The 72,089-nt window shown below is 37.3% G+C and overlaps 1 pseudogene; it reads right to left on the bottom strand.

Annotated features, from left to right (window-relative positions):
- Positions 1-19,277: 19,277 nt before the first annotated feature.
- LOC122220772 lies at positions 19,278-33,647 on the bottom strand (annotated as a pseudogene).
- Between the last annotated feature and the right edge of the window lie 38,442 nt (positions 33,648-72,089).

The raw sequence follows: 72,089 nt of genomic DNA, 5'->3' as shown, positions 1-72,089 counted from the left end.
ATTAAAGATTTCAACAAGGATGGAGTCTGTAAGTAAATGAAATATTACAGAGTGAATATTTTTAAAAGTCAAGTCTTTAAAAATATTTTAGTCAGATGAGAAAACTAACGCATTGATATGTTACATTAAAGAGCTCCACAACAAAATTGATCACTTCTAGGTAAACCATGTAGATGGAAAAAAATTGAAAATAAATACACTAAAAATTTTAGCCGTGATGATCTCAAACCCAATTATGTCATTTTTCCATTCTTGTTGCAAATACTCTATGTCAAAAAAAATTTTTTTAAACAGCAATAACAGGTCCATAAAGTTTCAAAGTTGATAAACAGATTAGAAAAAGTCAATGTTGTTCACTTATATAAGTAAAAGTTCTGGGCAGAATTGGAGCCCTGAGGCTTTAGGTGCATTATAAGAGAGCACCAAGTGAGCATAAAATCTACTTCCTATTTGAAGCCATGAGATTGAGGACACTGGAGGGGACATGACCTGTAGTGACATGTTGGTCAGAGAAAGACCGACAATGGAGACCACTGGATGAAAATCAGAAGCTGGAGAAACCAGCCCAGCTAGAAAGGTACTTGACACAGTCTGATTATTCTAGCAGAAGATAGATCCCGTTGTCTTATCCATATCAGTCAAACCCTTATCTTAACAATTACTCTAGCTTGCAGGTTTGTGGATTAAAAGCAATATACACCATTATTCACTGATGACTTCTTAAATAAAACGTGAAAAGATGAAATAAACTGGAATAGATTATCTGCAGAGAAAATCTGAGATCAGTGACATGAACCCATATTTTCTAAAAAAAGTTTTTATAAGAATAATGTCAACAAATTTTTCCAAAATTACTTTGAACTTTGATGATTAACATTTATATGTAAGGATATGAGGAGTTATGATGAAGTTACCAACAAATTGTTCTTCATCTTCATAAAAGATGAAATAAAGGAAGAGAAAATAAGCTTAAATCACAGTAAGAGAAAGAATTTTCTTTTTGTTGTTTTCTTTTGGAGTCGAGAAGCATGAATAAAAAGCTGGTGATTATATTACTGCAACCAGTTGCTTCCAAGGTTATTGTCTTATCACTCCTGAAGATCTTCAAAACAGTACATTCAACAGTCTGACTTGCTTTAGGCGTGCACCTTAAGTAAGCCTAAAGCATCTGTCTAGGAACAGAACGGACAGAATGATCTGTTCCTCTCCCTTAAAATTCCTATGTTAATAGACTATAGTACATTGCTTAAGACACAGATTAAATAAATAGGACACTATATTTTAGTTTTGAAGAACAGTTAATAAATATTGCACTAAAAAAGATGCCAGACACATATTAGACTGTTTGCCGTCAATGTCATGTCGTATCTCTGAACGGTCAACCACAGAGGATGGGCCATACCTGGAAGAGGAGATTGCGAGAATAGACGTGAGCTCGCGGGTGGGCCTTGCAATTGTTAAAGCATTAGTGAATGGGATCTCTTTCCTAGAGGAGAAATGCAATTTTGTCGGGAGAAAGAGGGAACTGTTTTCTTTTTTTATGAAGCAGAATTCCATTCTAATTCTCTGAGCCTTTTACTATAACTGCTCTAGCATGTGTTTTAAATTACATTGTATGCATGTGTTCCCCATAAAATTAGCCATCATGACCCATTGTTCCACAGTCCTCCCTTTCATCACATTTTAGAGGCCTGTGTTCCATATTAGCAAATAACCCTTAGGGAAAATTATGCGTTTTCCATACACCAGCTTTGTTACATATTTGATAACACTTATTGTATATTTAAGGATATGGGTCGATATGTAAAGTTTTTTAAATAACAAAATAAGTGGCTGATCGTTTCCTCGTGGCAAACAAACTAGGAAGTCAAATCGAATATATCTAGCATCAATATCAAAACAGAATTAACAGCTCCACTTTTAACCCATATGTTCGTGAATATGTAACTCCATCAATATGTTAACTAGGGTGAAGGCACATTGCCAAGTTTAGAACCCACTCAAATTCCTTGGGTTCTGAGTTTAAAATGAAATTTGAAACTTTCCAGGTTCAAGGTCCTTTTTGGTGCTGTAAAAATGTGACTTCCTGGTTGAAAAAAAACTAAATTATTTTGGACACCAGCTTGCTCACACAAAACAATATGATAAGTGTGAATGAATCAGTAACATATGGTTACATTTTCTTTTTAAAAACCTATTTTTTAAAACACTTTAAATGGAAAATTCATGGTAAAAACATGCATCGGATTTAGCCAACTCTAAATCATTTGAAAAATATTTTTAAGGCATTTTTCTCTCAATGGATATGTGGCAGAATTTCCAGCCCATAGTGTTAGTGTAGCTGCACTCTTTTCCCCAGCCGTCCCCCAAGACCCTCGAATTAATGCACAGGAGAAAACAAAGGGCTGCTAAATTCTCCTTTCTCCTGCTCTTTTTCTCGCTTACTTCCTTGAGTGTGTCCTGAAAAACTTTATGTATCATTTCTGTTGCAATGGCACAGATGTTTTTAAATTAAATTGTGCTTCAAACTACTCTCAATGTAAAGCTCTAGGGACTAGCAGCAAAGGCTATACATTAATGATGAAAAGGAATACATTTGTTTGTAATTCGGGATAGACATCCCTGAGACGAGAAGTGTTTCCTTGTCCTCAGCCCACAATCCATCAATCCAGTCATCAAAATTAACTACTACATGGGTATTTTCTCAAAACAACTCCTGAGTGGGAAATAAAAATACAAGGAAATAATTGAATACTGTAATGTCTCCCATCTCAATATGTTGGTGTATGTGTGTGGAAAACACTATTTTCTGTATTTTACCTCCTCTGAAATGCTTTCTGTCATCAAGTACCTAGAATTACATTTTGACACTAGAAAAGTTCCTACTCTGGAGTCAACCCTACGTGCAAGCTCACTTAATCGTCTGCCTAAATTGTTTCTGAAAACAAGATTATATTATCCCTGTGAGCTTATGACTGCAATTCTGTTCAGTTTTCTAGAATTCTGCATGTTCGTTTCTCTGAATATTGCATGTTTTCTGACTTTGGTCGGGGCACCTTGCCAGCTGCACATTCGAGAGCTGTACTGACTTACCTAGTCAGCTCAAACATTATAGAGGTCTGAGCTAGGTCTGGACTACCTATCAGAATTTATTACTTACTGGATTTCTAATTTGAGAGCATTAAAAACAACATTCTATTTCTTCTAAATACTATTACCTTAGTATAGGTATGGCAGACCACCTATTTATTTCAATTTCCATTCAAATAATCTAAATAACCATATAGGCATTGTATATGGAATATTTACTACCATAGTGTGTAATATCCATCTGCATTACTTAGAGAGAGAGAGAGAAAAAAGGAAACTATTTTAAAACGAAGTACCCTGTAAGTACTTAGCACATAAAATGTGATAGTACAAATTCTACAATATTGCATTATTTTTATCTATATAAACGTAGGTCTCAGGCCACAATTAGTTGCAATTCCCTAAACTGTGGCAGATTAATCCATGAAGGTTGTCTCCCAAATCTCTAATTATAATTAATGAATCTAATTACTGTGATGGCTTGAGAATTTCGCTTTTGTCTCATAATGTACTCTGTTTTCTGTTTTCCATGAAAAGAACATCACCCTAAAATTCAAGAACGCTGAAAATTTCCCCTCCATAAAGGAAATTCAACTGTAATAATGCTGAGTGTATTTATTCAAGACTTAACAAAGTTTATTGAGTAAATGATCAGACACCTTCCTACATTCTGGAAGTTTTTGAGAGCTACATAAATTTTATGCCATGCGTGTTGGGAAATATCTTTAGGCTATGACTATGATATTCTTTTTCATGTTTCCAGAAATCGGGCAGTCAATTTTCAATTATGTCTTCTTTAGATTTTATTTGCTTTTAAATCATATTATATGGAAGATATATTTTGACATCTTCCTCCTAAATGAAATTTTATTTAAGTGAAAAAGGAAACAGCATAAAGCAACATTCCTATGTTATAATTACTTGCTAAGTTCTATGTACATTTTTAAAAGCTGGAAGAAGTGGCATCTTAAGAGACAGATTTGGGAAATTTGATTTTTATTGACCAATTTTTTTTTTTTAATTTTTTTTTTAATGTTTATTTTATTTTTGAGACAGAAAGAGACAGAGCATGAACGGGGGAGGGTCAGAGAGAGGGAGACACAGAATCTGAAACAGGCTCCAGGCTCTGAGCTGTCAGCACAGGGCCCAATACGGGGCTCGAACTCACGGACCGCGAGATCACGACCTGAGCCGAAGTCGGCCGCTTAACCAACTGAGCCACCCAGGCGCCCCTTGACCAATTCTTAATCAAGAGTAAAATATCACTCAAACAGAAAAGAAGTACATCTTCAGAATGTCTTACTTCACTACCAATCAAGTTAAGAATGACTCTTATGTTTTACCCTGGCAAGTTTTGGTTCCATGTAATTGTGAATAATCAAAGTCACTGAAATAAAACATTTACGAATGATGAGTTTTTCTAATCCGCAGGTTATATTAGCAAACATACATATGCCTAGATTCATGAATCAACAAATAAAAACAACTTTAGTGCCACTTCCTATATTTAATGACTTTTTTTCCTTATTCAGCATCCTCCCACTCAGAGGAAGGTACAGTCATAAAGTAATTGCCGAAAGCAATGTTGCTTTTTTTTTCAAAGTGAAGAAACAGGCCTGGTTGAGAAATGTACCTAAGAGTGTAATACCATCCATTCAGCTTACTCATTTAAATTATTCATATTATTGAGCATAGAAACCTAAGGATTGGAGATAGATGCCAGAAATAGTTAAAGGAAGAGCAAACCTTTTAAAAAGGTGTGAGAGATGGAAATATGGTAACAGCATCGTTGGATCTAGACTCATGGAATTATAGAGCTTTCAGTTTGAAGGAAACCTCCGTTACACATGTAGTTCTCTCACCACTATTAAATTTCTCTCAGATAGCCCTGTTTATACGATTTTGATAATTGGGAATCCACTGCTTCACAAGGGCAGCTGAATTCATTATTTAAAGAGCTCTGGCTATTTTAAACCTGTTATTTCATCGGTCTCCCTAAAACTTCTATTTCTGAATCTGAGCTCTTCCCTCTGAAGTTAAACAGCAATCCACTATATACATCATCCCCTCATGTATACAAAGATAATCACCATGTCTACTGTCTTCACTTCTTCACTTCTACAAAGGAAATGTCCTTCATTCATACAAATGTTCCTCAGAGGGCTTGGCCTTCAGCCCATTCAATCATCTTGATGGCACTTTTGTCATTGTCTTCTGGAAGGAAATACTCCTGTGACTTAACAAGAGGGAGTTCAATAAAAGATGAATGTGCAGATATGTCCACTGATGTGTCTATGTTTACTTTATTTGGTAATTCAGGATTACTAAGGGACAACAGATGTCCATTGGGTGAGGAAGCGTGGAAATGTGATCTTGACCAAATGTCCTCAACGGAATCTGCTCCTATCACTAGGGGACTTGACATGGTGGCTGAAGATAATTTCAGGTGCCCAAGAAGAGAGATTACTCTCACCACGAAGTGCATAATTTTAAGGATATGGAAGATTTGATGATGGAAGCAAATTTACAGAGCAAGGTTACACTGGTGCCATACACAAAGTTTTGTGCTGCTTTGGACCCCCACCCTTCCCACACATATATGTGCACAAATCCGAAAGGAAAACCTTTCTATTAATGACTTCTATATCAATATTACTTTTCCTGACTAACTTTCTGAAAAATTAGTCTCACCATTCTAAAAGAATAGTCTCACCAGTAGAGAAGAAAAAAGCCTGTAACACTAAGACTTTCTTTCCCTCACCTGTGGTGTGGTACCCTACAAGATAGCTAGGAGAAGATTCAATGAGCTTCAGAAAAATCCAATATTTCTCTACTGAATATTGAAAAGAGACCAAAGTCAGGTTGCATGGTTTCATTTGTTTGTGTGTGTGTTTGACTTTGGAAGCCACACGTCCATGAGGTGGGGCAAGGGGGATAGGCAGCCACGGCCAATTTGTAGACATTCTTTGGCCAGATACAAGACTCTAGATGGCAGCATGTCACTGAGTAGGTTAAAGGGCTAGTTGTTTTAGAAAGTGACTCATCTTGAGCACCAAAATAGGTAGTGATGGTTGTGGCATTCACAATTATATACATAGAGCTCTGCACTGCTCACCTAACTAGAACAGCCAGTGACCATGGCTGCAACAAATATTCACAGATGCACTCTCCAGGCCCACAGTGAGCACACTGAGCATCCTCAAAGGATGATAGAATCCCAGAAATTTCAATGAGTAGGAAAATGTCAGAGCAAAGAGTTGACTGGAACATTTGGAGAATCTCATTTGGGGCAAAAAAAAAAAAATTCCATGCTTGGGACCTGAACACCATCTCCCATTTCCCTAGATGTGCACACATGCAAATTGCATGAAAACAACAAAATATCTCCTCTGCATTTTACAGCACAAACTCCCTTGCCCTCATTGGGCAGCTAAAGAGGTGTATTTACTAAAACATAACAAGCAGAAGGAGACAGAATTTTGGCTCAGGGACAGAGGCGAACACATCTATTAGCTCAAAGACTTTGGGAACATTGACAAACATAAAAAAAAAAAAAAAAAGAAAGAAAGATTTGATTGGTATAATACTCAACTAGATGATGTTAAATAAATACTAGTAGAAAAAATAATACAAACCCTTTAAAAATCTCCCACTGCCCCAACTCCTTTTTTAGTCATCTCCCGCTCTGATTATTTTTCAAAATCAATTCATGTTATAAGCTCATTTGGTCAACAAAAATTCCAAGATAGGTTTCATATGAATCATGTTCTGGACAAGTCTTTTCTCTCTTATGTGTAGAATTAATAGCATGAACCTAAGCGCAGGTCTTGATTTTGATTTCTATTAAATTTTATCTGGTTAGTTTGGGTCCATTATTTGAACCTATTGAAATAATTTTTCCTCTTGGCTCTCTCATCCATTATATTATCTCTCTCATCATTGTATAAATTAGTTGATAAGTAGTATCTTTTATCCTTGAGGTCCAAATGGGCCAATAACAAATAAAAAATGTTCCTTAAGAAGTGATTCTCTTCAGTCTATTGACTTTTGAGAGCAATCCATTTGCCTATTTCAGGTTTAATGAATGTACAGGTTATGAACTGAAGCTTTGTCTAAAGACTAATATATATAGCTTTTGGAACAAAGCATCATTAACCATGATTTGTAGAATGATCATCAATCAAACTATTCTCCTTATTTACTTACATTTTTATTAATGCACTTAATTTTATTATTTTTTTCATATACTTCCATTTTTCTATAAGACATTCCCTAAATATTTAATAGTTCAATTCATGGAAAGGAAGGGAGAAGATAACAAAATTCATGATTATTCCATATGATTCAGGAACTGTGCTTGACATGTTATGCTTGACACCCTTCATCCCCACAATCCCATGCATAATGTCTTATTCTCATACTTTTTATAGATGAGGAAACTGAGGTTCTTAAAAAAAATTATGTGCATTGGCTAAAAGCATGGAGTTGGTAACTGGTGAATCTATAACACAAAACCAGATTGCTCTGCTTCGAAAGCTTGCCTGGCTTGCTTTCCATGGAGGGTGCACTCTCCTGAGTTCACAAATTTCCCTTGGTGATTTATATTAAGATGTTGCAAAAAGCACTCAGGAAAAAAAAAATATATAAATAAAACCAAAACCAAAACAAAACATACACAATCAGCAGAAGTTAAGGATAGTAAGGATAAGACAGGTATAAGAATATCTTGAATACAAGATGAATGAGACTGGCAACAAGAAAGATATAAACACTATGGTTGGAAAAGAAAGAGAAGGAAAGCTACCTTTTATTGAGGAAGCTATATTTGTCCCATGCCCCTTCTTTCATCTGGACTTTCATCCCTGATTGCATGGTTCATTCTAGCTTTTCCCCACCTCCTTTATGTTGTGGACAACCACCCAGCACAGGAAAACAGAGCATGCTTTGGAATCAAGCACACCTGGATCTGATCCTTGGGCATGTCACTTTACCTCTCTAAATCTCAGTTCCTTTTTCAGGAAAATTGTCACATTAGCACCTAAACACAAGATTGTAATAATAAAATAAATTATATCATACATGTCATGTTGGTATTCAGAAAATGGTTTTCCATTGTCTTACTGTTTCTCAAACTATTTTTCTTTGAACACTATTTTATGTGATGTATAATTCCTGGTTTGGGGTGTTATATGTCACTTCTCTCTTAAGAACGATTAATGACTCCCTTTGCTTTCCTTGTCATTCTGTGCCAGGTTGATAAAAATACTTCCGAATCCAGTCTTTCCTACTTAGGGACATTTTATCCACAACTGTGTATGAATCAGAACAAGAGCACTACTAACTTACAAATAGGCCTCACCCTCACCCCAGTCTCAAGGCCTCTGACCATTTTTACTCCCTCTTTTCCTCTGCTTATTCTTCACACAAATCTGATTCATCACCTAAGACTCAGCTCTGGTTCCACCATAGCTACAGTGAATTTCTCCCACTTTATTGATTTATTCTTCCTCCTGTGAACTCTTACAGTGATTAGTGTTCATAGAAAAGAATTTAGCACTTCATTTTCAGCTCATCTCCAAGACTCCAGCCTTTTCCCTTCAGACTCCCACAGGTAGGCATCCCAACTTAATCCTATCCTGATTCTCAGGCCAATGTGAAGATGCAACTTACAGGTCTACAAGTATTATGTAGGCTCAAATCATGCTATCCTTCTCCTTTTTTCAGATTGTTTTCTTTTTTAATTTTTATTTTTTTTAACATTTATTTTTGGAGACAGAGAGATAGCGAGTGGGGGAGAGACAGAGAGAGAGGGAGACAGAGAATCCCAAGCAGGCCCTACACAGTCAATGCAGAACTCAAACTGTGAGATCATGACATGAGCCAAAATTGAGAGTCGGATGCTTAACTGACTGAGCCACCCAGGTGCCCCACATGCTATTCTTCATAGAAGCTGGTCCAACTTAAGACCACTCAGGTCCAGGCCCTCAGTCCAGCACAGCCTCTTAGGTTTCTACACTGCTCCTTGAGTCTGTTCAATAGCATCACCAAGGTTCCTCCTCAATGTTAGTGTGTTTTCAATTTATCTGTTCTCTAATGTTGGCTCAAGGCACAAAGCTAGATGTCTACCTTGTCCCTCAGATAATCTTAGCATTCAAAACCTACTTGGAAACTATCATCCTCGTGCACTTACTTCCCCCCTCCCCTTGGTTCCTTTGCTGCTTTTGCCAGTTATACTACCCCCAATTAAATACTACTACTACTGCAGTAATAATAATAATAATAATAAATAACCTCTGCTGAATGTTTACCTTGTTTTAGACACCGTTCCAAGAATTTTACATGTCTTATTTCCTTTTATCCTCACAGCAATCTGATGAAGCTTATTAAAATAAAAACTGAAGCTGCAAAGGATAAATATCTTTTCCCAGGTCACATGGCTAATAAGTGTGACCCAGCAGAGGGCACAAAACAAGACAAACGGTCTCCACAGTTTACCTTCATAGCATTACTCCAGAATTAAGAGTTGTACCACTACATACCCATTAAAGGAATCCTTGAAAGGTGATCAATTTTGCCAGCTGGACTCAAGACACGATTATAGCCTAGCTTACCCAATCTGAGCTTCATTTTACTCAACTGAAAATTCTTAAAGCCAAATTCTTAAAACTTGGGCCTCATATACCACCTCTGTCATTCAAACTGGTCCCAACTGGATCAGTTCCCAGTATCTGGCAATCCCAGTTGCACAGGTATTGTGGCACAGTCCAGCTCCCATAAAATGGGCAAAGTCTTAACTTGAATGTAATTTTCCTAAAGTCAAATAGTGTGCAATCTAATTGACATGCTATATCTGCAATAAACCATCCAGAAATAAATGTTATGTACAAGCTTATACACACTCCCTGGGGAGCAAGATCTAAAGTCTTCAGTGATTTTAAGAAAGCTGGAAAAGAAAATTTGAAGCAAAAGAAACATAGGAAGCATAAAGCAAAAAAGAAAATAGAACATACAATAAAGAGATTCAATGCATGACCTCTCCAGTCATGGGTTTAAGTAAGGACATACGTGTCACCTCTTTTGGCTGTACAATTCTAGGCAACTGAACCTCAGTATTCTTCACTATAAATTAGGGATGATAATTTAGACCTACCGGAATGTCTTATGAGAAGGATAAAAAAGTGATAGTACATAAAAAACACCCATTACCCTTAAATTGCTATATAAATCCTGTAGCTTTGCTCAATTTTATTTACACTTCAAACAACCCTATTGAAAGTATCACCTCAAATTCCACAAGCAAATAATTCTAACCACACAACCTCTACCTACACATACAAAGTTAATGAATCAGTACGTAAAGGTGCTTTTTTTTCTAAGTACTTTAAAGTTTGTGACTGAGAAATACATTTGGTGAATTATTCTCTTTCTTTCGCATGTATAGAGTCAACCGTGTCCTTAACTCTCCCAACTCAGACGTCACCATCTGGTTCCCTGCAGTTCTTAAACAACGTCACTGGTCGGTGGCATCTCTATCCCCAGGCTAAATCTGACAAAAGTCTTTCATCAAGTTCCCTCATTTCAGTGCACAGAATTTCAATGTATTATTTGTATTAAAACACACATTCAAAAGCTCAAACAAAAACAGCATGTCTACGCCTTTATTTTAAAACATCCACGTTAACTTCTTGCTCTTTGGCTTTCCTGTTGGTTGGTAGAATGACACCGAACACCTGAAAACACTACTGCTCTGATTACCAGAATAACGTGCTGTTCTCTCTTCTATTTGGTGCAGGGTTATGATTCCATCTTGAGTCTGGAATAGCTCTGAGATGGGTTATATAAGCATGAAAACACCTTGTCATCATTTGCTTCAAAACTTTATTTGAAAATGTTTTAAATCCTAGAAAATCAGGGAAGTGTCAGCAAAACCTAAATTTGGTATGGCATTTGAGAATCACAAGATTAGAGTCCTCTGTTGAAAAGATGACTGAAAACACGGTTGTTCAGAGATGTATGTGCTATGAATGTGGTAAGAGGCTGCAGCAAAAGAGCTTGGCTTTGATGATGAAGCAGCAGAAACGTGAAATGCCAAAATAGCTCTGTGCTTTCACAGAATTGGTTAGAATTACAGGAGATCATAAGCAAGGAATCATAATCTTGTTTGGCATTTGAGAGTATTAGGTAAAATAACAGCTCTGGTTTTATTTTGTGGACTATTCTATAAGAAGAAGGAAGTGATTGCATTAAAAACAACAAATTATTTTTTTAATTCCTAGCACTTTTATTTGGGACTGTCGCTTAAGAAATATTGCTTTTAATTGTCACTTAGAATGACAGATATTAATGAATTGGGGACTGTTTTGCAGCCCTATCCTTGGAATAGAAAATGGACGTAATTTTAAAGAATTTCAGATCTACTCTCTTTGTGAACTAAGCTAAGAAGCTTAAGGACTGGTAAGTTTTTCTTGGTACAGATCATTTTTCATATCGTTAAAGCATTCTGCAAAAGAGATATAAAAGCACATAAAATTTTGATAGGAGAATTTTCCTTATCGGTGATGTTGATCTTAAAAAACAAAAGAGCAGTTATTTTACCAGCAAATAGAGTGTATTCAGAAATAGCAGAGGAATAGCACTTTGGGACAAGCAAATATGGGAAACCATAGGCAAGATAGAGGAGAGTGGCTTGCTTTTATAAGGGAAAGGAAGGAATTGGGTAGGGCTGTTTTGCTGAGTTTTCATTGGCTGGGCTGTTGTTGGGCAAGGAGAAATTCTTCTTTCCTCATGTTGGGTATGTAAAGTAAGCGTCTTTCTATTGGGAAATGTAAAGAGTGCTTAGTATGATGAGTGGTAGCTCATGAAAGCTCCCTCTAATGGGCTGCTCAACTCCATTTTAAATGAGGTTTCTAAAGCACTCACAGGAGACTCGTGAGCATTACATGATACAGTGGAGAGATGTGAGGTCATTATGTCTTACCAATGGGGGTAGGTCTCCACCTAATATAATAATTGGGAAGCAATTTCATTAACAGATGCCATTTTGAAGCCTATCTGGTCCTGGTTTGGCTACATAGAGATAAATATTAATCAGAATCCACTATTTAAATCTTTCTGTTAAAATAAGCAGAAGCAGAAATCAGATATGAGGAAGTTCTGCAGAGATAGCGAGGGATGAGCTTTTTTAAACAGAAAACAAATTCACCATCTGTTGACGAAGCCAGTCTGTTACAATGTACTGACCCATCTTCAATCTCCCTGGAAGCTGGGGGGGGACCACAGTAACCCAAGAAAGACTGGGGAGATGGAGAATTACACTACTAAAAACTTTAGTAATGAGGGGTGTTTGGGTGGCTCAGTCAGTTGAGTGTCTGACACTTGACTTTGGCTCAGGTCATGATCCCTGGGTCGTGAGATCTAGCCCCACATAGGGTTGCAGCATGCAGCCTTATTAGGATTCTCTTTCTCTCTCTCTCCATCTGCCCCTCTACCCTGCTCATGTTCTCTCTCTCTTTCTCTCTTTCTCTCTCTCCTCCTCTCTCTCAAATGAAAAATAAAAATAAGTTTAAAAAAAATAAGTTAAACAAAGCTTAGTAATGAGGAATGACTAAGAATTATGAAAATGGATGACACCATCCTGTCACAACGTCCCCAAACCCATGACACCACAAAGGACTATATAATAAAGCCTTCGTAACAGCAGTCATGCACTTCAGATTCAACATTCTTCTTAACCTACATAACAAACACCGAAACTTTCAGCCTTACCTGAAATGATGCAAGAGAAAATAAGATAAGAGAAAACAAACGTATTCAAGAACTGTGTATGAGGACTTTCATATCCTTTATCTATAATAAAAGTGAAGTGGGACCCCTACTTCCATTATAGAAATAAACCAGAATGTAATTTCAAGGAAAATCCATTTAATTATGAGAATTAAAAATGGAAGAATACCATCACCACCCTAAACCAGTGAGTGGAATTTCCTCTCCGGGATTTTTCCTTCCAAAAAGATACAGCTAGAAAATATGAGAAGGCTATTTTGACTTCTTGAAACAAAACTTAAAAAGCAAGAGACACACAGACATGTAGTCTTTTTTAATGAGCTGAAATTGTTGGCTTTGCAGTGACACCACCTGGGTTCAAATCCTAGCGTGTTTGCGATGTGACAATGGGCATGTTACCTAACCTCTCGGTGCCGGATTTCTTCGCTCATTAAAAGTAATAAGAGGAATTAACTCAAAGATTGGCTGTGAGAATTGAGGGAAACGCTATTTAAAAGTGATTACAATGCCTCCCAGCATATTCCTAGTACTTCATTTATTCATTCATTCGTTCATTTTGCACATGTTTAATGAACACCTACTCTGTGCAAGTAGGATCTTAGTGCTTGGGTGACAGCAGTGAAGACAACAATGCTTCTGTCCTTATGAACTTTATATTCTAGTGGATTTCTTCTATTATATGAATCAGTTATTATCCAAGAACTTATGAAAAACATTTCATTTCAACAGGTACCGATGCACTAATGCATTAGAGACATAAGACATAGTCCAGCACTCATTTTACAGTAAGTGAAGCCTAAGGAGAAGTGAGAAAAGACTTTAAAATAACCAAAAACATCTGCACTCATGCCCTAAAAGCAATGTTTCTTAAAAAAATTAAATTTGGGATGTAAAGCTCTTTTTGAGAGTTTATTAAAAACCACAGATCTGTTTCTAATAAAGTTAAAATACCTACCGAAAGAGCCTACAATTTCACTCCTAGGTAGTTACATGTCTCCCCCTAAAAATTAAAAGGTATGTCCACAAAAATACATGTAAAAGAATGGTCATAGCACCTTTATTTACGATAGTGAAAAACAAGTCAAAGGTCCATCAATAGAAAAAAAAAAAAGACAGTTGAAATCTGGTATAGTCATATGGGAGAATACTGCTCAACAGTGAAGAGGAACTAAGTACTGATAGATGTAATAACATAATGAAATTAGCAAACATTAGAATTAGACAAAAATAAATATCTATCGTATGGTTCCATTAAGATGTCTTCCAAAAATAACCAAAACTAATTTCTAGTGGTAGTTGCTCTGTGGTGCATAGGAAATTGATTGGAAAAGGTGCCCAGGGAACTCTGGATGATGGAAATCTTTTATATATTATTTTAAGTAGTAACTACACAGGTGTATATAATTGTCGTAGCTCATAGAAATCATCTTATAGGATGGGTGCATTCCAATTACATATTAACACATTAAAAAAATAAGTCATTAAAAACTGTAGACACTCATATATTTCACATAAAATTTCAGATGGTAAATAGAGCCCAGAGTGAAATTTTCTGACGTAGGTACTAGTGATAGTTGGTTAAATTAAAAAAAAAAAATGTTTAGATAGATAATTCAAGAAGGATCTTGTAGAGAAAAAGCTTGATCTAATTCACTGACATTTCCTATATACCAAATTCTATTTTGACATACTTTCCCCACAGACAGTCAAAATACAAGGTTGTACTTGATCAGGACATAATCACCATTAATTTTTTAAAGGCACAATTTTTGAGTCATTTTGCTATTTATTTTGACAGGTACATAAGGTGAAACAGAAGGTGTTTCTGTAAGTGTACTATGAGACAATCAATTCATATCTCCCCTTAAATGCCATATTGTTCTTTGAGCAATATTTTTATATATTCTAAAGAAATATGTGCTTGGACCCTTTAAAAAGAAGCAATTTTCCGTCAGGGATCTGTGACCCTGGCCAAGCTATACATCTGCAAAAAAATGCCTATAGAGACTAATAAGGAACCCGATTGTATGCTAATTTCAAATTAGCTTTTATACTAGCTTCAGGCTTCAAAGGGGGTTAAGAGAAAAGAAATACTGATATGGAAGAAAATTACTCTTGATTAGAAAAAGACCATTGTAAGAGAAAAAGACCATCCCATTTCTCTCTCACTTCTGATTGGAGCAAAAGGCATGGAGAGAGGAAAACAGAGAATTTTGACAAAATGGAGACAGAAGAAGAAAGCTAAATATAAAAGTGGCAGACCAGCCCAAAGGAGGAAAAAAAAAAAATCATTCGGACCAAGTTTGTACTTATTTCTAGGAGTGAAAAAAAGAGGATTAGGCTGAGGAATGATTAAAGTTTAATAAGAAAGTATCTGAGTATACTGGCATATTTACTTAAATATTTTCCGAGTTTTATTTGAACAATGATTTATTAGTTAATAGTGTTGCTTGTTGATTTACAAGAGTTTAGTTTTTACAGAATAGAATAATGTCACAGGATAAGTGGTTCTATCTTACATATGCCTTTGAGCAGTTTAGACATTTAATTACCTGCCCCAAGTCTACTGGCTTTTCTCCCCCTGAGGAAACTAGCCTTTACTGTAGGCATAGAACCTGAGAGGCCATAATCTGTACCCATAGGTCTTATTCCTCTAACCCTAGCCTATAAAAAATGACTATTTATACATCTTACATAAACCATTAGCACAGACCAATAGCTTCTAAAGTTTTGACCAAAACCCTCAGTGGAAGATGCATTTTACATCATGACTCAGAATACATGTCTACGTCACTGAAACAAAAGTCCACGAAATACATTTAACTCTTACCGAATGCAATTTGCTTTGATTTTTTCCATTCTCTTTTTAATGCTAATTGTTATCCACTGGATGGGTTTCACTATCGCAGTTTAAAAAGCACAAATTACAAATGCTTATTCCACTCCTCTTTGCCTAAATTACCTTTATGATTCGTAAAATGGCACTAAGTTTCCTCTGGCAATATGCTAGATTCCAAGAGCCTTAAGACTTACTGAGGCATGACCTTTGGATCTTCAAAAGGGATCTCTAAAGAACTCGCCTAAAGCAGATGTGACACTAGTAAGATACCTTTTCCCCTTGCCCTTACTTCTGCTAACTCTGATGCTCACACTGTCCCCCTCTGAAATATGATCCACCTCCATTCCTGAGGTCCCAGGGCAGGACCCGGCATCCTGCTTTTGCTCCACTGGGCAAGGCCATGTTGGCCTGCTCAGAAACGGAGATTTACTGATTTAATACAGCCATCTATTTTAATCAAATTGTGGTAGCTTTTAGCCACTCGACAAAGTATGTATTGTTCTTTTCATTAACTGCATGTTGTGCTCTAATCCCCATGTACCTTCTTGAGTATAAATGGTGAGGATGGGGGCGCCTGGGTGGCTCAGTCGGTTAAGCGTCCGACTTCAGCTCAGGCCACGATCTCGCGGTCCGCGAGTTCGAGCCCCGCGTCCGGCTCTGGGCTGACGGCTCAGAGCCTGGAGCCTGCTTCCCATTCTGTGTCTCCCTCTCTCTCGGCCCCTCCCCCGTTCACGCTGTGTCTCTCTCTGTCTCAAAAATAAATAAACGTTAAAAAAAAAAAAAAAATGGTGAGGATGGCGACCAAAAAGGAGGAAGGCTTTTCCCTCTAGGAAACTCTAGGTAGTGAAATGGAGCCACAGCACAGTGCCTGAACCAAGCCTACATCTCTATAAGGATGTCTAAGAGAAGAAAGGGCGGTCTCCCAGCATGTTCACTCACAGCAGAACGGAAAGGATTTAGGACACTGGGAAAAGCAGAAGCAGGGTAGGCAGACAGCACACGATGCTGATCGTTGGTGAAGCGGGAGGGGCCGGGACATCCTTTACATGCACAAGTGGTGGTCTAGTGATTCCTGGTCTCCGTGTGCTTTAGAGCCACCTGAGAAGTCTGCTTAAGCCACAACGAGTTGGCCAGTGTGCTGTACAACCCTAGCCCTGACAGCGAGCCGGAGGACAGATAGGGAAAAGCAGATACACAGAGTCCTAAAGGAGCAGGAAGCAAGGAAAGGTAGAGAAGGAGCGTATAAGCCAAACGCTGGTAATGTTTTCCCAAGACGGGTGTTTCCCCAGGATCACACGGCTGATGAATCATAACACGAACCCAACCTAACATGGTGACGCCAGAAGACTCTTATGTATGTATATAAGGAAAACGGGGGAAGTTTACCCCAAACTGCACAACTTGATCCTTGGGCAGATCATGATCATCATTAGAATCATGTATTATTCTAATTTATGCACCCATGTCGCAGTCCTTACCCTCTAAGGGGGGAATAATAGAAGTTCACTGATGCTGGAGCTGGGTTACTCTATCATGCATATGATGCTATCCAGCACGCTGGATCTACTGTCCTAATAGGTGATGTATCCTATTAGGATAATAGGATACATAATAGTATCCTAAATTAGCACAAAACAGCCTGAATAAAACAGTTCTACAGTGCGGCTACTTCACAAGACAAATGGCCTCAAAGCCCTGACCTTAGAACTGACAACCATTCATAACATCTCTACGAAAAAATATGTCCCAGGCTCCACGCAGCATTCTTCCGGGCAAACTTTTAAAACACATTCTGCTTAGGAACTGTCCCTACTGATCCGCGATGCGTTTGTTTTGCACATGAAGTTTGTTCGGACTGTTTTACAAAGACATTTCCTGCTCGCTCTTGGAAGATGACTTCAAGTAATAAATTGTCACCAAACATGGACATGAAACTTTAAAAAAAAAAAAAACAGTCGGGAGGAGGAAAAGATGAACAAGCTGAAAACAAGTCCATTTTGGGAAGGTTCTGAATGTCCCGGTGAAGGGAGCTTTTCACTTTAAAGGACAAGCTGCTCATCTGATATGTGTTTCTTCGTTCGTGGCCCTTAATATAGAATTCTACAACGTGAAAATAGGAAGCCGGATTTATCTGGCTTTTGCTCTAATGGTACTAAACTGCCTGGAAATTGCAGTGCACGCTGTCGCAAGTTCCAAACATTAAAAGAAAAGCTCTACTACCAACCCCCTTTCTAAAGTTTTATACGAGGCTCCAGACTTTGTGGATGTTCAAGAGCAAATCAGGGCAAATACAGGAAATGCATAGATAGTTTAGTGGCTTCAGGCTTCCCAATTATATTAAAACGTTGAAAAGATGCTTTGGCAGATTCATTGCCTCTGCTGTTACAAGTCATAAATTCCAACGTGTTGGTGTCAGACTGTGTCGATTGCACTCATTTATTAATATTTGGGATCCTATAAATGAGCTTACTGAACGTTAAGTATTACCCATTTACTCCTTTACGGAGGTCTAATATAACTGCTCCAGCCATAGCTTTCAGTCATCTCTGTAAAACCATACATGCATCGCCCCAGGGGAGACTTACATAAGCCCCCTCGGAGGAGAGGGGGGGAGGAGGAAGTAGCAAATTGCAGGATCTGTTGATCTTGGATATCGGTCTCCGCAGGAGCTTCCAAATGTGTCTTTGTTTATGTTCTGAGCTCTGGGTTGTTGTGGGGTACAGACCTAAAGAGGAAAGAATTTGCTGCCTCAATAAAAAAAAAAAAGTGTGTAATTAAGATGTGGAAGAAAGGTAAGGTGAAAGGAAGTTGAAAGCCTATCTCGGTGTATGCCAAAACATTCACACATTTATGAATTTAAACATTATCTTTTTTTTTTTTTTTTTTTTTAATGTCCGGTCTTCAGTCTTGTATAGTGGTCAACGAATCTCCAGTTCTCCACACAAAGTAAAAAAAAAAAAAAAAAAAAAAAAAAAAGGTATGCCAAAGATGCATATAATTCAGACCCAAAAACTACCTTGCATGAACCATCCATATAATTAATGCAGTGTTTCTTGGCTGGTGTTACTGAGGTCTTAATTCGGCACTTTGTGGAACTTACTGTGTAATAGAGAGATCACTGGCTCGGCTTCCTAGCCATGCACTGTGTGTAAATTAGTTGACCTCTCTGACCCTCGGTGTGGTTTTTATTAAAATGTGAATTATAAGGAAATATTAAAGTGATGATTAAATAAATGGAAAAAAAAATTAAGCAACCAGCACACCTCTAAAATGCAGGTTCCTCCCCCACCTCTCCCTCCTCTTCCCTCTTTAAGAGCTATATACACATTTTTAATAAGAAATGATATAAGTGATCAGAGCAATTATCCAGAAAGCATAATGTTTCATTGCAGATACTGTTAGCGCACTCCACATGTTATGGGGCACGAGTAAATGGGACACCACTTTGGCCGCCGAATCCTCTGGGCAGAGGGTGAGGGGAGCAGGAAGGAGGGTAACAGTGGGTTTACCAATGTTCTCCGGGCAGTGTGGCCACTCCATTCGTGAAGCTCCATGGTGTTTCTTCTTAGACTCCAACCAGGCAGAAAGTGATTCTCTCAGTCCAAACAAGTTTAATGGCCCTACTCTCCTCATACTGCCTCACAGTAGGACACAGAAGACTCCTGAGGAAGGAACCAGCATTTCCCTGGATAATACGGAAAGCAAGAGAGTCACATGTCACATAGCATATTGGAAGGTAGCAAAGCCTCCTCAGCAGCATTGCATTAAAAGGATTCAAATTCTATTCAGCCTTGAGTATTTGCCTAAGTAGACTCCAAGAAAGTGACATGAACAGTAATAAGCTCCAGTATCTGTTCAATTCCAGTTCAGAATCATGAAATAGAGAATTACACAAAAGCACACATGCATTCCCTCCTGTCCCCCATGCACCCACGCGTGCACACATATTGGACAATAAAGGAACAGAAATTTGGACTATTTCAGAACACAGACAAGTGTTCTGTGTCTTCACCATAAGCTTAGTGGAGATAGATAGATGAGGTATATCAGAACTTCATTATAGAACATTCTAAATCTGTGACACATATTTATGCTTTTCAAGTTTGTAACATGTACGTAATTCTCCTTCATTTCTTCTCCCAGTATTTTTTTTCTCTGAGCTAAAGGAGGGCATGAGCTTTGTCTTTTTTCCGTAGTTTTTTTTTAAGAACATTTTCTCAATCAGGTCTGTTTCTATATGTCTTTGCTTCAGTTAACTGAAGCAAGCACACTTTGAAGGTTAATATGGTAGCCTATTGAGACATACCACTATGAAAGATAAAGATATTGGCTATGTTTGAACAGGTATCTACACCAGGGTGAAAGTGAGTAAATCTCTGTCTTCCCTTAGTATAGATTGGTAATTTTTGAATTTATCTAAATTGATCTTACATTAACTTAGGTTTTCAACCTATTCTCCTCCCAGGCAATGAGTTCCATACTATTGTTCTCCTTTCTCCAAAATAATACAGTTAATTTTTGTTAGAATTCACCATAAACAATTCACCAAAATTTAATTCACCTCCTTCTACAAAATACAATAACATCAAAATGTTATCTTCATTGATATGAAGACTTTCTTTTGCTTTTTCTAAAGTTGAAACTTTACTCCTTCCCTTTTGTTGTGACCTTCCAAAGAACCATAGTGGCCCAGTCACCATGATTTCTTCTTACAAAAACCACATTTTTCCCCATTAGGTCATGTATGTTTGACCACTAATTGATGACTCCATCATAACTTCCAGTGGGTGGTGTAGGGACTTGAGGAAGAACTACCAGTTTCCTCATAGAAAGGAATTTCATTAACAATCCCCCCAAATTTCCTTCCATCTGTAACAAAAGTGTCACAATTTATCCCCTAACACTCAAACCACTTTTGATTATTAAAATAATGCCCTAATACATATGTCAAAACCCACATAATGTACAACACCAACAGTGAACCCTAATATAAGCTATAGACTTTGGGGGATAATGATGTGACAGTGCAGGTTCATCAGTCATAACAAATACAACATTCCAGTGAATGACGTAGATTGGGGGAGGCTAGGCATATATGGGACAAAGGGCATTTAGGAAATCTCCGTACTTTCTCAATTTTCCTGTGAACCTCAAACTGCTCTAAAAAATTAGTCTATTGGAGCACCTGCGTGGTTAAGTTGGTTAAGCATCCAACTCTTGATCTCAGCTCAGGTCATGATCTCATGGGTTCGTGGGATAGAGCCCCACCTCAGGCTCTGCACTGACATCCGAAACCTGCTTAGGATTCTCTGTCTCCCTCTCTCACTGACCTGCCCCTGCTCATGCTCTCTCTGTCCCTAAATAGATAGATAGATAGATAGATAGATAAACAAATCTATTAAAAATAAAAACTTACATAGAACATGAACAGCAGACACTGTTTGGAGCACTTTATATATTTTATGAAACTGAATTTATGTAATCTTCATAACTACTTTCTGAGAGAGACATTAATACTCATATCCCCTTTTTGATGAGGAGGAGACCGCAGCAGAGAAAGATTAACAGAACCCAAATGGCACAACTGCAAAGTGTCTGAGCCCACAGCTGGTGTAGCCTATGTACCCATCGTTACACTGTTGGATTACTTCTCAGTCATGCATGATCAAGTGCCCCCTCACACATTTCACCTCTCCACCCCAAGCACACTCCCTTAAACTCTTAGCTGCAGTTGCCTTCATAGAAGAACTGTATACTTTACATAAATATATTCTTAACAATTCTGCGTGTGTCAATCTCAAAGATATGCTTCATAAGGAAAAGGGGAAGTGAAACGGTCTGTAATGGTTTTCTCAGTCAAGATGAATATAAGGAGTCATTCGAGTTTTTCATTTGCATCAGAATCAGCAGATTGCCTCACTAGGTCTTTGGCTAACTGCCCAAATCTGAAGTATTACGCAAATTTGTATTTACTGAGTTAGCACCTTATTGCCTTGGTTGTCCCATGGTTGTTTTGGGAGGTTTTTATTTTCTTCTTTTACATTTTCTGTTTTAAGAGTTGTGTCCTTCTAAAAACAAACAAACAAACAAAGAGTCAAAAATAAAAATAAAAACAGAAAAGAATCAACATTTTTTTAAAGTTTTGTCAAGATAGAGACATCTAAATTGTTTTGATAGTCAGGGTGCCATAGATGAGAGAACTTTCAAAAGAATCACTATTTGTTCCCAGAGTTCAAGTTTCTTTTTGAGTAGTTTCATGAAAATTATTTTTTAAATATATATATATATATATATACACATACATGCAGGGTTATGTTCTGAATGTCATACACACATGCAAAAGTCACTTTACAAGGAGAGTTGCTTGGATGCAAGAAGAATCTCACAGAATACAAATGAACTTGGAGGAATTAGTAATACTTTGAAAACAATGGGGAAATGACAGTAAGAGTTAAAGACGTAATAGAAATCTGTCTTTGACGGAAATAGTTTCTAAAAGAAATGTAAGCATCTGCTGGCAGCTTTTAAAAATATTAATGATTACTGAAATTGAGAAATGCCAACAGTATGGAGTGAATAAAAGCTACTTCCCTAATGAGGTTTCATAAGATGAGCAATTGTTTTGTACATGCTCTAGATTTTACTTTTATATTTAAGGATTAAAAAATAAAACAGTGCAAAGAGTGTTTAAATATAAAAAAGAAGACTTGTGGCAAATTCAGATTATGATATAATTGACCATTAAAATAGGAATGCCTTCTTTCACCAGAAAAATGAATAACTTGTGTTCTCTGTGGCATGTTTTTGCAAAGAAAAAGTGGAAAGAATGTTTACTTGAAATGATGTTGATCTTTAGTGTTGAAGTTTACAGAAGAGAAAAATATAGAAATAATGTGTGCATGGACAGCCCCAGGATGCATACAGTGGATGCATTGTGTTCTCTCGGGTTACATAACTGCTTTGAAAGTTTTCTTTTCTGTGTCATCAAGGAAGAATTTTGGGCCCTGCCAGGACACTCTACCATTTGGCCCTGTAGACTCCAAGCATGCCTGGAGACATGTGCCAATTGGTTGTTGGTTTTTGAAGAGCGTTCTGATTTCCGTGGAGTTACCCCACTGGACTCGGAAGAGTCTGACCCACATGTCACATTCCAGCTGTTGGCTTGTTTGTTTTTAATCTCAATCTAGTTTAATTGGAATAAGGTGAGTCACCTTGCAGGTATGTCGGCTGACACGTGTGTCGTGGAAACTGATTAAAGGGGTTGGACTTGAAATTGAACAGATAAGACTGTAATTTAATGCGCCTCCTAGGAACTGCATTTTGTTTTTGTCCTTGTTTTCTCTACTTACCTTGTAAACAGATTCCTTAAACTTTACACTGTGAATTTGGGGATGCCTGGGTGACTCAGTCAGTTAAGCATCTGACTTCGGCTCAGGTCATGATCTCACAATTCTTGAGTTCGAGCCTCACACGGGGCTCTGCGCTGACAGCTCAGAGCTGGAGCCTGCTTCGGATTTTGTTTGTCCCTTTCCCTCTGCCCCTCCCCTGCTTACGCTCTCTCTCTTTCAAAAATAAATAAACATTAAAAGAAATTTTAAAAAAGTAACAGTATACTACGAATCTTAATCTTTGGCACACATAGAGCTTTTCTTCTGTGAAACAGGGTTACTCGGGATGTAGTCAGTATCTGAATTCCCATCTTTATCATCAGAACACTTATAATGTGTCAGGTAGTATTCAATGTGCTTTCATAGATTACCTCACTTAATCATGGAAGCACCCATATGAATTCGTTTCTATGGTTTTATCCTTCTTTATGAAGAGGAAACAAACACAAAAAGGCTAAGTGACTTTCCCAAGAACATCCAGTTAAGATGGGGAAGAGACAAGGTATAGATGTCAACGCAATCACAGAACACAACCAACTTGTCTTGCAATGTGAAAATTATTCACTGAATCAACATAAAGGAAATAAACTATTATCCTAGCTGATTTGGTAATTACTAGTGTCCAAAATAGTTATCAAGCCGTTTGGGTTGAAATAATTTAATGAAATTAAAAAAAAAATTTTTAGGATTATTTATTTTGAAAGAACAAGAGAGGGGAGAGGTAGAGAAAGAGAAAGAAGGAGAGAATTCTGAGCTGGCTCCCCACTATCAGTGAAGAGTATGACATAGGGCTCAAGGCTTCAAATCATGAGATCATGAACTGTGCTGAAACCAAGAGTCAGACGCTTAACCGACTGAGCCACCCAGGTGCCACAAAATAATTTAATGAGTTTTTAATGGTAGAACCCCTCCCCTCAAGATAACAATAAATTCTTAAAACCTGGATGAACAAATAAAAATAGGAGAAAAAATTAGGTATTTTAGTCATTTGTGATTATGGTCTCAATTTCAAATTTCAGAAAGCCATAACTAATAATAAGTTGTACAACATTCACAGTTCTTAGAGCAGACCAGGATGGCTAGACAAAAGTTGATTAAAAATAACTACAGAACACATCAATTCTCACTCAAAGTAAATACGCTTTCTTAAGATATCTCTATATATTTTAAATTATTTCTAATTAGAGAGATGTTACTTAATATATTTTAAAGAGGCTGGTCATAACCAAAATACTTCTGAGGTCATCATATTAAATTTCAATTTTTTTTTTTTATATGCACAGACTTCTAGGATATCTTTTCCATTTAATTTAGATCATCTAGTACCCAGACCATGCTATGATACAGAAGTGATCTGAGCATAAGAGAAAAGATCCTTCCTTCCTCAGAGTTCCTCCTGGAGGGCCTAGGAAATAATCCCCAGGTGGGGAAACCCAAGGACTGACAGCAATGTGGTGCTTGAAGGTCAAAAATAAATCTCCTTAAGGGAGAACTGGAAAAAATCAGAGAGGGAGAAGGGAAAGGGCCAGGGAGAGGAAAAAGGAGGAACTGAGGTTTGAGGCAGCAAAGGAGTATGGGAAGAAAGCAGAGGAGCAGGAGGGAAAAAGGAGTAATGGAGGAAAATGGAGGCCAAAGGAAGAGAAAGGAGAGGAGGACAGAGAGGTAAGCACAGTTTCATTTTCTTTCCCCATCAATGAGCTAGCTTAAAACCCAAAATCAGACACTGTGAAACCAAAAATTTCAGGAGATAGGGAAATACTTGTAAATCACTTAAAAATAATAACAGCTTCCTGCCATGATAGTAGAGGCTATAGATCCCAACTCCCCTAACCGATTTCAAATGTCTCTTTCGAGAAGGTGAGTAAACATATCTATCTTCCCCATGAAAAAAATTCCCATTCCTAATGGAACTGAATGGGGTTGAAGGCATTTATTATATATTCCACTTTCTTTGTATCTTCTCCAGCCCAAACTAGTCATAAGCAAGCTTAGAGATTGTTAGACTCTGCCTCGTCACACATATAACCAACTTTTACAAAATGTGAGTGAAAGCTAGTATATTGTTAGTGGCCTCTTGTGCACATAAACGACTCACCACAAAAAGGCAAGCAAAAATGGCTTCTCATGAGTTTACAGAACACTGGAATCTTATTTCTGAAATAGTAATAGCACATCTGAAATAGTGATAACATTTGGATGTTCTATAAATGCCAAATAAAGCCATGGTGGTGACTACGTACGTGTGATCTGCATATGTGTGTACATGTACGTATCTCACTTAAAAAGGAAGATCAGAAAAGCTAAAAATATCCTGATGACAGCTGAGGAGCTGGTTGTTGCCTCCCCCTGTAACAATGGAAATGCCAAGAGGAGAGGAATTACTCAGCTTTGGAGGGGTGATGTGGCTTAATAAAATCAGTTTAGAAGAGGAAACTTAAGCCTATCTGGGGATCTCCCTCCCAATGAAAACTATTAGATAATGGAACCACCTCTCAAGAAAAATGCTAGAAATCCATTTAAAACTCAGCTGGCCACTACAAGGCATTGTGTTGTCCCAGACTTCATGCCCTTTGATGTCCAAACACTTTTATTTGATAAAATGTGTTCAAATCCCTCTACGAGGACTATGTATAAAGAGAGATCATATATTCATATACATATATTGTGTAAATATAAGAATGCACACATCATTTATAGATGCACATATGTACATATAGTCTGTGCATATATATTGTTATATATGTGAATATATATATACATGTATATACATGTATATACAATATATACATCTATATACATGTATATACAATATATACATCTGTGTATGGGTGTGTTAATACAGATATATATATACACACACACACACACACACATACACACACACACACACACAGGCTTACATACATACACATATATTGTCTCTCTCTAGTCCGTGTGTGTGCTTGTATACCTCACACACACAGATTACATGCAGACTATGTTTTTGTATGTATATAACACATATGTATATATGTGTGTGTGTGTGACTATATATATGTGTGTGTATATATATATATATGTGTGTGTGTGTGTATACATATATATACGTGTGTGTGTGTATATATATATATATATATATATATATATGTAAGAGAGAACTTTGAGATTCAAGGCTCTTTTGTGTATATCTGTTTTTAAACTTGCAGCTCCCAAATGAAAACACTAAAAGCTGTGATCGATGAATATTTAAGAAATATGCTAAGATGCATATTTTCGTTATTACTCTGATTATAATTTTCCTCATTACTCTAATTATACCCTGAAAGTCAGAATTGACCAGGTTTGCATTTCTTTTCAGTTAGTGCTTGCAGCTTCTGAGAACAAGCCCAAAGATTAATCTAAAATTCCAATAAAAGCAACAGAAAAAAGTACAGATGACAAATTGAAAATGCTCAGACTCAGAGTGAGAACTTCAGGTTCAATGACCTAACTTTTCCTTGAGAAGGGAACAATTGCTTTGAGCAAACCTCTGCCCCCACCGAATGACGCAGCTACTTCCTCCTAAACATAGATCACATTATCAGCGTTGCCAAATATATCAACAACCGCCTGGCCGTTGAATACCATGTTTATCGAATGGACCATAACAGACAGCAAGAACAAGCACGGTTGGAGGCGGTGATCTCTACAAGTATTTTCCAAACCAGCAAAATTCTTTATTTTTCATTTTTCTTTTCTCAATTAAGGGAAAGAGGGTTATAAAGCAAAACAGATACAAGAGAAGCACAGTTTAGATACCTCCTCTGAAACCCTTTCTCTGGGCCAACATGTAAAGTAATTATGGAGAGTTAGATTTTTACGTCTTCGCATAGCAACATGGACAGGGGGGACAGAGGGCCATGGAGTGGAGTTTATATTGGCCAGCCAACCAAATCCACTTTGAACTGCATAGAGAAAATTCCTAAGGACCCAGAGATAAATTCTCAACTTTTCCCCTCTACATAATGAAAGAATTCAAAGCTGAGTGTTTGGATGGGGTCAAGAGGGGTTTTATGTAACTATTTGTGAGACAAAAATGAATACAAGTTTACAAATTGTTTCACATTGTTTAATTTTAAAAATAAGACAAATTGGTTGCAAAGTATTCAGGAAACAGGTAATTCAAAAGGAGAAAATCACATGTAATCCTACAATGCAGAGCAAGCAAGCACTTTAAAGATTTTGATTCATGTTTTTCCAATCTATATCCTGAAAACAGATATTTCAAAAACAAAAAGAGAATCATTTTGCACATGTAACTTTGTGCCCTGCTTTTCTCATGACACTATATTGTGACCATATATATGAGGTAGTATTTAAGTAAAACACCTTATTTCAACTGCTATTTGACACTCATACAGCATTGTCCCTCATTCACAGACTTAATTCTCTATTGCTGTTATCAGTGGTTTGCTGTCATTAACCGTCTGTGTTGTGAATCCTTACATTTTCCGCTTACGTACATCCATAAATATTTCTCTAGAATAATTTATTTGAAATCTGTCAAAAGGTAAAATCTCCAAGACTTTGTCATATAAACAGTTAAAATATACTTTAGAAAGTTTGCAATAACGTTTTCCTTTCTACCAGCGGGTTTGTTTATTGTGGTTTTCGGCAGAGTACTTCTTTGTGTGTTTGTTTGGTTGGTTTCTTACTTACTCGAACCCATCAATATTCTTTTAGGGTTGCTTTCATGAGTTCATGTTTAGAAAAGCTTTTCCTATCCAAGAATACTAAAGTACTGTATACAGAAATAAATCACCAAAGTAAGTTGGAATTTTTAAGGTGAACTTTTATTTTCTTCAAGTCTCTATACCTTTTTAAACATTGAACTGATACTAGAATTTATGTTGATTGTATGAGATAAAAGTCGACCAATATTCTGAATACATTTATTTAATAAGCCATCCTGCCCTCACCGACTTGATGTGCTACCTCATAGAATTATTATATGCACATTATTTTTTAGTTAATTCAATCTGTAAAGTTATCACAACCTCATTCTCACTTCTCTGGAAAGACCCAGGAGTAGCGATTATTTCATCTGTGTAGAAGTAGCTAAAGTCGAGCAGATTTTCATGTTCTATGTTTGTTTTCTCGGTTAAAAAAAAATAAAATAAAAAATCAGGAGCGCCTGGGTGTCTCCGTTGGTTAAGTGTCCAGCTGTTGACTTCGGCTCAGGTCATGATCTCACGGTTCGTGTGTCTGAGCCCCATATCGGGCTCTGTGCTGACAGTGGGAAGCCTGCTTGGGATTCTCTCTCTCTCCCTCTCTCTCTCTCTCTCTCTCTCTGCCCCTCCCCTGCTTATGCACTCTGTCTCTCTCTCGAAATAAAGAAACTTAAAACCAAATCAAAGGTTAATCTCCCCTCAGAATCTTAATCCTATTCATGATTGAGATGAACATAGAAATAAGTAGATGAAATCAAGAGAGGGTTATGCAGCCCAACTAGAGAGCCAAACTGCACGAGGAAAATACATGCTTAATCAAAGGACGGGGAAGATCTCAGTGCTTCTTCCTGCTTCCCTGTCCTTTTGTGATATTGCATTTAATGCAGGTGTTCTCAAAGTGAAGTTCGCAGACCAGCAGCATTGCCAGGGAACTTGTTAGACTTCCTGAATCAGCAATTCTGGGTGTTGGGCCCAGCAAGCCATGTTTTACCCAGCCCCGCAGGTGACACCGAGGGACACATAAGTTTGAACTACTGATTTAAAAGGACTTCGTCAGGAAAGAATCTGAACATAACCCACATAAAATATGATATCTATATGAGATCCCAGCCTTCACCTGGATATGCAATGCAGACCTTTCTTCATTTGCCCTTCCCCATTTATTAAGTATATAGCCATTTATTAAACATGTTTTATGGGCCCAGACTGGGGCTGGGTGCTGAGTATGAACGCTAAATAAGCCAAACCCTTTGCCTTCAGAAAATTTACTGTAAATTTTATACTAAATATATATATATATATATATATATATATATATACACACACACATATATAATGCCCACAACTATTTACTATAAAATAATACTATATATATTTTGTTCTGTCTGAAAAGAAATACCTTATATAGATAAGGAAAAATTCCTTATAGATAAGGAAAGAAAACTCATCTATTAATTTCTCATTTGTCATTTTTTATCTACATGACTAGTTAAAATAAATATAAGTAGTCTGCTTCTTCAAATAGAAGCTTTTCTGTTGAAAGAACAATGCTATGATCATTTGCAAGATGAGATCCTATAAAAATAATATTAAAAGTATTTTTAATTAGAAATGAAAAGGAACCACACATGGAACCATGCTAAAATATAAAATAGTTAGGAAAAAGCCCAGGTAAGCAAGAGCTATTTTAAAGAGTAGATAACTAAAAAAGCAGAGGCTAACACGTAAGTTTGAACGGATAGTACTGTAATCCCTCCCCACCCCGCATCCATGGGGGGTAACCTTTCAAAGACCCCCAGTGCATGCCTGAAATTGCAGATGATACTAACCCCACACATACTATGTTTTTCCTAGACATGCATACCGATGATAAAGTTTCATTTACAAATTAGGCACACTAAGAGATTAATAATGACCAGTAATGAAATAGAACAATTATAACAATAGGGGTACCTGGGTGGCTCAGGCGGTTAAGCTTTTTGACTCTTGGTTTCCACTCAGGTCATGATCTCACGGTTTGTGAGTTTGAGCACCACATCAGTCAGCGCAGAGCCTGCTTGGGATTCTCTCTCTCTCCCTCTCTCTGCCTCTCTCTCTCATAATAAACAAATAAACTTAAAAAAAGAACAATTATAACAATATACTGTAATGAGTTCTGTGGACGTGGTCTCTCTCTGCCTCACATATCTTATTGTACCCTTCTTCACGTGCTTATGTGAGATGACAAAATGCCTACATGATGAGATGATGCGAGGTGAGTGACATAGGCATTGTGACATAGTGTTAGGCTTCTAATGACCTTCTTAATGATACATCAGAAAGAGGATCATCTGCTTCCAGAGCACGGTCGACCAGAGGAATAAAACTGTAAACAGTGGAACTATGGATAAGCAGGAGACTAACTGTCATCGCAATGAATATTAACCAAGGTATAATTGAAAGGTTTACCTCTTGGAAGCGAGAAAAGCCAGATGTGATGTAAGAGATAGTAAAACAATAACAAGGTAGAAGACCTGAGGAGTGAATATAAATAATAAAAGCAGAAAGCAGGATGATCTTGAGTATTTTTAAAGCCAAGAAAAAGAAAGAGGTAACCACAATTATTATTGTTTAATTTTTTTATTAGTTTTCTTTACTTTTGAGAGGCAGAGAGAGACAGAGCACGTGTGGGGGAGGGACAGAGAGAGAGGGAGACACAGAATCCGAAACAGGCTCCAGGCTCTGAGCTGTCAGCACAGAGCCCGACGTGGGGCCCGAACTCGCAAACCGTGAGATCATGACCTGAGCTGAAGTCGGGCGCTCAACCGACTGAGCCACCCAGGGGCCCCCACAATTATTTTTTAAAAGGAGGACTAACAGGTTGGTTATGTTAAACCATGAGTTTCTCTTCTCTAAGTCTGTGACTCCTTCCACAGTGAGTGAAGCAATCACCTTTCCTCTGATACCAAATCTCCACCTTCCCTTCAGGCTCCACTCAGGACACACTTTCCCTGACACGCTTCTTCCTCCCCTTGACTCCACAGTCAAGGTCTCTTATTCCAACAACTCTTTTAATAAAGACAGGAGACCCAGTGCTATTTTACTATTCCAGTACAGATTTGTGAGTGGCATAGTGATGTAACTCGCCTTGTGTCATGGCAGAATGACACAAAAGGGGGATGTTCTCCAGAATGTTCTGGTAGCAACTTCCCACAGGGTATTTCCATTATCTGGGGGGAAAATAATTCTCCCAATCAAATCTCATCATCTTTCTTTATCGGTCAATATGCTTTCCCTTCCTTACTTATGCAACTCCCACACATTCTTCAGTTAAAACTTTGAGTGTCAGTTCAGCCACAAAGTCCATTCTGGACAGTTCAAATTCTTCTATTAGAAGTTATCACTTCAACCTCCCTCATCACATCATGTGTTACAATTATAATTTTATATATATTTATGTAATTAAAGTCTATTTACTCCACTTGACCCTTCTCTCCTGTCTATGTTTGTCCACTTTTGAAACATCAGCCCCCTTTCTAGCATGTGGTAGGTGTTAACAAAATAATTAAATATTTGTTGAATGAATAAATGACTGTTTGAGACCTTGAACAAGAGAAGTAACCCTCTTTCCCCTTAAGATCTTACTTATTATCCTCTCAGTCTAGAATAACTTTTTTCTGAAATCCGTGTCTTAGTTTTACAATTTTATTAGCAGTATTTGTCTAATTATCAATGGGGGTATTTCACCTGTTATTATAATACAATAAGACCCTTCTGCCCCACACCCTGTATGTTCTTATTTACTTCTTGTTCTCCCCACCCTTCTAAAAGAATAAATCTTTATTAAGACAAAGACTTCTTTTTTTAATCCTGAAACAGGTTTTTATTAAACAGCAAAGCAAAATTGTAACACAATTTTAAATGTTTGCATATTAGGCCACAAAAGGGATGCAAAATGTTTGCAATGTGGCTATTTTCTATATTTATGTAGCTAAAGTCATTCATCAAATCTTGCATCAATACAAACATAAGATTATTCCATAGTTAAAAGTAGCTCACAACTAACAACCATAAGTTGTACTCATGGATCCCTTTTTCTATTTAACATTTTCACATTATTTTGTGATACTAATGCCCTTACCTAATGGGATCTACAAGCTAAAGTTTAAAAAATTGTCAAAGAATGACTAAAAGTCTGCAAGGTAGTAGGGTTCACAGAAAATTTGGGGAGAAGTAATGAGATAAAATAACAAGAAAGTATCAATTAGTACATGTGTAAAACTCTCCCATTTTATTCATGATTTTGACACTAATATACTCTCAAGGGATTTTGCAGAAGTTGAGCTGCCAGGTACTACAAATAAACCTTGAGACCAAACTCTTGTGACCATTCTCTTCTAGATGTGGTTTACATAAGGTTAGTCAAACTTAATCCACTTTCATATATGTTCCCCAAAGATCTCCTCTGTGCCAGAGATAACACAGATTTGGAGTAAAAACATTTGGAGTTGGTTACTACTGTTTACCAAGCACTTTTTCCAACCTATTTCTATTTTTCCTCAAAATTTTACATTTCAAACATACGCACGACCAGCACTCATTTTCTCAGATACCAAGGGGATTATTTTAGGCGAAGGAAGCTTTTAACAACAAATCTTCCCAAATTTACAACTCAGTTTCAAGAAAAATCTTCATTTTGACACCCTCTGTTTTTAATTGATTAAAGAGAAACCAACAATCCTCTTTTATTACTCCATGTAACGAGCTCTAACTGAGCAAGTACCTTATTTTGGTTATGTTTTAACAATTAGAGGTTAGGCTGCTCTCATAGATGATTAACTACTGAAATTTTATAAATGTGAAACCAATTTTTTTTTCCATAGGAGAAAGGAAATGGGGAGGAGAGAAACAGATGGGGACACCTGGATGGTTCAGTCCATCGAGTGTCCAACTCTTGATTTCAACTCAGGTCATGATTTCACTGCTTGTGCGATCGAGCCTTGCGTCAGGCTCCAGCTAACAGCATAGAGCCTGCTTGGGATTCTGTCTCTCCCTCTTTCTGTCCCTCCTCCACTTGGGCACACATGCATGTCCTCTCTCTCAATAAATAAATAAACTGAAAAAAAAAAAAAGAAGCAAATAGAAAAGAGGCACAAGTTGGTGGAAAGGGTAGACAAAGCTGTGCATTCGGTACATGACTTTGGTCACCTTCTCACAACATAATGGTTATTTCCTTGTATCTCTTACTATGCCTATAATAAAAGACAGTGTTAAATCTATAAATCAAAGCAAATTTGAAATACATTTGTTTTCACGTTTCATAAATAATACACATTACTAATTATAAAGTTCCTACAATACATTTGCACATTTTCATAGACTCATAATACACACTCATGCAAGTCTTCTATTGTGCTCCCAGTTTTGCCCAGATCTGACATTATCTTCATACCCACTCAACGAAGCCACACAAGAAGGTACTATAACATTTGGAATTGATCCAAATGTTAAACAATAAAAAGATTGGCAGCAATCTCATAAAACAGAAAGGAGACGAGTCCCTTACTTTTCTTTTTCTCTTTGTGTCAGCATTTTGAAAAACACTAGAAGATGACATGAGATTTTCTATACAGTGTCCAAGAATTTGGTTTTATGATTTTAGCTTCAGATTTTCTTCCTCAACTGCATATACTCTTCAGATTTTCTTCCTTAACTGCATACACCCTTTAGGCGTGTGTTGGAGTTCCAACACTTGATTGAGAAGGTGTGTGTGTGTGTTTTCCCCTCCAGTTCCACCCGCTTTTTAGCACCGACTCCAGCCATGTCAGCACTTATCATCTTGGGTTACAAATTTGGGGGACTTGGCTACAAAATTCTTGATGAATGGTTTGCCTTTGGAGACACCAGGAGGTGGAGGGTGTGGGAGGATACCTCAGGCCCTGACACTTGGACCAACTTGAAAATAAGAATTTTGACTGGTTCCCTGCTATGGTTCCAGTCCCTGGCGCTGTGTTGGAGTAAGTAGGGGGAAGAAAAAGAAGAAACATTCATCTCTCTCGGGTTGGAATAACTGAAGCAGACCAGCACAGAACAGAGGCACACTAGACTTTTCCAAACTGTCAGTAGCCGAAAGATAAGTGTACCATCCATTTTAGGTTGGTTACAGCAGGAACAACACATATGGGAATAGCAGGGAGCAGAACAGGGAGGTGACGATAGGGAAATGTGAGGATGTCTCACATCTTTAGCCATTGTAAGCAATGCAGATGACATTTCAAAATTTGGGGAACTGAATAGCATGAGTGGGTAAGGCAGGGAGGACTTATTCAAACAAGAGTTAATGACTTATAGCCAATACATAGTATTTTCTGTTAGTTAAGTATGTAAATATAACCCCGGGCACCAGCCCTTACAAGATTTAGGTCCTGGTAGAAAAGAACATTGTCAGGTCCTACATAATAGGTTTAAAAAAAAAGTCCAGATTATCTTCTCACTAAAATGATTTCATCATAAGAGTTACAATCTCACCTCTTCAGACAACAATTTCCACTATGGGTGGTAAGGAGATTGTATATATTGTGACATATATTTTATTTGTTATTGCCCTCTATTATGAGCTCAATGGTGTCACTTTTCCTTCCAAAAGTTATATATTGAAGTCCTAACCGTGCACTACCTCAAAATATGACTGCATTTAGAGATAGGACCTTTAAAGAGGTAATCAAGGTTAAAATGAGTTCATTGGGGTGAGCCCTATCCCTTATGACTGGTGTGCTTGTAAGAAGACATTAGGACAGCAACACACGGGACCAAAAGACCATGTGAATATATAGAGAAAAGGCAGTCATCTACAAGCCAAGGAAAGAGACCTCATAAAAAATTAACCAAGCCTGCTGACACTTCCATCTCAGACTTCCAGCCTCCAGAAGTGTGAGAAAATAAATATCTGGGGGCTCCTGGGTGGCTGGGTTGTTTAAGCATCCGACTTCTGTTCAGGTCATGCTGTCATCGTCCATGAGTTCAAGCCCCACAGAGGGCTCTGTGCTGACAGCTCAGAGCCTGGAGCCCCCTTTGGACTCTCTTCTCCCTCTCTCTGTTACTCCCCTACTCTCTCTCTCTCTCTCTCTCAAAAATAAATACACATTATAAATAAATAAATAAATAAATAAATAAATAAATACCTGTTGTTTAAATCACCCAGTCTCTGGTATTTTGTTATGGAAGCTCTAGAAAACTAATATACCCTCCATTTTAAGATGTTTTAATTTAAACATAAGAACTCAGCAAAGTATATATGTTCCCAAAGCCCATTTGTTGACTTACTGAATGAGCAAAGAAGAAATAGTCAAAGAATAGATATCAGCAACTATTAACAACAACTGAAATGAACAAAGTGTTTGGAGACTATTCACTGGTGATATATCTGGCTGGGAGAAAAACGTGATTATGCAGACACTGGCTGTCCAGGAAAACACCATATATATTCCACTTCACATAAACTGATGTCTGAGAGCACATCATTTGTACATACTAATAAAAGGGGAGAAGATACAACTGAATCTAGAGAAGGAAAAAAAAAAATACATTTCAAAAGAGGTGACCAGTCCTAGAGATTTTAAAACACAGAAAAAGAGGCCAAAAAATAAAATTGTTGTAGGGAGCAGATCATGAAAATGACAATGAAAAAAATAACCTATGGAAGTGATAGAAAAAGGAGTCTAAAACGTAGAGGCAGAAAAGCAAAGAAAAAGAGTTATCACCACATACTCAAGGCAAGGGTATTGTAATTTTTCAAGGGCCCACAGACATCTCTGAAGTTTTAACAGAAAATGTATTGGATTTGAAAATGGCAGTTGAAAAATAAAATTTTACAATATATAAAAGTTTACAAGTTTTAATATTACATTCTCCAATCCATTGTATCCTATACCTATATAACAGTTGCATATCAACTTTATATTAAATTGGGAAAAGGAAACGTTTTAACATGTTTCATGTGATTTATGTAGTGAATCTATAATAAGAGCATCACGAACCTTTGAAAGTCTTAAAATTGCCCCAGAGAAAGATGATAAGGCAATGTAGAAAGAGAAGGAAGATATGGTAGAGACAAAATAGCTTTATCGGAGCTATAAAATCATGGGTTCTCTAGCAAACCTTACCAGTGCACTAGACCATTGTTCCTAAGAGAAGATATTGGGAGAGGTAATAATCAATGCTAAGAACTCAGACATTAGGTATGTATCTTATTGTTTGGCAGTATGGTTGCTAAAATATAACCCAAAAGTATGTTCTTACCTCAGCAATTTGTGGGTTTAAACAAGAACAGGGTTAGGTCTAAATAAGGACAAACACTAATTTAATGAACTCAGGGAAAAATCTGCTATCAAAGTGGAAAACATCATTCACCAGTTGCTCGGCATTATGAAGAGAGAGCTATTTTACTTTTTCAAGAGATTAAATCGTCACTTCCTACAGAAATGACCTAATAAAACATATTGCATTGCTCACATCAACATGAATCCATTGTTCAATAAAACACAACCAGATTAGACCATTAAAAAATAGTTTTCCAGGGAATGAAGATAAGCAATTGTGTTGGTATCTTCAGGGAAACTTATATCCTACTTTGAATACAATAAAAGACCATTGATTAACACTGAATTAAAAAGATAAAGCAACACAGTGTGATTTCACACTTGAAAGGAGAATTATGACAACTGAATTTAATGCCAAAATATAGAACTTTATTTTTAATAGGATAGTATGGGAATTTTAGGGAGAGTATAACAAATAATAAAAACCAGTATGCTTATCATATTAATAGGTCATAATAAATTTTTACAACATGCTGCCAGCATGTGAACCTTGAAAGTAAATTTGCCTATATACTATAAAAAAGCCTACGTTTCAATTCTTAGAAAAGAGAAGTCAATTGTTTAAACCATGAAAATTAAAACCATATTTAAATTTTCTATTATTAAAGATTCTAACACCTATAAGTACATACTTTCTAATGTGTATTTAGGTAGATTTCTTAGGCAGTAGGACTAAGTAAATCAGGAATCCTAGGTACGTCACACAATGTTTACAGATTATTAGCTTTGCAGTTATGGAGTATAATTATTGGGTATATACCTTACCTCCTTTTTTGAAACTGAAACTATCATTTGGTAGAAATGTATCACTATGCAATGAGTTGATACACTTTGAGTGCAAGTATCACTGCATTCCATCAATATAAAAGAGATTAACTAGGATGCTCTGATTCACAGATGGATATTTCTAGAATGAGAGAATATGGGAAATAAACCTTCACTGTTAGCGTGGACAATACTGCCAGGAGGTAACAATGGCCCATCACGCTTAGTTATATTTTTGACCTTTAGGTTTTTAAGTGTAGATTTTTTTAAACAATACAGGTGATCAATACACAAATGTCAAAGCCTTAAACTCAGTCCTATCTCAGCAAGTACGGTTGGCCCTTGAACAATGGGGGGTTAAAATGCTGGCCCCCAACCCCCACACAGTTGAAAAATCCACACCTAAAAAAAAAAAAATTTTAAAAACAAGAGGGGCACCTGGGTGGCTCAGTCTGTTAAGCGGCCGACTTCGGCTCAGGTCATGATCTCGCGGTCCGTGAGTTCGAGCCCCGCGTCGGGCTCTGTGCTGACAGCTAGGAGCCTGGAGCCTACTTCAGATTCTGTGTCTCCCTCTCTCTGACCCTCCCCTGTTCATGCTCTGTCTCTCTCTGGCTCAAAAATAAATACACGTTGAAAAAAAAATTAAAAAAAAAAAAGAAAAATCCACACCTAACTTTTGGTTGCCCCCAAACTTAGCTACTAATAGTCTACTACTGACTAAAAGCCTAACAGACAACACAATCAATTGACATGTATTTTGTATGTGATATGTATTACACACTGTATTCTTATAATAAAGTTAAGCTAGAGAAAAGGATATGTTATTAAGAAAATCGTAAGAGAAAATACATTTACAGTACTGTACAATATTTTTTCTAAAAATCCATGTATAATTGGACCCATGCAGCTCAAATTGATGTTGTCAGTTATATACATGGCAAGATTCATCTTTCTATGTATGTATTCCTGGTGTTATAATAAGCATACCAGGCTACATATTCAAATGCAAAGATGTAGGCCAACCTCTATACTTATTAGTTCTAGAACTATGACTAGTCCTTAGGTCTTTAGATCCCAAGTTTCTTCAATTCAATCTGTAAAATGGGTATAATTGTACGCACCCTGCTTATCTTGCAAGAATATAGGAGGGCATAATCGTAACATAACATTTGTAAACGTTACAAGTAAAATCTCGGTCAAATACTAATCAGATACTCTTAATGACTTGGGAAAATCGCTTTCATCTCTTTGGACCTCACTTATAAGTAACAACGGTAATAATAGTATCAGAGACACGTATAGCACTAATTCCACATGATAGGCAGTGTTGTGTGTGTTCCAAATAAACCCACTAAGTCCTCCAAATGCATGTAAAATCTACATCTCTATTGCCTAGTGGATTTCAAGACACAGATTAAGCAGTATGTTGAATGAAAGTTGGATAAGTAAAATGGACAAATGAGGGCCACCTGGGTGGCTCAGTTGGTTAAGCATCTGACTTCGGTTCAGGTCATAATCTCCCCGTTCCCGAGTTTGAGTCCCGTGTGGGGCTCCGTGCTGACAGCTCAGAGCCTGGATGGAGCCTGTTTCAGATTCCGTGTCTCCCTCTCTCTCTGCCCCTCCCCACTCGCACTCTCTCTCTCAAAAATAAATAAATAAAATCCTTTCAATAAAAAATAAATAAAACGGAAAAATGGCTTGAAATTCTTTCATTTCGACTTTCTTCCTGCGTAAGAAAAACTATGTAAATTTTCTTAATCTACAAGAAAGGGGAAAAGGAGGAAAAAGTAAAACCTCTGTAGGTAGAATCACTGTGAAAAGATACGTTTCTAATTTTCTGTAAAAGAATGGATTAAGAACCAAAGTATGTGAAAAAGAAACAGGAAAAAAAAAAAAAAGTCTGCTGATGAATACGTGGAAGACCCCATGCTGTTAGAATTTGCTAGAATTTGCTGCTAGAATTTGTTAGAATCTGCTACCAAAATGCTTGTAGAAGCCTTCTGGTTAAAGACTCTGTTCTAACTTTTTTATGTAAGGGTGTCTGGTTGCTAATTAGTTAAAGACACTCTGGGAGCCATTCACAGCTGTGGCTCTGGACATTCAGGACAGGGCAGTTAACTGCAGGGCAAATTCTATACCAATAACCTAGGGAGAACCATGATCCATTTTCAGGATTTAACATCAAGAGTGGCAAGAAGGAATAATTATACCGAAATAAACACACACATACAAGCACACGGAGATAATTTTAAAACATTTAATGGTAGCGAAGAGTAAATTATTTAACTCTAACCAGGGATAAGAGCCTTTTGGTAGCTATCACTTACTGCAGTAAATCTGCTGAAGTTTGCATTTCCTGGCTGCTGGCTCTGTTTATTGAAAGTCATTCTGAACGCTCTGCTAGAAAGAATTTCAGCGGGGCTGCCAAATTTTCACTAGATTAAAAATGTGCACTGCTGATAATATTTTTATACACATTGCACACAGAACAACAGCAATGTTCTTTAGATAGCGATTTGCTCCTCCTCTACAACTAGTCTTTCTGCGAGGCTTCCTCACGTGGCAGAATCAGTTCAATCTGGTTATTTCTGATGAAATGTGCTAGAAAACTTACACCGACCGGAGTCTCCTTACGGGTTAAGTGCTGAATTAGATGTCTCTCATTAACTGGTAAAGCCCGAGGACAATTCATCAATGTGAATGTTGGAATGTCTAAATATTTGTTAGAAAAGTGTCCACGAAGCGAAGACTTTCAACTCCAGAAAAGATAACAAATGACGTGATGTCAAATGTGCCTTGTAGGAAAGTATTCAGATTAAATATATCTTCCCTCACCCTAAATGCCCAGGTGGAAGTTGCTGTCACTGTTATTAAAGTAGTTGTAGTTAAGGAATTCTTAGGCTTTCCATTATCCCCTTAGCTTTATCCTGGGATACAAAAACCACAGGAGTTTTATTAAAACAGAGTTGCTCACAATAGGTTTTGTGAGTGGCAGAAAGGAGTCTAAACTGAAAACTCAGGCGTCAGCAAAAGTTAATGGCTGCAGCAAGGGGGAAGTCAAATTGTTAAAAAAGAAAAGCTTTGTCTAAGGAGAAGCAAAAGTTGAAGGTAAGAATAGAAAATGCACAATGAGAAACAGAATACATTTCTATAGGGCCAGAGACATTAGAAAATCAAGTAAGGAGGTCAAACACAGGCAGAAAAAAAAAAAAAATATCTGGAGGAAAATCATTAAATAGGTAGAGGTGGAAATACTTATAATATTTATAATTCCTCCCGGGGTACTCCATCTTCTCTGGGTCTCTTACTTCGGATGATCACTTTCAAACTAGAGTGTTTGTACACCAAAGGATATCCAAGTCCTTCGTATCAATATAGGCCAAACTATCTCCCTCACACATCTTGTTTAGAGATGAGAGTAGAGGTGTTTAACGTTGTTTTTAAATTTATTTTTTTTCACAAATACGGCTGATGTTTTAGAGAGCAAAGTTACATGATCTTTTAAACTAAAATAAATTTAGGGGGGCCTGGGTGGCTCAGTCGGTTGAGCGTCCGACTTCGGCTCAGGTCGTGATCTCACGGTTCGTGGGTTCGAGCCCCGCATCAGTCTCTGTGCTGACGGCTCGGAGCCTGGATCCTGCTTCTGGTTCTGTGTCTCCCTCTCTCTCTGCCGCTTCCCTGCTCATGCTCTGTCTCTCTCTCTCTCTTTCTCTCTCTCTCTGTCTCTGAAAAATAAATATTAAAAACAATTTTTTTAAATAAAGTAAAATAAATTTAGACTGGCACAGTTTCACTTTATGCCTTGAGGTCTCTTGTCTTCCCATCTAGTCAGGGGCACTTCAAGGGACACAGAAGGATAATTAAATTCCAGCCAGTGAAAAGGGAATAAGGCTATAGACTAAGTTCAGGAAAGAGTTCTTAATCCTTCCCAGGTACTTAGACTTTCCTCTGGTAACTGCTTCCAGCTTCTTAATGGGACCTCATTAGGGTAGTCCAGGCATGGCCTTTTGACTTTTAGCAGAGATAACTAAGAAACAGTTATGTCTCAATTTATTTTATATAGATACATACATGCATGTGTTTGCATGTGCACACACACACACACACACACACACACACACACAGAAATATATTTAGAAAGCAGGCAAATTCATGCTGTTTTTCTATATATAAAAGTTGAGATATAACAGAGAGCAAGTGTAAAAAATCAATTCAGGGTAGTAGTGTTTTAAGTGATTATTTTTCTTTCAGATTTAATGTATTGCAGGCTATTGAGCCTAAGAAGATTGAATATGGGACATTGATGTCAGACATGATATAATTCCAACCCAATTACCACTACCATTAACTTCTTTTTGTGAAGGCTAAGCATTGTCTTTAGAAAAGAACTCTAATTACAACAACGATTGGGGTTCAGGCATGTTTACCTGGCTAGCAGGAGCCCAAAAGAAGTTAAGTGCCAGATATGGAAGGTGAAGGAGAGGAAACTGGAAGTTTCTTTAAGGCTCCAAGGATAAAATTCACCATGAGAAACGATAAAGTCTAGCACCTTGAGTTAGATTCTAGAGTGGAGAATGAAGACGGCAAAGGCATAGCGTGAAAATAGCTGTTGCAAGAACCTGGCCAGCCTTATATCGTGTAAGACCCTGTGGGGAGTAAGGCTGCGTATGGATAAGGCTTAACAAAAGAACACTTTGAGGCTTAAACTATAATGCAGTGGAGACCCTGTGAAACAGCCTGAACTGACCGAGGCAGGGCTATTTCCCTCCCCCTTTCCAGGGGGGCAAGAAGCAGTCCTGCAGCGGAGCATAGCACTGCTTCGTGCGGTGGCCCAAGCCAAGCACGTAGAATTCAGCCTTGAGTGGCATGCCAAGGGATGACAGCAGCATCAGCCTAAGGCAATGACAGCAATATGACTGGCAGCTGCTTACACGGCAGACCAGGCAACAAGATGTCAGAGAACAGAGGAAATGCGATGCGTGGGTGGAGCCTGAGTCCCTGGCGTTTTATCGGCGAGAAATAGCCTGACAGGAAAGGCTGGGTGCGCATACCTGTGCGTCATGGTACCCACAATCCAGAAAAGCCTGGGAGGATTCAGAAAGGAGAGGGCAGATGGGACCATGTGGCAGTAGACCTGAAAGGACTCAGGAAGGAGTAGGAGAATGGTGACAAGGAAGAAGGAACAGTCAAGGAGAATAGCGATGTCTTGAGTCTGAGTCTCTGAGGGTGGGAGATTTAGAAATTATTTTTATAACAAATAATATCTAAAAATAAATAGAAGTACTTGTCGATTTGACTGTCATCTGGTGTGCTGACTACTACGTGCAATGCAACCTATCTGGAAATGAATCCCCTGAATCCTCCCGGGCCGAGAGGCACAACATCCCTGGGATCTCTTGACTACTTGCCCTTCCTTGTGTCATGTCTGGAATCTGAAGTCTCTGGATTCTACCTCATCAATATCTTCTACATGTCCCATTCCTTCCATGCTTACTGTCCAAGTTACAGAACATGCCAGCAGCACCTTTCTAGTGGCTTTAAAGAAAGAGTCGCCATACTAATCACACACAAACTTCATTGAGTTCTCAAGCAGCGATCACTCTCTCTAATCTCCTAAAGCATAGTACTCTATATCTCTTCTGCAGCCATTTTTTGCTAACCACTTATAATAATTTTTTGTGGACATTTCATCTCCCCTATCAGATTGTAAGCTTCTGGGAAGAATCCGGAATGCTTCATTTTCAATGAACTTGCACACGGTAGCCAAAGAATAAATGTTTGTTTGAATTATGGGTGGGTAATTATAAGTGGGAGTGTAAGTGAGTGGCATTCGAATTATAGACAGACCAAATATTAGGTAGTGTATTAAAAATAATCCGTGTCCATTTTTAGTATAGTATTTCTAACACTTATATTGATGTTTATAAACTCCTCATATAAACATTGTCTTAAAATTCTCCCACCTAGAGATATCTAGGAGGATCTACATACACATATCCATGCATGCATATTTCGCTATGCTGTTGTAACAACACTGCATTTCATAATGGTAGACTTAATCGAACGACCCGAATTTTAGCTTCTCTGTGCCAGTTACAAAGCCATGTAACCTGGCTAACTTACCTCTCTAAGCCTCCAGTTTTTCTCATCTAAGTGACTGAATTTCTGGATTTGTGGTAAGGCTAAAATGATATGGGAAAACAGTCTCTTCAAGTAGATCTCAGGGGGTGCCTGGGTGGCTCAGCTGGTTAAGCATCTGACTTTTGATTTTGGCTCAGGTCACGATCTCACAGCTGGTGAGACTGAGCCCTGCATGGACATCGGTGCTGACAGCGTGGAGCCTGCTTGGGATTTTCTGTCTCTCCACCCCCACCCCCACCCTCTCTCTCTGCCTGTCCCCCCCATGCTCTTTCTCTCTCTCTCAAAATACATAAATCAATTTTAAAAAAAAGTAGGTCTTAGTAATTCATAGGTCTTAAGCAATACATGTCTTCACAGTGACATTGATTGCATATTTTCCTTTTTTTCCTTTTATCTTTTCCTCCTATTGCTTTCTTTCTTCCTTTCTTCAAACTATTATTTGATGTACTGAAACAAATACTCGACCAGGAGCCAAAAGACTTGTGTAGATTTTAATAGTTGAGTGACCTCGGGCAACATACTTAGTGTTTACAAATCTCAGTTTCCTTTTCCATAGAATGAAAAATAAAAATGGAAGTGAAAAATGCCATGAAAGCTATAAATCTTTATTAATCTATAAGTTTTTATTAGATTTAAGAAAAATAGCATAAGGTTATTATGACTGCCCGAGTTGTTTCAAATACTTTCCCTTGAGATCATGCTCTTGACCTTGAGGATAATACAAACTGGAGTTTTAAGGGATGGAGATTTTTTTTTTTTTATTATTTCTTCAGCAAAATCTGAAATTGAAGTTTAGTTTTAAGTATAGAGATGCCCATCTGAAGCAATTCAATTACTGGAGCACAGGTTGGTAAGGCTAAAGTAAGTTGGCTTCAAAGTCATTTTTGTTTGCCTTTGTAATGTGATGTACCTGGACACTGATACATACATATTTTGAAAAGTAAAGAAATTCAGGCTTTGAATAATGAACGTATCCTGAGACAGTCTGAAGAAAAACAGAAAGTTTTCCACATTACCCATTTTTACTTCATGGCTCAGAATCTTCTGTACTCCTCATATATTCTAGAGACAAGTGGGCCTACCCGACATATGGTAATAAAGTACCTTTCCGGTTGAGCCCCTACTTTCCTACTATCTCAGAATTATTACAAACGCTTTCCAGCTCATTGCTGGTGCTGCGAGAGAATAAAATCAAATAAAAATTAGAAAAGAACTCCTAAAGTACTTTATGACTTAGTATGTTTAATCTCATCAATAAAATCTGAAAATAGAAGCTGTCAGATACGCAAATACTCAAGAATTGGCTAGCATTTTGCTTAGCTCTTCATCATAAAATTTTTGCATGTTCTGGCAAAGATTGTCAAATCATCCTAGCTGAAAGAAAACTAATTTCCACAAACTGTTATTTGCGATATTCTTCCAAAAGTCTGTCATTACCACCTGTACACATTAGCTAATTATCTCCTGTCTGTTGTTTCAATAAATGCATTTTGTTTACAATTGCCTGTACCACTAAGTGAGAGGTCTTTAAAAATAATTGATTGTGGAGAACTTTAATATGAAAAAAATAATAAAAACTTGTGGCAAGGAAATCTCATTGTAGGGAAGAATGTAGCTTAAGACCTGCAGGGAAAAGGGCGCCTGGTTGGCTCAGTCTGTGAAACATCCAACTCTCGGTTTTGGTTCAGGTCATGATCTCGCGATTTGTGAGTTTGAGCTCCACATTGGGATCTGTGGCAGGGGTGCAAAGCCTGCTTGGGATTCTCTCTTCTTCTCTCTCTGCTCATCTCCTGCTGTCTCTCAAGATAAATAAATAAACTTTAAAAAAAAAAAAAAAGATCTGCAGGGGGAAAAAAAATGGTGGGGAGGGAAAGGACAGGGGAGGAAGATACATTCACATACTATTCATTTAATACACTCAGCCGTTTTTAAAAGGCGGGCATGTGCACACATAGAAAAACTAAAACATATGTTTTACCAGGTTATGACCAAACAGGAGTTCTTTGAGAAGCACACATGGCATATACACCATTTTAAAGGAAAGTCCTGGATCCACATCTGCGTCTAACTGTAGTATGAGTGAGAATGAAAACTTCACTGTGTGAAGGCACTGAGGTATTTTGGTTGCTTTTCTTAACATAGCAAGAACTAAGTACCTTAAAAAATATAATAATTAAATGCTAACTCTTAAGGTGAAAAATCATAAGCACTATAAAAGTTTTTAAAAGATAGAAGTCTGTTAACATCCAAACACGAGCTCGAAGATTGCAAGTACTGCTGTTTCACACCATGTTTATAAAATGGGTTGAAGCAGTCAAGAGAAACAAAGCATGAAAGAGGAAGAAATCAAGCTGGACTCTGGAGGTAAGCATGTTGTAAGTAAATAGTAAGATTGGTATTGATCTGGTTACACTGTTTTGCTTTTTCTTCTTTTTTTTTTAAATTTTTTTTTAACGTTTATTATTGAAAGACAGAGTCAGAGCGTGAGCAGGGGAGGGGCAGAGAAAGAAGGAGACACAGAATCCGAAGCAGGCTCCAGGCTCTGAGCTGTCAGCACAGAGCCCGATGCGGGGCTCGAACTCACAAACCGCGAGATCATGATCTGAGCCCAAGTCGGACGCTTAACCGACTGAGCCACCCAGGCGCCCCTGTTTTGCTTTAAAAGAAGGAAACACTGACAAATATGTCATTAATTTGAAAGGTAGCATGCACTCAAGTCTCCATCCAGGAACCAGACTAATCCTACTGAGGTGGAGAAAAGGCAATGGTGTAGGGATAAAAAAATAAAAAAAATAAAAAAAAAAAGAAGAAGTTTGGTTAGGTTATGTTAGTGGATAAAAAACTGGCTGATGGGTTTTGGTGGGCACGTAGCAGGCATTTCTCAAAAGAACTATTCCAAATTATCAATTATCATAGCACAAGTTCTGAACTATCTTGGGTTATCAAGATCATGAAGACAAAATCATTTCAGGTAGCTCTCTGACAATATCAAATCTCCATGATGCTCAAATAATTATTCCCAGCATTGACCACTTGTTGTGTATGAGGACTTTTTAAATATTTTATTGAGTTTCTTATTACAATTCCAGTATAGCTAACATACAGTATTATATTAATTCAGGTGTACAATATAGTGTATCCACAATTCTCTACATCATTACTCAGTGCTTATCATAACATGTGTACTCTTTAATCCTCATCATGTATTTCACACATTCCCTTACCCACCTCCCCTCTGGTAACCATCATTTTGTTTTCTACAGTTAAAAGTCTGTTTCTTGGTTTCTCTCTCTCTTTTTTCCCCTTTGCTCTTTGTTTTGATTCTTAAATTCCACATATGAGTGAGATCATATGATATTTGTCTTTCTCTCACGTATTTTACTTAGCACTATACTCTCTAGCTCCATCCACCAAGACTTGATTCTTTGTATGGCTGAATAATATCCCATTGTGTATGTATACACATCTTCTGTATCCACTCATCAGTTGTTGAACACTTGGGCTGCTTCCATAATTTGGAAACAATCAACAAAACCAAAAGGCAATCAATCTACTGAATGGGAGAGATATTTGCAAATGGCATCTATGATAGGTTAGAACCCAAAATATATAAAGAGCATATAAAACTTGGGGCACCTGGGTGGCTCAGTCGGTTGAGTGTCCGACTTTGGCTCAGGTCATGATCTCATGGCTCGTGAGCTCAAGCCCCATGTCGGGCTCTGTGCTGACAGCTCAGAGCCTGGAGCCTGCTTTGGATTCTGTGTTTCCCTCTCTCTCTGCCTCTCCCCCACTCATGCTCGGTCTCTCTCTCTGTCCAAAACAAACATTAAAAAAAAAAATTTAAAGAGCATATAAAACTCAACACTCAAAAACCAAATAATCCACTTAAAGACTGGGCAGAAGATATGAACAAACATTTCTCCAAAGAAGACATACAGATGGCAAACAGATCCATGAGAAGATACTCAACATCACTCCTCATCAGGGAAATGCGAATTAAAACTACAATGAGATACCACCTCACACATGTCAGAAAGCTAAAATAATAAATATAAGAAACAACAAACATTGGTGAGAATGTGGAGAAAAAGGAACACTCATGCAGTATTTTTGGGAATGCAAACTGGTACAGCCACTGGGGGAAACAGTATGGATGTTCTTCAAAAAGTTGACGAGGGGCGCCTGGGTGGCGCAGTCGGTTAAGCGTCCGACTTCAGCCAGGTCACGATCTCGCGGTCCACGAGTTCGAGCCCAGCGTCAGGCTCTGTGCTGACAGCTCAGAGCCTGGAGCCTGCTTTGGATTCTGTGTTTCCCTCTCTCTCTGCCCCTCCCCCACTCATGCTCTGTCTCTCTCTCTCTCTGTCCAAAACAAATAAACATTAAAAAAAAAAAATTTAAAGAGCATATAAAACTCAACACTCAAAAACCAAATAATCCACTTAAAAACTGGGCAGAAGATATGAACAAACATTTCTCCAAAGAAGACATACAGATGGCAAACAGATCCATGAGAAGATACTCAACATCACTCCTCATCAGGGAAATGCGAATTAAAACTACAATGAGATACCACCTCACACATGTCAGAAAGGCTAAAATAATAAATATAAGAAACAACAAACATTGGTGAGAATGTGGAGAAAAAGGAACACTCATGCAGTATTTTTGGGAATGCAAACTGGTACAGCCACTGGGGGAAACAGTATGGATGTTCTTCAAAAAGTTGACGATAGAACTATCCTATGATCCAGATACTGCACCACTGGGTATTTACCCCCAAAATACGAAAACACTAATTCAAAGGGATCTATGCACCACTACGTTTATTGCAACATTATTTGCTATAAGGTGTGAGGATTTTTAAATGACTCCTACACACCGGAAATCAACATTAATTGAAATCTTTAGGATAATTTCCTGAGATTTCAGCCCACATTCATAATCCCATCCTCACACCATTCTCTCTTCTCCCATCCCTTCCTCCAGATTCTTAATTCTCCTTAGCATTTTGTGTACATGTTGTGAACGTTTTTTTTTGTAAACATTTTTATAAGGGCATAAAAGTTTAAATCTTGAGTATTCAGACTGAAGAATTTTTATTAAGTGAACATACCACCGTAACCACCACCCAGATCACACAACAGAATATTTTATTACCAGAACCAAAAAAGTAAAAATTTATTTTATAAAAATTTAATTTATATTACCAGAACCAAAGGAGTCTTCTCCAAGTCCCTTACCTAAGAAGTGGCCACTATAATGATATCTATCACAAGATTTTAGGTCTGTTTTTGATCTTTCTATGAATGGAATCACATAGTGTGCATTCTTATAAGTCTGATTTCTGTGCAATATAACGTATATGAGATAAATCAATAAGGCATTTATAAGGTATTTTCACTTATAAGATTTACACTAAAAATATTTATCCATTGAACTGCTTATCAGTGCTGGCTTCAGTTTTCAGCTGTGAATATACTTCTGTTGAAAATATATTGAGAAATCAAAATGCTAGGTCAGGGGGTATGAGTATAGTCAGCTTAGTAGATGATGACAAGGAGTTCACCAAAGCAATTATACCAATTTAAACTACCATTATTGACTAAAGTTCCAATTTCTCTGCATCTTATATTTGGTATTTTCAAAGTATTTTGGTATTTTGTTTGCTTATTTCAATGTTAACCATTCCAGCGGTGGGTAGTGTATTCTCAAAATGATTATTAGTTGCATTTCTCTGATAACTAGTGATGTTGAAGTTCTTCTTATTGGTTGAGTGTCCTGTTATAAAAAATACTTCTTGGATTTTTTGCTGATTTTTCATTGAATTGCCTACCATTTTCTTTCTCCTGTTTTGGATTTCTTAATATCCGCTGTATACAAGTGCTTGGTTGGATATATGCATTGCAGCCAAATCACACTCTTTGTGGTTTGCCTTTTCAGATTCGTATTGATTTTTTTTTTTTTTTTAAGTAGGCTCATGCCCTATGCAGAGCCCAACACGGAGCTTGAAATCACGACCCGGAGATCAAGACCAAAGCTGAAACCAAGAGTCAGACATCCAAATGACTGAGCCACCCAGGCGTCCCATTATTGATGCTTTTGATAAAGTTCTATTTATCAATATGTCTTTATGGTGCTTCAGAGCTTTTTTGTACTCTACTAAAGAACTCTTTGCCAGTCCCAAATTAAGAATTTTTCTTCCATTTTCTTCTAGAAATTCTATTGATTTATGGTAAACAGGTAGATCTAAAACCAGGGTGGAATTTACTTGGAGGTGTGAGGTTGTCTTCTTCCCCTCTCCCTCCATGTGGATATCCATTGGATTCTGGACCCTTATTTAAAAGATCATTCTTTGTGTATTATGTTGCAGTAGAAAGTTTGCCATTCATTAAGAAAAAATTTGATCAGTACCACACTGTACTGAGTACTTTATAAAACTTAATATCAGGTCATGTAAGTTTTCCAGCTTTTCCCTTATTCTTCTTTAAACTATACTAGACTTTGGGGCGCCTGGGTGGCTCAGTGGGTTAAGCGCCTGACTTCAGATCAGGTCACGATCTCCCTGTTCCTGAGTTCAAGGCCGGAATCGGGCTCTGTGCTGACAGCTCAGAGCCTGGAGCCTGCTTCGGATTCTGTCTCCTTCTCTCTTTGCCCCTCCCCCGATCATGCTCTGTCTCTCTCTGTCTCAAAAATAAATGAACGTTAAAAAAAATATTTTTTAAACTATACTATGCTTCTCTTATTCTTTGCATTTTAATATGTTAGAATATATTTGACAATTTCTAAGAAGTTCTCCGTTGATATTTTGATTGGAAGTGAAGTGAATCTATAAATCAATTTGGAAAGAACTCTTTATCTTTGAAATAGTGAGTCATCTAATCCTTGAATACAGAATATCTCTCCATTTGCTTTAGTTTTTTTTTTCATTTTTTTTTACATTTTATTTATTTTTGATAGAGTGCATGTGCGCACAAGTGGGGGAGGGGCAGAGAGAGAGAAGGAGACACAGAATTCGAAGCAGGCTCCAGGCTCTGAGCTGTCAGCACAGAGCCCGATGCGGGGCTTGAACTCACAAACCGCGAGACCATGCCCTGAGCCAAAGTTGGACACCCAACTGACTGAGCCACCCAGGCACCCCATCCATTTGGTTTAGTTTTATAGATTTCCATGTAAAAATCTTTCACTCCCCCAATAAGATGTATTCTTAGATATTTGGTGTAAAGATATCGTGAGTAATATAATTTAAGTTTTTAAATGAAATGTTTAAAATTTAAATAAAATTTAAATGAATAAAATATGCAAAAAATATTTTAATTTTTTGTTGGTATACTAAAAACATTTTAATTAATCAACTTTATTGAGGTATTATTTACATAATATAAAGCGTACCATTTTATACCATGACATGTAACAAAAGAGTTCCATATTCTTATAAATACTTGGTATTATCAGTCTTTTATTTATTTTTTAAATTTGTTTAAGTTTATTTATTTATTTTGAAGGAGAGAGAGAGAGGGAGAGAATCTCAAGCAGGCCCACGCTGTCAGTGGAGAGCCAGACATGGGTCTTGAACCTATGAACTGCAAGATCATGACCTGAGCCGAAATCAAAAGTCAGATGCCCAGGCACCCTGGTATTATCAGTCTTTTAAATTTTAACCACTGTACTGGGTGAGTAATGGTATTACCTTGATTTTAATTTTTTTATTTCCCAGTTGCATATAGATGTTCAATATCTTTCCATGAGCTTATTGGCCATTTTTATATCTTCTATTGTACAGTATTTAAGTCTTTTGCCTATTTTTTTTTAAATGGAATTATTTCCATTATTATTTCTCTGAGTGGATACATACATGAACACACCCACACACACATAAAGCCAAATTCACTTCTGCCCACATTTTGCTTTTAACCAATCTGCTTCTTTGTATTTAAAGATTTCTTTCTTTAGGCAGCACATAGTTGGGTCTTGCTTTTTATCCAGTCTACTTCTGCCTTTTAATTGAGGGGTTTACCTTTTATATTCAGTATGGCTATTATTCCGTAATGTAGTAATCTATTTATTTTGGTTTTTGTGCCTTCTTTTCTCTTTCCCTGTCTTTTCGGTTATGCATTTTTTAATATCCCAGTTTACCTCCACTGTTGGATTATTGGTTTATTTCTTTGGTGTTGTTTTTTTCTCATGGTTGATCTAAGTAAGCCTTAAAATACACATTATTTACGTCTCACAGTAAATATGTTTAAATGATATAATTTCTCTTCACTAATAATATAAGGACCCTCATTCATTTTATCTTGCCATTCTGGACACTGTTTTTAGGACTTTTAACTGCTATATATTTACAAAATACTTTGCTTCTACTTTTGCTTCAAAAATATTTAAAAATTTTTAACTGTTTTAAAAAGCCTTTAATAGTTTCCATTATAGCATTTTTAAATTATATTTTCTGGATTGAAGTTTCCACCTTGTATTATTTTCATTCTTCCTAAAGAACTAACTCTTAACTTTTTTTTAGTGCAGATTTAGTGGCAATAAATCCTCTCAGCTCTTATTTTTTCTGTAACAATCTTTATTTCTCTTTAAATCTTGAAAAAAATATTTCAAAATTCCAAATATACACTTGTATTTTGAGTTTTGATTTTTTTTTTGAGGGTGGGTTACAAATGTCATTGTCCCAGCTTTGGATGTGCATTTGTTTCTGATAAGACATTTGTAGCCATTCTCATCTTTATTCCCTTATGTATAATATATCTCTTTCTCTTACTGTTTTCAAGATTTTCTCTTCATTTTTTTTCTCCACCAACTTATTATTTTATCTGTGGATCATCTAGACTTTTTACATACACAGTCATGTGGAAAAAAAATGAGAGCTTTGCTTCTTAGTTTATAGTTCTTAAGTATTTATCTTTTTTCTTAGTTTATTGCACTGGATAGTATCTCATTATGATGTTGACTAGAATGGTAATAATTAACATCTTTGTCTTATTTCTAATTTCTTGGGGAAAAGATGGGAATCGGGAGCCTGCCAGAGAGACAGTCATGTGGTAAAGATATGGCCAGCTATTTGTAAGAAACAACCAAGTTTGTGGGGTTTTCTTCCCTTCATTTGAAACAACAACAACTAGGTATAATATTCTTACAACAGAATAATAGACTGGGGACAATGCAGACACCTCAGTTTATCTATCAACTGATAGATTTATCTGTTTTATCTGATTTATCTATCTAATTACCTGTATTAGAGTAGAAAAGTCACAGAGTAACCATATAGTCCAACAGCCTCATAAAATCCTGGCATCGTCTTTCAATGTCTCCTGAGTTGATAAGAAAGCTTCACTTGAGCGTTTCCAGAGATAAAAAGCGACAGCATATTTTTGAAACTTTTTGCTACAAAACCATGCGTTAAATAATTCCAAAATCTACATGTGTCCTTCCTTATTCAAAGATGTAGCTTTGCCCAGGCTCTTCAACCAGCATGTATTACTTACAATTAGGTTTGGTTGAATGAAAGGATAGGAGTGAGGGGTGGGGGAGACAACAGTGACATAAACAAAATAGAATTTTAGGTCTCCCTCAAACACTTATCTGGGTAGCTTCCCAGACTCTGCCCGGTGACATCCCTGCTTAGATTTCACTGACCAAACTTACCTGGCCATACCTAACTGCAAAGGAGCTTGAGAGATGTAGTCGGCATTTCTTTCGCGGTACTTTCCAGCTGATAATCATTGCTCGTGACTCCAGCGACCCGCTGTTACGTGAACACAGCTAGCCTCTCCTTTCCTCCTCAGGCTGTCGCCACTCTTTCTGCCACTGCTTTCTCACCCCTCTCTCTGCCATGGCCTCTACATACCCCTCGTGTCTACTGCCCCTCGGTTTCTGTTTGCTATCTTTTCTCTGTGTAGCTCTGTTTCAGCCTTACTGCAATGCCTCTTCTTAAATGCCTTAGATCGAGACTCTCCAAGAAGATGGATTTTGATTGTTTTACATAATTACTGCACAGTGTAGAGTGCCCCAGCTGCACGGAGCTGTCAGGCTAATTCATACCCCAATATCCTGGACAGCCAGAGAGGGCTCCTTACAGTTTGAATTCAAATTCAAATTTTTTCAGACCATAAAAATTGCTCTTGTATTCTCTGTGTACTACAAAGGCCTATTTAAAAGGACGTGTAGCATGGGATTTGTTTCGTTTTCTAGACCACAGGTAATCTTCCTAATAGATTTTGCATAGAAAATTGAAAAGAAAAAGACAGTAATTTCCGTCTGTTAGAAGTCACTGGCCAGATGTCGTAAAAACAGCAACAACAACAAAAACCCCACTAATGAAAGGTCTCCCTGGAGATTCAAAATCTTTATATTCAACCTAGTGCTCTTAAAGAGAAGATCAAACTTCACTGACATACAAGGCATCCAAGTTAAATTAAAAGGTTTGAAAATACCCTTCCCTGAATGGAAGCCTAAGGGACAGATTTTGGAGTTTACTTACTTTCCTAGAAGACTTGTACTTCTCACTGCCATAAACTGAGTAATTTTATTCAATTTGACTTCATGCCATTCAACCTTCTGAATTAGGCCTCCTACCACTGGCTGTTCAGTTCAGGTGAAGTTGAATCCAGAATCACACTTTGTTCAGGTAGAGGAAAACGAGCAGCTAAAGTAGAAATTAATTTAAAAGGCCAAACAAACATTCTTCTTGTTCGGAACTCAGGAGGGGAGAAAAGACAAAGGAATTAAATCTTTCAATTGGTACCCTTCCTGAAAATCAGTGGTCAGTCGTTTTCTGTGTACTTGACGCCAGAAATAATTGATCTGGGAGAAACCAAATTTAAGAAGAAGCATGACATTCAACTTCTTTTAAACAGGCCCTGACATAGTTATAACCTTATCTCCACAAGTAATTCAACCTTTTCTTTTTCCTTTTTTTTTTTTTCTAAAACCAACTTATTTGCAGTCGCAGCTTTCATTCTGAAGGACTGCCTGCAAAAACTCACTTCCCGGTTATTCATGGCAAAATGATTCCTCGCCCCACCCCCATGTGATTCTGATGCGATGAGGTAAGGAACAGTTGTGTGCATCACTCATTTTCTTCACTGCTGGGAAAACAGAAGTTGCTTGGGGGGAGGGGGGCAGTCCTCTTTTAACAGTGCAACCCTCCGTCTACTGCAAGTTCATGTTTTAAAGAAAAGTGAAACAAAATGTGAATTTTCTTTCTCCTTTTGTTCACCTTCATTTTAGAGAAAAGGAGGATAATTGCCGTAGTAGACGTCAGTTTAGAAGACTGCCATACTTGTCCAGGAATTTGGGAGAAAATACATCAGAGAAATAGAAGTATTAAGAAAATGACAAAGGCAGGAGGGCTGCAGGAGGTAGAGAACTCGACGCCCAAATCAGAGAAACAGCAAGTTTCGTGAGAATGTCTGACAGAAGAAAGCATTGCCTCGATGACTTTTACATACAGGCAGGCAGGTTCTGCTAATGTGTTGAAAATAGCCTTTCCTGGTTTCTGTAGTGCTGCTCTTCCTGGACCCTAAAATGAGCCACACTAGAGAAAAAACTGACAGTAATTAGGATATTCGATAGGAATTACCTGAGCTGACAACCCCCAAGGGCAGGTGGCAAATGCCAGGGCAAAAGCCAGAAAGTTATGTGGGCCTCTGCACAGGAAATTGACACCTTCGTGCAAGGCCTCTGCTGATCTCATTGAGAAAACAATCACCGAAAACCCAGGAAAATGGTTTACCCGTGAAAGTCCATGTTTGTCTCTGTGAACACTTACCTTTCCGTCTGTGAACCATTATCTTCCCTATCCTTCTTGCCTCACACTTCTGTCCCCTTACCCACCTGCTTGTTCATTTCACTTTGGCTTTTGTGTGTGCGTGTGTGTGTGTGTGTGTGTGTGTGTGCTTCACTGACTATTGTCGCCCGTCTATGTAGCTCATCATCTTAGGCTGTCCCTCTTGCCTGTGTACTCTGCTTTATAAATGTTTCAATGCTTACAAGTAATACGAGGAGGAAGGTCCTCAGACTGAGCAGGTAATCTAATTTGGCATCTCTCATCTCCGCTGAGCAAATGACATGTGGAATGCCCCCCTGACTTGATAGAGTCACAACCTTCCCAAATCAAGAAGGGGGGTGGGGGGGGGGGGCAAGGCAGCTGTACCTGAGGACTCCCTCCACCTATCCACAAATTCTGAAAAATAAATAAATGAATAAGTACAAGTTAAAAGAGAGATCTTTACAAAAGGTATGTATCCACAAAGGCCAAAAGAAATTTAAGTGTTGGTTTGTCTTCCTCTTAAAACAAAACAGCAGGAAGCTATGTATCCACTGGAGCCATTTAGTCTAATGGCACGACTGCTTTTCATCAAAACTCAGTAATCAACAGCACAAAAATACTAGCGAAACGTTCACAAGACGGCACGATCTTCTAGAAAAATTGCTATTTTTGCTCTCAATAAATTTTAAGTTTACTTCAGGGTACCTGGGTGGCCCAGTCGGTTAAGCATTCGACTTCAGCTCAGGTCATGATCTCACAGTTTTTGAGTTTGAGCCCAGCATCCAGCTCTGTGCCGACAGCTCAAAACCTGGAGCCTGCTTCGGATTCTGTGTCTCCCTCTCTCTCGGCCCCTCCCCTCAAAAATAAATAAACGTTAAAAAAAACTTTTTTTAATTTGAAGTTTACTTCGCAACGCCAAACGTTCAAATTTTGGTTTAGGATATGACATGGTAAAGAACTTCATACAAAATATTTAGAACTTTCATACTGTGGGTCTTACATTAGCTTATTGCAACACTGTCGCAGTACATATATTTTTATTGTTAATTATTGCTCAACTTTTGTGTAAGAGGATTTTCCATACCTTTGTCTCCCTAATATAACCTTCTAGCTCTGTATAGTCTATTTTGCCAAACAGCAGCACAGGAATTACAGACAGAGATGCTAAAAGAAAAGTTATATTGAGCCAACACATCCCCAAGCTTCTTTTTTTTTTTTTCTTTAACAAAACATTGTCAGTACTTCTCAAAAGTTTGAAGAAAAGATGATAAAGGGGTGTGGAAAATAAATGCATAGAACTTCAGACCAGGGCACAGCCTCAGTTTAGAGTACTTTTATTCACAAATGCCCTGTAAACACTCTCTAGGAAGCTCAGTGGTCAGGATTATGCATGTTAACTGTATGCAAATTAACTAACTATAAGCATACTAACTATAAGCAAATGAAGTTGACTGGAGTCATGAAGAAACAAAATCAGAGGCTTGACAGTTGTAGAATCTCTCCTGATAAAACCATAGTTCCCAATTGTGTTTCCAACACCAATAGTGTGCCACAGATATAATTAAATATTCTGTAGGGAAGGAGGGGAAAGCATGCCATGGTCAAAAAAAAAATGGGGAACAATGGGGTCCAACAGATCTCTTTACTGTAGATCTGCTCTGCATCTTTGGTATGTAATTCCATTTTGAACCACCAGAAGGGTGAGAAAAATGCAATCCTTTCCAAACTCATTGGACTGTAAAAGTCTTGGATCACAGAAAACTATTAACATTGCCCAGAACACTAGTGTCCCAAAGAACGATTTGGAAAATGCTGTATGTGAAGTTTAACAGTCCTCGATATCAATCTTTATTGAACGTTATGGCTATTCATCAAAATAATGAATTAATATAAGGAGTAGCTACATGTATAAAACCTAGTTCAACCATCACTTTCCTAAAAGTGTAATCAAATAAGCAATCCACAAATTTATTGTCATGCACAACACTGCAATGATCATTGCTTAAAGTTCATACTGATTTTAAAAATACATACTGTACTATTGGGGGGAATTTTGCCTGTCTTTCCATGTGCTTGTTTTCATGAGAAAATGTAGTATGAACAACTAATTCATTAATTGTAAAGTACTTTCATCTTAATCCTTCTATCTCTTCTAATGTTTATAAAGTATTTTAGAGATTTTCTCAGTTCAGTAAATAGGGAGAGTGGCTCAAAATGGAAAGACTGTTGTGTGTCCAAATATTTATTAAGAAGTCACTCAGATTACTGCCAATCCCATTTTTAAACTGGTGACTGAAAAGTCACCTGTGAGCACCAAGGAGCTTCTTTCTCATTTTTAATGACTAGGGTGACTCCTTTCTGCATTTTTCCTACTTTATTGGTGTCCAGTCTGAAAACTCAGGGTCTCTTTCAGATGTAGAGCTCTTTTACAAGCACTGAAATTGTTGAAGCAGCTTATTTTTATACAATGAAGCCTACACATAACATGTGCCATCCTATAACCTTCATGCTAATCCAAAATAAATAGAAATCATACAGGAACTGAAATCTGGCCTGTTCCTTGAAGCATAGCTCCATGGGAAGGCAGTGTTTTAAGATATTTACATTTAAAAGAAAGGAAATAATTCTTTTACCTTTAAAAACATGGTAATTTTAGAAGTTTTGGAGACAGTTAAATTTTATCCAAAGCAAAATTGTCCACATAACTTAATGTCCATATATCTTTTTTTAAAAAAAATTAACTCAATAATCATTTGTTAATATCTGCAACTTTCTTTAAGGCTAAATAAACGAGGAAGCCATCTTGTTTTCCACATCACTGGCTCTAGCATGCTATAGAAGATCACCATGACAACAGGAGCTGGTTTGCCTGGTGTGAACACAACAGTGTAGGCCTCATTTCCTAAATGCATGTTTCCACTAAAGTTGAATCACCAATTAAAAGACTCCTTTCTGTCCTTGGGGGCTTCAGAGATGCAAATGGTCTTGGGAAGGCTGGCTGGTCAGCTGCTATACCTAGTAACTCCTCCTGAGTATCTAAAAATAAAATGATAAAATGACTCTTGTTTAAAAAAAAAAAGTATTTCTGAATTACATAGAAAGGATGTAATACTCAAAATCAAAACACTTGCTTGAAACTGTGACCTACTATCCTTGTTATAAGTTGTGATCACCCTCTAAATCCCTGAAAAAAGACTATTCTGAATGTGTTTTTAAGAACATTATTCTAAATATCTTATTAGGATATTATTAGATATGCAAAAATGTTGTTTGTTAACACTTTGTCAATCATGTGAACAGAAAACATAGACTTAGTAACAAAAATTAATATAGATTCTTCAAAAGATATGAAAAAGTATGACGATTACAGAAAAGTAAAATTTTAATTTTATCCTGATGATATTCCTTTAGAATACCTTTATAATTTAAGGCAAGAAAATAAAATATTTTTTTCACGACACAGGTTCATAAAAGAGAATTTTCTTGGCATTTAGCACTCAGAAAGCAAATGTCATTAATGAGTTTTGATTTTAAGAAATATATGTCTATTTTAGTGGGTCAGTAAAGAAACTAAACAGTTTAATGGGAAGGATTTTTGAATAAATATAATAATTTTAAAAATATAGATCATTATTATTATTTGTGCAGAATGATAAATGATAACTAATGCTTGTTGTCTATCTCTCTAGTGTATATTAGTCTCTGAATTTCTCTCTTCGGTATCAACTTGATGAATAGATACTTCAATTTTGACATTTTACCATCCTTATTTACAAATGAAATGCTAAAAATAACTAAATTATGTTAGTATATTTCCGATTTTTATAGTAAGAAAAAGAGAATATAAGAAAATCAACAAAATTCATTTTCAGGTAAAATTACACATTTCCACTAATAAGCATGCGATAAAGATATGTGTTATTAAATGGTGCTATTTAGGAATTATGTGCACAAAATTAACAATGCACACTAGCCAATTTTCTGTAACGTGTGTTTGTATATTTAACTGTTTCTTTGTATAGCTAATTAAATGTTTGTTGCAAAGTCTCATGGGAAGCTCATTTGCATGTACCTTGTTATAATGGCTAAACACTTTCTCACTAAGTATCGCCTGATGAATAGATATTTCACAAATGCCTGGCATAGACACAACAACAAACTATGGACACATGTCATTATTACTGTAGTTCATCAGACAACTCTCTATGGTTCTCTCTGCATAATTGGACTCATTTAGGAATCACTCATTGGCTTATGAGTGGTAACTAGTGTAGCATTGCATTTTAATTTCAAAAGTTTAATTAAAGTAAAAATGTATTCAGTTTTTTTTTTTTTTTACTTACTTGAATATGTATAGCTATTTGAATGGGAGTTCACACACAAGTCTGATGTTAAGAGAACATGTCACATCAGAAAATAAATTGTCAAATTCAGATATAAACTGAAATAAAGATGAACAACAAAAATATTAACACTGTACCTCCTTCACACAGTTATAAGGAGAATTTTGTAAGTAATCCATGTAAACAACATGATCATTGACAATAGGTTTCACTAAGCATTAATTTCTTTCTAGCTTTTTCTCTAGACTGAGACAACTTAGAGTCACCTCAAAACAACAGTAGGTAACTTGTGAAGTTAATTTTTCTAAGAGACTCACAAGGGACACTAACATGATATGAACAAAGGTTGCTTAGTTTGGGTACGATCTTAGTTTTGCAGCCATGCGACATTAGAAGAGCAGAATTCATTATGCCTTCTACTTCTTTGAGTAATTGGTGCACTGATTAATAAGCTTTTAAGGAATTCAATTAAATATTTTGCAATCTAAATATTGTTTTGCTATTTCTTTCACATATTTCTAACTTCTTTAAATATCTCTCCTCACAGATATTCTTAACATCTCCCAATTTAACATTATCTATAAATTTGAGTCCTCTTTTTATCCCTTCTTGTAGATCTTTGAAAAGTGTGGCAAATTAAACCACGATCATCTCCTCACAGACTCCCAAGTTGTCTTGTCGTGCAAAACATTGCCCCTCACAGAGCACCCAAGTTAGAAATATTATTTAATTTTTTTTTAATGTTTACTTATTTTGAGAGAGAGGCAGAGTGTGAGCAGGGGAGGGGCAGAAAGAGAGGGAGACACAGAATGTGAAGCAGGCTCCAGGCTCCAAGCTGTCAGCACAGAGCCTGACAGGGGGCTTGAATCCATGAACTGTGAGATCATGACTTGAGCCGAAGTCGGACGCTTAACCGACTGAGCCACCCGGGTACCCCCGCAATAATATTTTAAATAATGCAAAGGAGTTATGCCGATATTCCATTTCTGCCAAAAGGAGGAACTCTGAACGTTATTTGCTGGGAAATTATTAACATTTATAACAGTGATGGCAACCATAATTTTGATATTGGAAGAAGTTATATTAAACCCACTGGACTAAAATTGCTAAAGACACTTGAATCGACCGTGTTATATACCTCCGTATAAAACTATCTTGTTTGTATCAATGCGGAAGCTCAACTACTCAGAGGAACAGACTGGGGAATAAAGTCTGGGGAGAGAAATTAAGGCACTTTGACTTTTTTGGGTGTAATTTTTGTTTCAATTTTCTACAAGTGAGCACGGCTTACTTGAGTATTTAAAAACTAAACTTATTTCTAGCCATTATAGTACATACCTGCATGATCGGCCTTCGGCACCCAAAATGGGGCACTTTGAATCAGGTAAAATGACGTCACCAAAATAAGGAAGTCGTGCCTTTTTTTTTTTTAAGGTTTTTTTTATTTTTGAGAGCGAGAGAACATGAGCAGGGGAGGGGCAGAGAGAGAAGGGGACAGAAGATCTGAGGCAAGCTCCGTGGTGGCAGCAGCAAGCCTGATGCAGGGCATAAACTGAGGAGCCCTGAGATGATGGCCTGAGCTGATGTTGGACACTCAACCCACTGAGCCCCCCAGGCCCTCCCCAAAGGATGTCGCTTTTTCTAGTTCGGGCAAATTATCATTTCTTTTTTATTTTATTTTTTAATTTTGTTTAATGTTTATTTTTGAAGGAGAGAGAGAGACAGAGTGTGAGCGGGAGAGGGAGAGGAGCAGAGAGAGAAGGAGACACAGAATCCGAAGCAGGCTGTCTGTGCTGAGCTGTCAGCCCAGAGCCCGACGTCGGGCTCGAACTCACAAGCTGTGAGATCACGACCTGAGCTGAAGTCAGACACTTAACCCACTGAGCCTCCCAGGTGCCCCAGGCAAACTATCATTTTAAAACATCAAATTTTGTTCATCCAGGCTCAAACAAATTTACCTTGAAAACACGTTTCAAGGGAGACATTTTGCTAGGTGGTACTTAGAAATCAGAGTTCATTCATCCAGAGGCCACGTGGTTTAGCCAGATGAAAACCTTTGGTTTTAGCAGCTACTAGCTATGTGGCCTTAAACAAATTCGTTGACCTCACTGAGCATCTGTTTCTCCAATTTACAAATGAGTATGATAATAATACTTATCCCATAGGATTGTTGTAAGGATTCAATGAGGTGGTTTTTACCTCAATTTTTGTAAAACCTAGAGAACAGTGCCCGGTCCTAAGTAAGAGCATCATGAATGTCGTATTTATTTTAATTAATGAGTTCAATGCAAAGATATTGAGAGATGGTCCCAGCTGTCTTACATCCTTTTGGAGTAAGGAGAGTTGTAGGCAAGTGCTCTCTATAGCTGATCATTTGCATCCTCTGGAAATTCATATGCTAATACCTAACCCTCAGCCCGGAGGTATATAGAGTTGGGGACTGTGGGAGGTGCTTAGGTCGTGAGGTGGAGCCCTCACGAATGGGATTTGTGCCCTTATAAAAGAAACCTCAGAGTGCTCTCTTGCACATTCCCCCAGGTGAGGACACAGAGAAGACAGCGATCCATAAAAGAGGAAGCAAGTCTAATCAGACATAAAATCTGTTGGCACTATTATCTTGAACTTCCCAGCCTCCAGAACAGTGAGAAATAAATTTCTAATGTTGTTAAGCCACCCAGTCTATGGTATTCTGCTATAGCAGCCAGAGCGCACTAAGACAAGAAACAAATAAAATATTATAAATACACAAATAAACAAAAACAACTGAATCAATTCTAATAAATGAACTCTTGATGTAGTTTAGATCCTAATTAACAGGAGGAACAAACCAAGTAGGTTGTGTGATACAAGGATACATTACCAGGATCCTCTGAATAAAGCCATAGGGAAATAGAGACAAGGGATTAGCTGTACCTGTGAGTAAAGAGAAAGTTTCAGAAAGGATATGATATTATTGTTAAGGCCTAAAACATAAATATAAAATACAAATATTTTATAAAATATAAAAAACAAGCCTCAAAAATCATATTAAGCCAGGCCTCCCATGCATACTTCTCTCATGTTTATAGGTTCAAGTCCAAACTCATTAGCCTGGGAATAAAATATCCCACACAGTCTGGCTCCAAATTATCTTTCCAGTTTCATCTTTTTCACTCCACCTTAACATCCAGCAGAGCTTTTTCCTACGTCCCTATCATCTCTTATCCAACAGTGGTAGAAATAAATGTGTCTTAGAATTTAGAATGTCTCAGATTTTAGACAGGTGATTCGGCACCCAACTTTAGATGATCAGTAGTCTGGGGTAACACCATAGAACGAAACACACTGAGGCATCTGCAGTAAAGCAAAATCATTCATCTCATGCCAGTTCAAATGAGGTTCTCCTGACCACTGAGGTCAAATCAGATCAGGATTAATACCAAAGGAACAAAAACAAACTTTCAGTTTACGGAACTTTTTGGACTTTGGAACTGTGAACAAGGGATTGCTGATCACTGTCACCTAAATGTGCTATGCTCTTTCTTTTCTTCTTCTTTAAAATCTCTGTTACTAATGACCGTTCTGCCTTCCAAGAACTTCACCCCTCAAGGCCCAACTCAGATATCATCATCTTGATGAAGATAATCTCTGACAGTCATGATACGTCTTTGGGTCTCATCAGTACTTTGTTAATCCCTCTCTTATGGCTTTGATGACATTGTACACAAATTATTCGTTTAAATATTTGTCACTTCCTCTTAACTGTAAGCTTTCCAGGGCAGAGATTGTGGCTAACTTTTCTTAATATCCTCTTTTCGTAATATAGCATCTGCCGTATGGTAAATGTCCAATATTAGCGGTGGAATAGAGTGAGCTCATCACTATTTAGGAATATAAGGCAAATAGACAAGTGCACATAAGTCTATCCTCCAGCTTCAAGTGATAAAAGTCATATGAGTAGTTCAGACTGAAAGTTATAGGAAAACAATCAGAAAAAGTTTCACTTCTACACACACAGATCGGAGAGAGTATTTGAGAGATGGTAACTGAAGAAATATGTTCATGAAAGGGAATTCAGACTTAAAAAAACATATTAAGGAAGCAGTCCAGACGAGCTAGAGGGAATTATTGCTGGGAACAAATAGGAGATAAGGCTACAAAGGTAGACACTGCTAAATTAAAGAGAACTTGGAACTCTGTTGTTCTCATTTTACAGCACACCAGACACCAGTATTTTTATGCTTCTGTACTGGACAAGTGAAAACTCAGTAGAGCAAAATTGGGCAATAAATCCTTCCACTCTGATATGTTATGATTTGGCAGGAAAACAATTTATACTGACTAATAAGCAAAACAATTTTTTAGGTGGATGGTTGATGAAGGAAATCATTGCTCATTCCTGCACACTGAACCATGAAAAACAAATACAGGTAAGTTGATTTGACTGTGAGACAGTAAAATCAATGAAAAGGAGGTTAATAGTTTTCTAAAGGTAAAAAAGGGTAATTGATGGATGAAGTTTTAAAATGCTTTAGTATTTTAGTCCAGCACCAAGAAGAAAATAAAATATGCTTGTTAATTTGATGAAAATGGAGAGGATAATACAGAATTTCCAAATCCATGGGAAAAGGGAATATGAAATTTTGCAAAATTTTCATTAGTGGCCATGGCTATAGAATATTTTTTTAAAGAGAAGTACACAGCGTTTTGTAGGAGCACACTAATTATTAAAGTTGATGTTATGTATTTTACAATTTCTTTTTCCAAAATACTGTGGCTTTAATATCAATGGACTCCTTTTATTGAATTAGAGATTAGTAAAAATTCGTATGTCCCAACATATACCTGAGAGCAGATCTGGACAAATCCGTGGTATGATTTTGATAAGTTCATCACAGAAATCTTTCTCACTCCAATGTCAGCCGCTGGCCTATCATAGAGACTAAATATCCACCATGGGACATCATCCCATTGGGTCGTGCAGAGTTTCCCTCTAAAGACTGGATTTTCCTATTCAAATGCAAATATTCTCCAAAAGGTGATCTTTTCAACTCATATCAACTATGATAATTTTTAGTACTTATTCATTCGTATCCAGATGCAAAATTGAAGGCAGTGAGACAGCATGTGGACACCTCATTTAGAATTAAGCAAAAGGTAAGAAGTTGGGGGGGGGAGTTCTAGGGCAGTGGGAAAGAGAGAAATTTCACTGTATTTCATGAAATTAAACACACAGGAAAGTGCATTCCTGAAATGCCAGCTCGTCTTCCCTTGCAGTACCTGATTTCACAGCAAACAAAACTGACCCTCAGTTAATCATAAAATGGCATAAACCAGGAGCTTGGATCTCTCAACCATGCCCATGAATTCCAGTATTACCCTGCCTGATCCTTCTTCTTTTTTTGAATTGTTCTTTTTCAGAAACCACTTTTGATTCCTAGGCAACTCTTTAAGAGATTGTATTGTGGAACCACTTACATTAAAAAAAAGTCACATTTATTTTATATATATATAATATGTGTATTATATTATATATATAATATAAAAAATATATTACATATAATACATACAAGTATATATATATATATATATATATATATATATATATAACTAAAACAGTAATAAACAGCTTCTTTAAAAAATTGAGATATTATTGACATTGAACATTATATTAGCTACAGGTATAGAACATAATGATTGCATATTTGTGTATACTGATCACCACCATAGGTCTAGTTAGCATTCACCACCCCCACAGTTACAAATGTTTTTTCTTGTGATGAGAAGTTTTAAGACCTACTCTCAGGAACTTTGAAATACAATGCAGTGGGTTTATTTTTTTGTTTTGTTTTGTTTTGTTTTAAGTTTATTTAGAGAGGGGAGGAGGGGTAGTGAGAGAGGGAGAGAGAGAATCCCCGATGCAGGTCTCCAACTCATGAACTGAACCATGAAATCATGACCTGAGCCAAAATCAAGAGTCAGACGCTTAACCAACTGAACCACCCAAGAGCCCCTACAATACAGTATCATTAACTACAGTCACCATGCTGTACATTACAACCCCATGACATTTATTTTATAACTGGGTGAAGACGGTCAAAAGGTACAAACCTCCGGTAATAAATATCTATAAGTAAATGTTTACATTAAATTAGAGAAGGTGGTTACCATTCTTAAGTAAAATCCTTGGTACCAAACTATGTACAAGTAACAACACCAATAAATAATGAATACATTAATCTCTCAGTCCTATCCATGTTAGCATGAACCTTATTACAATCTAATTACATGTCAATCAGATATTTAGTTCCTATTAACATAACTGCTTAAATCCTTTTTGGAACCAAGAGGAATCAAAATAAATAAATCTTGTTTTAGTAAATTTAGTTGAAGGTACACTCAGGAAAGCATGATCTATGTTTAGAGTAATAAATTGGCTGACCTCTCCAACCACTTTCTTACATAACCAACCAAAAGCCTTGAAAGTTTTAAGGTAGAAGTCATACAATTTTAAGTGTTAATATATTCTCCTGGCCATCCATCTCACAAATTCAGATTTTTGCGGTATTTTTTCTATATTTATCTAGCACAATGTCATGTCACCATGGAGTCTGAATAATTTTATGATGATTCCACGGAGATAAGCAGTAACATATAGTTTATGAATTTTGAGAAATACAGCTCTCTCACACGCGAATGCAGCCATTAACACATGCACACACCTGCCAACACATTAATTCTATTAACTCACTTATGCCCTAACTTAATTCCAATAGGAATAAATAATGAGTTATTTTAAAAATGGATAAATACAGAAAGATTAAAAAACAAAACAAAACCTGTTACAACAAAATAATGACCGCAAGTAAACACTTACGGGGAAACCCAGAGGAAGAATGCGGACAGGAAACCCTACCTGAGGAACAGGGCTATAACTGGGCCAGCTCTTAGTGCATTGTTTCCTAACAGTCTAAGCAAAGAGACAACATGATAGATTACAGGGCTATCATTTTCTACGGAAAGAAAACACACCAGTTCATCAACAGAGGCAAACTTTCCTATCTCCGAGTTCGAAGATGAATTTGTCAAAACGCTCTTTATATAAGGGCAGTGAGCTCCATAATGTCCCCCATAGCAATTTTACAAGCAATATAAAGACGTTCCACATGGCTATTCCTTATATTGCTCTGACACTGAAGCCAAGTGCATGTTAAAAGTTGTAGTTCTATAAAGGCAGTGTGAGAGGTGAAGCGGGGGAATGGAGAGAAAAAGGAGAAGGTGACAGAAAGAAAAGGTACAGACATGCATGTTTCTGCAGCAGAGCATGGACACAAATGTATGTGTAAACAATACTGAAAACTTGATAATTAATACTTCCTTAGAATATCTGGCTTGAATATTAGTGTCTCCCCAAGCTTCTGGTAGAAGTTATATGGCAGATCATTTAGGCACATTAATTTGCTGGTCATGTTACTAAAAAAAAAAAATCGTGTATTATTATGACAATTGAATAAATTATTATGTGTTTGTCATATTAAATAGCCAAATCACATGCACATGAAGTGGTTTGTAGACAGTATCTATTCTTTGTTTGTTATTTTTTTCTGTCTTGTATTTTTCCAGAAATGGTTCTGTATTTTGAATAAGAGCTCAGTAGAAGTGTCAAAGTTCTGTCCCATATGCATGTAGCTTATGTGGGCACTTAACTCTTGCTTCACTGATGCATTTAATAAGCTTTATTGAGATTTCAGAACATCAAAATTATATTTCAAAGCTCTATACTTTTCTTAGAAGAAAGACAAGTGTTAGACATGCAACCTATAAAGATGATTTTGTTGCCCATTACTTATAAAAGAAACTAAGATTTGAAGCTGTCCTTTAAATTGGGGCACCTGGGTGGCTCAGACGGTGAAGCGTCTGACTTCGGCTCAAGTCACGGTCTCGCTGTTCACGAGCCCGAGCCCCATGTCGGGCTCTGTGCCGACAGCTCAGAGCCTGAAGACTGCTGTAGATTCTGTGTCTCCCTCTCACTCTCTGCCCCTGTCAGACTCACTCTGCTTGTCTCTCCCTCTCAAAAACAAATAAACATTAAAACAATTTTTTTTTTAAATAATACATCTTATTGAACCTTACAAGATCTTTGCGGTTAGACCTGGGTTTTAAACTCAGCTCTGACAAATACTGGGTAAGTTAGCTTAAACAAGTGACTTAACGTTCGTTAGCTTAAATTCCTTCATCTGTAAAATGGTGATGAAATACATCCCTTAGAGGTTGTCTGGAGGATGGTGGGTCAAAGGGTGAATGCATCATGCCTAAAACATAATGTGAATATTACGTCAATCAATCAATGAATCAATCGGCCATAGTTAGTAAGCATTTTGAGTAATACAATCCAAGCTTCAGATCTTTCTTTCTTTTCAGAAAAGCAAAGCCTCCAGTTTATGCCACATACTGTTTGCTAAAGAATTTGTGGTCACTAAATGCCAGAAACTATATAAAAATAAATATATGCATAAATAAAAGAGGTAAGTAAGGGGGCGTCTAGGTGGCTCAGTCGGTTAAGTGTCTGACTCTTGGTTTCAGCTCAGGTCATGATCTCAGGGTAGTGAGATCGAGCCCCACATTGCTTTCTGCACTGAGCAGGGAGCCTGCTAACGATTCTCTCTCTCTCCCTCTACTGCTCATGCTCATGCTCTCAAAAAAAAAAAAAAAAAAAAAAAAAAAAAAGAGAGAGAGAGAGAGAGGTAAAAACAGGTAACAGTAAGTGGCTTAGGTAGCAAATCTCTCTCTCACTGTGGCTAGATATGTGAACCATAAAAATCTTGGGTTTTATTCTATCCACAACCTTATTGGACTTAAAATCGTTTTTAGGGTGGATTTGTATAAAGAGATTTTACAAAGACCGCCTAAAACAATTTCCTAAAGAAAAGCGTTGTTAATGGTTTCATGATAATTTTCATGGAGTTAAGTTTTTATTGAAACTAAAATCTGGTGAGCCAACTGATCTAGAAGCTGCCACAGTGGGTGAAACCCATTGATTTCTCTCTGGCGCTGAGCTAACAGTGGTTTCTTGCTAGACCATCACTTGACAACATCAGCTCGTTTTGTACCATTAGAGGCAGAGTCACAAGATACAAAGGAGTGTCTCAAAAACCTGAGAGTACCCTAAGAGAATAGCACTCTGCATGAGTTTACCATGAAATTTTGCTGACTTTGGGTGCGTGTATCGGACAAATATGAATGAACAATACCTTCACTTCTCTTTCTCTCGGGAAATTGTGCCAATGAGGACTGTAATTCCGCAATCAACTATTACTTTCCTTTTATCTCCTTTATTATCTACAAGAAGGAGACGGTATTGACTCTCATACCTGTTTATCTTCTCTCACGTAACAGCAGTGTGATGTAGCAGACAGAAGGTGGGTTTCTGAATTGGTCCAGCCTGTGTGCTAATTTTGCTTTCTCTTATTTACCAGTCGAGGGACCTTGAAATCGCATACACACAAACCTCTTTAAACCTTGGCTTCTTCATGCATATATAAGGTCGTAACACCTAACTCATGTTTGAAGTCAACTTTTCTATTCTAGGGGGAGTAAAATAACTTTTCATTCCCCTCTTCCTTATGTACCACTATCTCGCCGTGGACACTCACAGGGAATAAATGAAACCCAAGCCAGCTGTAATGCCACCTTCTTCCTCCAACATTAAAAAGATAAGGAAGGGGCAGGAATTCCAGTCAGCTAGGGATGTTAAGGGTCACACATCTTTACCACTCCAAGCAGGCATGGGATACACTAACAACAAAGAAGGACTGCAGTGTTATCTGGACAGCCACTTACCCTTCGAAACCCTGCTCTTTTCTCACAAGCCGAAAGAATAACAGAACTTCTATCAGGAGATCCCAAGGAGGATAGGAGCAGAATGTCAAGCCAAATTCATGTCTGTGGTCTCAGACTGTCCCAGAGAAAGACTATAAGGAACCCCCAGTCTTACAGATTCAATGGGACTGGGTAGAGTTTGTAGAGTGGGGGTTTGGAGACAGCCTGCTCGCACCTTGAGTGAGGAAGTGTTTAAAGGGTAGAATTTGTCAGAGGTGGCCAGGAAGACAGGGACTACGATTGGCCAGGCAACGCCAACCAAACACAGCATTTTAGATGATAGCTAAATTCCAATCCTAAATGTTTGGTGATTTCCAAATCAGACTGTGATGTGAGCTTCAAATGCCTCAGACATTTTATATCTAAGGCCTACAGCTTTTAAATTTCTTTTCTTTTCTTTTCTTTTTTTCTTTTTTTTTTTTAACGTTTACTTACTTTTGAGAGAGAGAGAGAGAGAGAGAGAGCTTAAGTGGGGGAGGGGCAGAGAGAGACAGGGGGACAGAGCATGTGAAGCAGGCTCTGTGCTAATAGCAGAGAGCCTGATGCAGGGCTCAAACTCACGAAACTGAGCAGAAGTCTAAAGCTTAACCAATTGAGCCACCCAAGTGTCCCAGTTTTAAATTTCTTAAGGGCTCCTTTTGTGACCAGATGAAATCTGATTACAATGTGGTTTCTCCTTAGAAGAGTCTAGGAAGACGGAATTGTCCCAGGGACCCCTTACCAACATAAGAGCCAAATGAAATACTGTATGAAAAGTGTCTGGCCCATTGGAGGCACTCAATACGTACTAATTCCTTACTGTGATTAGATTCATTTCTCCACTATATATATATACGCATATATATATATATATATGCGTATATATATATACACATATATATGTATATATATACACGCATATATATATATACACACACACATATATATATATATACATATATATACATATATACACATATATATACACATACATATATACACACATATATATACATACATATATACATATATATACATATATATATATATTCATATATTATATATGTAATGACTCAAAAAGGCAAATCCAGAGCCTCATAGAATGTAAAGTCTGGCTTTGACCTATGCTTTAAACTATTTTTCCCAGACATGGTCTTGGAGTGTGATCTGTTAGAATGAGCACTTTACCAGGAGTTAAAAGAAAAAAAGTTAGGATGCTATCTCTACCATTAATAAGCTATGACATTGGAAAAACCATGTAATGCTCCTGGATGTCAGTTTCTATAGAAAAAGAACTTTGGACACATAATTTCTAAAACCCCTGTTTTTCTGAGCATCGGTAACTACATGAATCTCAAACATGTGTTCTTGGACTTGTTTGTGCCATGCTTCAACCAACCAAGATAGTTGGTCCTCTCAAAAGTGATATATATATATATATATATATATATATATATATTTTTTTTTTTTTTTTTTTTTTTTTTTTTTTTTTTTTTTTTTTTGCCTGATCCTATTACCACTTTCTCTTCATGCCTAGTTGGCTAATAATGACAGCAGTGTTTTGGGTTTTTTTTTTGCTTTTTGTTTTCTGGGTTTTTGCCCCAATTTTAGCCATGTTACTGTGGCACAAAGGTTTGCAGATCAAAGTGACTACAGAGGCTTAAAACACAACCATTGACAAACAGATCTCAGGGCACCCTCTCCAGCAGTGGACAGCTGCTCAGAAGCTGTCTACACCATGATTTAACACTGTGAACTTGTTTTGAAACAGCTCTTTTCGACACCAGATGTCCAACAATGGCTATTTTCACAGGCCTTACACAGTCTCTGCAATGCTCACGCATGTCATTTTGTTCCAGAATGTGCTATATCAATGACATGTCTCGACACCATCTCCTATCTCGGGTTTCCTGAGAAAAGGAAGGCACTGGGGTGAAATGTAGAGACTGTGCTGGACTGATTGGTAAGCCTCAGCCTTATCTAGATTCCCTCATGTTTCAGGGTAGTTTTGTGCACTTTGGTGATGCTGAGAACAGATTGATGCCAATAAGCCATTTGAGATAAGAACTAATTGGAAACAGAAGGTTGAAGAATGATGATATTGGGAATGAGCAAAGGGGACAGACAAGTAATTATTCAGGCAGAATTTCTTTACACAAAAGGCAGATGGAAAAGGGAACAAAATTCCAAAGTCCATGGCACAAGTAAGCAGCTGCACATTTCTTTTTTGTGGAAAAGCAAACAGAGTGAGTGATTCACTGGGTTGGTAACGGGCTCTGGGATCCCTAGGGATTCACAATGTGCCGGCAGCCCACAGCATGCAAAATCACTCAGTGGTCTCAATCTAGTTCACCTCCTCAACTGACTCTAATTGCGAGGCATAGGAGACGCGATTTAAGGGAAAGACTGAGGAGACACAGCCTCCTGTTCACACTGATCAGGCAGAGTTGCCCTGCGAGGAAGGCTGGAAGATCAACACGCACACGTTGCACATTTGCAACGAGCCACAGATCAGATCTAACTGAACGCTTCCATATACAAATATAAACTCACTACAAATAGAAATCATGAGAAATATCCCTCAAAATTATCATAGAGTCCACGGCTTGTGGCTAAATAAAGCTCTGTGATCTCCACACTGGATTTGAAAGACAAAGGCAATAATAATTAGTAATCAGGGTGGGAAACGGAGCCTCACAACTTCCCCCCAAAGCAAAATCCATTAGCAGGAACCTTACTCAGCAGGACTAATTTAAAAGCTGTTTAACACTGTACTGGTTACAAAAAACAAAATAAAGACCCAAAAAATCTTCCTTAGAGTTTGTCTCAGGCTCTGTCATCCATCTATCTATCTATCTATCTATCTATATAATATATACAGATATGTGATATATACATGATGATATGTATGTATTATATATACATATATATGTTTATATACACATACATATAGGCATAATTATATGTATACATATAATTTATAAACTATCTACATTATATATATTTTTATATACAGTAAAACCTTGGTTTGTAGGCATAACTTATCCCAGAAACATGCTTGTAATCCAAAGCACTTGTACGTCAA

Source organism: Panthera leo, chromosome B2, assembly GCF_018350215.1.
Source record: "Panthera leo isolate Ple1 chromosome B2, P.leo_Ple1_pat1.1, whole genome shotgun sequence".
NCBI classification, from domain to species: domain Eukaryota; kingdom Metazoa; phylum Chordata; class Mammalia; order Carnivora; family Felidae; genus Panthera; species Panthera leo.
This window is presented reverse-complemented; position numbering and strand designations above follow the sequence as displayed.